Source organism: Salminus brasiliensis, chromosome 7, assembly GCF_030463535.1.
Source record: "Salminus brasiliensis chromosome 7, fSalBra1.hap2, whole genome shotgun sequence".
NCBI classification, from domain to species: domain Eukaryota; kingdom Metazoa; phylum Chordata; class Actinopteri; order Characiformes; family Bryconidae; genus Salminus; species Salminus brasiliensis.
In genome coordinates this window covers 20,600,125-20,672,213 of record NC_132884.1, presented here as the reverse complement: position 1 = coordinate 20,672,213, position 72,089 = coordinate 20,600,125, and positions in this window count along the sequence as shown.

The following is a 72,089-nucleotide window of genomic DNA, read 5'->3' as shown; positions in this document are numbered from 1 at the left end:
CCGCAGGTTGTCTGAGATGGAAGAATGCAGTGGTAGCTCGGAGTAAGAAACAGCAATTGCCACTTAATTAACCTCTCTCACCACCTCCTGCTCACAACAATTTTCCCTGTGACTCATCTTAATAGTTTTATGACCTTGCCGTCAATAAGACTGAGACGGACTGAATTGAAGTATGATTTAATTAAAGGAGTGCATATGTTTAAGAAATGTAACCACACTGCTATAAAAACAGAGGGGTGTGCAGAGCACAGCGTGACCCCACCATTAAATATTGAACATGAAAGTGTGAAGGCAAGCATAAGTAACTCCTACTGCAGGGCTACTGCACTGGGTTGCATTCAAGCGCTTTTATGGCTCCGTCTGATTGCTGCAATTTCTCTGTTGCAAAAGTAGTGCTTGTTTCATCCACCATATGGTGCTAGTGTCCCTTCACCGTCTTTATTTTTTACCAGGCTTCACTTTGACACACTGCAGCTGCGTGGCACTTCCAACCAGTGTGTGTGTAGAAGCAGGTTTAATGACTGGGTGAATTTAAGCTTACATACATCAACTAAAGAAGTTGGAATGATGCTAGTCAACACCCTTGCCTTGTGAAAAGCTGTGGTGGTTGCTCTTTAATGACGAAATAAAGTATAGCTCTTGATGATATGACTGTACTTTCTTCCTGTAGAAAAATGAACATGTAAAACACTGAACCAGTTTTGATCAATTTGGTGAAATTTCAAGCTTAAGTACGGCTTTGATTACACTGTAATTTGAATTGCATTTGACTCATTAGCTCATGATGAACTGATGCTATTAATATTTGTATAACCTCAATGATGTCAGAAATCACACCTCAACAATATAGCCATATAGCCATATATTCATATAGTCAGCGCCTCAATGGCAGACAAAGCTGTTCTCTGCCTCTTTCATGCGCTCTTTCATCGCTCTGAATGTTTGAGACATCATTTTATTCTCGGATCGGATATGGAAGATCAACAGTGAGAGAGCATATGCATCTTAAGTACGTCAGACTCCTCACGTAGAGACTTAGACGCTCAAACAATGGAGCAGAGAATATGCAGTCACCTGCGATGGCCTTGGCCACTGCCGAGCACTCCTACCATTTTCAAACCACTATCCTGATGAGAATGAAATGACTTCATAATAGTAGGGGTGTTCCTGGGTTTGTACACTGATATGATAATCCGTTTTTCATACAATGGTGATAATGATCATTATTATTGCTGCCGGTTGGGGGGGCGAGGAAGTAGTTTGGAATAGAGTCTTTACTCTATAATCCGCCTGCCTTGAAAGGTTAAAGACGGATTTGAATATTATGATCTACCCTTCTCGGTTGCAGGGAAATAATAGTGCAGAAGCTAAATGTGTATTTGGCCTTGCTGTAAAATTGTTGTAAAATTGAGTCAAAATATCAATCTCACTGTTCCTATTACAGGGAGCGTCTTCTGCGACGTTTGCTTGCGGCACTTGGGGAAAAAAGTAGCGGCCATAGTTGTGGTAACCTAATTTCTGATGTGCTTTCTGTGAACTCGCTTGTATTGCTCAAGTGCACTCGCCCATAGATGTGATTTCAGATGGGCCTATTGATTAAGTGATCTCTGGATTAGCCAGAGTAGCAGGACTTAATAACATAATGGACGCTTCATGAAAACAAACACCTGCAAAACCATATGTCTGGCCGGTGGGGCACATGTACCTGTAAGGATAGCAGCGCTGAGCTGACATTTCATCCCTTTATTGAGACTATATGACCCAGATGACCCTGATCTTGAGTACAGACACTGTGTGGCACACAGAAAAATAGCCAAGCCGAGAATTCACCCTGTGGCCGTCGCATAGCAATGCGGTTGGGCTGTAACTCAACCCCGAATCTGCTGTTGTTCTAAACTTGTGAGGATGATACTAGTGGTATCACAGGGGTGAGCAGATTTTCCTTCCTGGAATAGCTGGCATGGTGTCCGGGTTATACTAGCAGACAGAGGTTTCTTAATGGCTTCATATGGCTGTTTAATACTCTAAATCCTGCCGAATGGAGTTTGGATGGATTTGTAGAAGGTGTCAGGCCAATCCGCAGGTTCATAAACACTGTTGCGATCGCTGTGCCGTGGGTGTAGTGGAGAGAAGGAGAGATGGCACAATGAAATAGGCCTACCTGTGACAGTTCAAGTGAGCCATTCTGCAGCCGAGAGGGGTTTAAGTGGACTTAAGTGAGATTAAATCCTTGTATGATTCACACTTTGTGAACACTGCGGCAAATTGGAAGCAGAGCTCAGTGACCCAGTTCCACTCACCTGTCCTACATGAAACACTCTCTCTTCAGATAACGGCATGGAAAAGACTAACAAGGATGATTTTTTCAGTACATGCGGGCACTGGCTTGTCGCTGGCCTGATGTTAAATGCTTGCAATTTGTGCGCTATAAACTGACACACACACAAAAAAAGACCTGTTATAATTATTATAACATTATAATTAGACAACATTATCTAATATATAAAGTACTGTTGAGCACAATACAAAGAAGCACTCACACTTCCCACCTGTCATGTATTTGAAGAATTGAGCTTAGGTTAGCTTTAGGTGTAGATTAAGGTGTTGGTTACGGTTAGGTTTAGATTAAGGGTAAGGGTTAAGGTCAGGTTTAGGTGTAAATCAAGGTTAGGTTTAGAATATGGGTATGGGCTAAGGTTAGGTTTAGAAGAAGGGTACGGGCTAAGGTTAGGTTTAGGTGTAGATCAAGGTTAGGTTTAAAATAAGGGTAAAGGTACTACTAGACTAATGTGTAGATTAAGGTGCAGGTTAAGGTTAGGTTTAGAATAAAGTAAGGATTTAGGTTAGATTTAGGTTTAGATTAAGGTGTTAGGGTTAGAATGAGGTAAGGGTTTAGGTTAGATTTAGGTTTAGATTAAGGTGTTAGGGTTAGAATGAGGTAAGGGTTTAGGTTAGATTTAGGTTTAGATTAAGATGTAAGTTAAGGTAAGGTTTAGAATAAGGGTAAGGGTTAAGATTATGTTTAGGTGTCGATTGTGGTGTATTTTAAGATAAGGTTTAAAATAAAAATAAGGGTTAAGGTTAGCTTTAGGTGTAGATTAAGGTGTAGGTTAAGGCTAGATTTAGAATAAGGGTGAGGGTTAAGTTTAGGTTTAGGTGTAGATTAAGGTGTAGGTTAAGGCTAGATTTAAAATAAGGGTAAGGGTTAAGGTTAGGCTTAGGTGTAGATTAAGGTGTAGGTTAAGGCTAGATTTAAAATAAGGGTGAGGGTTAAGGTTAGGTTTAGGTGTAGATTAAGGTGTAGGTTAAGGTAAGGTTTAGATTAAGGGTAGGGGTTAAGGTTAGGTTTAGGTGTAGATTAATGTGTAGATTAAGGTGCAGGTTAAGGTTAGGTTTAGAATAAAGTAAGGATTTAGGTTAGATTTAGGTTTAGATTAAGGTGTTAGGGTTAGAATGAGGTAAGGGTTTAGGTTAGATTTAGGTTTAGATTAAGGTGTAAGTTAAGGTAAGGTTTAGAATAAGGGTAAGGGTTAAGATTATGTTTAGGTGTCGATTGTGGTGTATTTTAAGATAAGGTTTAAAATAAAAATAAGGGTTAAGGTTAGCTTTAGGTGTAGATTAAGGTGTAGGTTAAGGCTAGATTTAGAATAAGGGTGAGGGTTAAGTTTAGGTTTAGGTGTAGATTAAGGTGTAGGTTAAGGCTAGATTTAAAATAAGGGTAAGGGTTAAGGTTAGGCTTAGGTGTAGATTAAGGTGTAGGTTAAGGCTAGATTTAAAATAAGGGTGAGGGTTAAGGTTAGGTTTAGGTGTAGATTAAGGTGTAGGTTAAGGTAAGGTTTAGATTAAGGGTAGGGGTTAAGGTTAGGTTTAGGTGTAGATTAAGGTGTAGGTTAAGGCTAGATTTAAAATAAGGGTGAGGGTTAAGGTTAGGTTTAGGTGTAGATTAAGGTGTAGGTTAAGGCTAGATTTAAAATAAGGGTAAGGGTTAAGTTTAGGTTTAGGTGTAGATTAAGATGAAGATTAAGGTTAGGTTTACAATATGGGCTAAGGTTAGATTTATGTGTAGGTTAAGCTTTAGGCTTTAAGGTTTAGAATGATGGGATGGGTTAAGATTAGGTTTAGGTGTAGATAAAGGGTAATCAAATTACATTTTTGTAGTTTTAGCTTGGTTACAGATGAATCGACTCTTAGATGTGAGATCTTACATTGTGAGCCGACTCTAAGACGAGTCACCTGTACTCTTTTTGTTCACTCTTTAGGTCGCATTTCCTTGGAATGTAGCAGTGGGTCATTTTCCCTTTGAGCTCACACTTCCGTTCCTCACTCTGATAACTAAATAACTTATCATTACATTAATTTCATTGAAGTTGCCGAAGCATAGAGTAATCAAATAGCTGAATAGTAAGCTCACACTCTTGAGAATAAATGTGCTACATACACAAGTTATTTTAGAGATTCACACTTCAATGTCTTTATTACAAACATGCTTCTTCATCTAACCCAAAGTGATTGTTTTATGGCATAGCTCAAAGAACCCTTTGTAGCACCTTACTTTTGAAGAGTGTATTGTTCGCTAAACTGCAGGAACCTTTATGTGGGCCTAGATTTCGGGTTTCTCACTCTCAACAACATATGTTTCATATTATTTTCATAGTAGTTTCTGAATAATGTATAGTATAAGATTAATAACCGACTAACACGCCTGCAGTTTAAGAGGTTAAACAGCTTGTCCTGGCTACACAGCGAAGGCCAGCAGTGGCCGTGCCCTGTCCGGCATGTCTTTCAGAAGCATCACCTTCAGAGGGCCAAGAGCTCCAGGGAATCTGGCAGGGATGGAGATGAAGGAAGCAGAGGCAGTTTTTTTTTTTTTTTCACAGCTCCCCTCTCGTCACCTTGAGATTACTTTTTCGTTACACATGAGGCCCGTAGTGAAACAGCCTCCTGAAGCATTAAATAAAGTTGAGCTGTGTAGCGGCGCTCACCACACCTCACCAGTCAGCCAGCTAATGACTCCTGAGGAGAGACGGCTGAGTGTACTTGCATTCAGTCCTCGTCAGGTCACTGGGAGAGCAGGCTTACACACACCTTAATGGAGTCGCACAATTACACTCACACACGCATCTACAGAAACACAGATATGCATACCAACATGTTTGTTTTAATACAATGTCACCGTGTGAGGTCAAACGTGTCCTGTATTGTTAGTGTCAGGCCTTTGTTAGTGTCAGGCCCTTGCATCTCTAATTTTTACTTTTTGACATCATTTGATTCTGGCTGTTCTTTAGATTCTGTTCAAATTTCATGACGAATGAACCAATAGAAATGCTCCAAAATGACTACCAGTGACTACCATTTAAAGTTACGGGGTTTTTTCCTTCACCTGTAAAGTTGTTATTTTGGCTAAATGAGATTTTTACATGACAGCATTGGTGTATAGTATTATTTTTTCACTAATAGCCACTAATAGCCACTAATTTATTCTCCGGTACTTACTTTCAGTGAGCTCCAGTCACTGTATGGATTCGTTCATGGACCAGCAGCTCACCTGATTTACTTTAATAAAGGGCTGATTAGACAAAACTTGCTTTTCTATGGTAACTGTATCACTTAAATATTGGACAGAGATAATGTTTGCAACATTTTAATACCCTTGTAATGCCACTTAGCTTTAACAAGGCAGTTTATGGTAATTAACAGGCTGCTTCGTACTTCATTATGAAGTAGTTAATAGGGTAAATTAAGCATTTTACAGGGCATGTATGATAGTCTTACTAAGCTTTCTCAAGACAGTTGTTATTAGTTCAGTAACTGCTCATTACTACAGTACTAAACAGTCACTAGAGTGAATTTAATTTGTCTGTGTGGAATGATGCTTCTCTAGCTGTAGGTCTTCACCATGAGTTAGTTGGTCTTATCTCAGTACTGACACAACACCGTATAGTGACACTATACGGTGACATAGTGATAAATCACATGACACAGCTGTGGAAAAACAAGCAGAAACAAAACATACTCGACTGGACTCGAGTCCCTGTAAGGCTCTGTAACTGGCAAATGGCTAAAACACTAATTACTTAAGAAGTCAGTTAATTTGTACATATTGATTTGGTAAGTTAGTTACCTGCTGTTGGCTGGATAAGGCAAGAAAAAAACACAAAAACTTAATGATGAAAATCTAGGCATTATGTAAAATATATAACTATATGTAGCTTATATCACTCTTGTTTAATACCACATCCAGTTAATTATTAACTACTGGGTTCTTATGGCTGAATAACAACATTACAAATGCTGTAGCAAATGCTTAATTTACTATAGTTCGACTTAATTACATAATAGGATTGCATACATGTTGCATAGATAAATAGCCTTATTTACAGGGCTTTCTGGACCATAATGCAAGGTTAGGTGTATAGATTTACAGGGCTTTACAGGGCATGTTTACAGGGCTTTTTGCACCATAATGCAGGGTTAGGTGTATAGATTTACAGGGCTTTACAGGGCATGTTTACAGGGCTTTTTGCACCATAATGCAGGGTTAGGTGTATAGATTTACAGGGCTTTACAGGGCATGTTTACAGGGCTTTTTGCACCATAATGCAGGGTTAGGTGTATAGATTTACAGGGCTTTACAGGGCATGTTTACAGGGCTTTTCTGCACCATAATGCAGGGTTAGGTATATAGATTAACAGGGCTTTACAGGGCATGTTTACAGGGCTTTTTGCACCATCATGCAGGGTTAGGTGTATAGATTTACAGGGCTTTACAGAGCATGTTTACAGGGCTTTTCTGCACCATAATGCAGGGTTTGGTGTATAGATAAACAGAAATATTTACAGGGCTTTCTGCACCATAATGGTTGCTGTTGTTTTACTTTTTGACATAATTTGAATCTGGCAGTACTGACAATGAATGGTCAAATAGAAATGCTCCTACATGACTTGAAATACAATTATTTTACATTGACTTTCACAAGAAGTTAATAATATGTTAGACTTCCCCGGTAAAGTTGCCATTTTGAAGATATGTTTTTTTAAAATCTCTAACATTATGGTGTCAACCATTTTTGTTTGTTCTGGTTCACACAAACACCAACCACATGCACACCTTTACCTAAGGGAGAGACACACAATTAAACTCACACAAAACACAAATACACACACACACATATACACACATATGTATTACACTTAATATCTGGAGGAACTGATGTGTGGCAATTAAGAACAAGATTATCAAAGATTATATGGGCTGTAAGCAGCGCAATCAGTTGAACTGGTTTCATAATGGTGGGCTGCTATGCTAAAACATGTAATATTGAACCCCCTGACAAGCCCATGGTCCAGTGATTGATATGAAATGCATCATTTCAAATGTGATTAAGAGGGGTGGCCATTTTCTTGTCTAAAAACTCATGTCGGATTTCCTAAATCTTCCCCCTCATATTCGGCAGCTCATTCAAGCAGAGATTATAACACTTATACATATTAATAGCAGATTTACTCACAGATTTTTGACACCGTATGCGGACGTGCTGCGGCTGAATGGGGTTATGACTGCTGCAAGGTTGTCAATTATTTTCCCTTTTTCCCTTCAGGTAGAGATTTTCAGCATTGCATTACCGCACACTTGACTGCGTGTTATGGGAGGGTGAGAGACTTTAAGGTTTTTTCTTTTTTGTACGTCTCGAGATGCACTGAACAGCATCCTAATAGAGTATAAGGATGAGGACATATCTTAGCTGGAGATATGCTAATACCAAAGCCTTGAGTCTTGATACACCTATTAACAATATAGTTGTTGTAATACAGTAGAGTTTTTATTAAGTGCAGTTCAATAGCAGCAGAAAAGGGGGTTCTAAAATGGGCAGAACCTTTTAGAAGTCTGAATAACCTTCAATTAATGCAAAGGTTCTTTACCAGCATAAAGGTTCTTCCCACTCACACACCACTACAAACATAGTTCGTGAGGTGACTTTGCAAATGATGGTGAATTCAACCACTTTAAGGTGCACCCATTGCTAACACAGGCGTCAGTTGTGCACACACACACACACACACACACACACACACACACACATACACACACACACAGGTTCTATAAATCTATACAAACCACCTGCATAATGCCAATGGTCAGCTAGAGGGGTGTAAACCCCCTGGCACTGGGTTGTGGAGCAGTGGAACTGTGTTCTCTGGAATGATAGAGCTCCACCTTAGACCTTGGGGATGGTTTGGAGTGGCATTTGGGGTTTAAAACTAGTCATCCAATATCAGTACCTGACCTCACTAATGTTTTTGTAGCTAGATGCAATCAAATTTCCATTTATAGTGTTTAGCTGACACCCTATCCACAGCAACCTACAAGGTTATTTGTATTACAGAGGTGGGCCAGTGTTAGAAGTGTAGTGTAGTGTTAGAAGTCTTGCTCATGGACATGGACTTGCTCTGCAAGCACACGGCCCTGCTATCACGTCCATTGTGCGTTCTTACATTGCTGTTGCAGCTAAAACACTCAGTACTCGTCAGAATCGAGGGGTGAGGGTTGGGGTGTCGATAGAGAGAGAGAGACTAGTCAAACTAGTCCACCATGATAGTTGCCTGAAAAAAAGCACACCAGCAGTACAAGACAACCTGGCTGTCGCTCTTGCGCACCTTGCAACAATGCTCAGAATGCAGACTGCGTTATGAAATGCGTAGTGTCCCTGTCTGCGTAGCTCAAAGCTGCGTAAAGTATGTTTCAAAGTTCACAGGACGGCTGTTTAATTTCTAGACAGCTCAACTGCAGTATTCAGATTTGACACACGAGTCTGTAATGGAGCCTCCGGATGTGTTCAGCCGTGCACTCCTTGCGCAGTCCAGTATATCCACCTCCATTTGTGCGCTCCTCTTTTTCATTATGAAGGAGAGTGGGAGGGGAGGGGAGGAGAAGAAAAGAAACAAACTCATTTATCCCAGAGAATTTGTGTCGAGGCCCACAACAACTCCAGAAATCGCAAGTTAAGTGGCATAATGAGATTTAGATTTTCCTTTTCTGTGGCGAAGAATTACCGGGCCTGAAGCAGTCTCTTTCCCCAAATCTACCCAAGTACGCTGGGCATTGATGGGAGTGAGTTTGTGTCAGTGCTTTAGTGTATAGAGAGAGTGAGAGACAGCGAGAGAGAGCGAGAGAGAGAGAGAGAGGGAGAGAGGGAGAGAGATTGGGGGAGAAATGAAAGACTGGGAGGGGGGCAGTTAATGCTAGCTTTTGCCAGCTTTTTTTTAAAACATGATTTACATTCTCAATGTAATGTATTAAAACGTTGACAGGGCAAAAGGGATTCACAAGATGCTGCATTAGAAACTCAATTTCTATGATGAATTGCCTGAGGCCACTGAATCACAAACTGTTCTTTCCCCCACCTTCACGACTCCCTCCCAGAGCTTGCAAGTTTTTTTTTTTTTTTTTTTTTTTTTTTTGGTCCAAATCTTCTTAAACCTCTTTCTTAATCTGATCGGCTGAATATGAGAGGGTGAAAGGATTTCTGGACTAAAAAAGCATTCATTTTTTTTTTGCCTTGTTGTGCTTCGTATTTCCAAATGCTGGGTCAGTAATATTCAAAAAATGCTTAGCGCCCGTGCAGGCTCGCCTCCCCATCGCTGCTGTGGAGGGCTCACTGATGGTCCTTTCTTTACAGCTCCCGCTATAAGCCATTGGCTTTGAGCTACTTTTAAATGCACTAAACCCCAAGAATAGGCGTGTTCTTTAGTAAGCACTGTTTGGACAGTGTGTGTGTGTGTAGTTACTGATGTCTTAATTTCACCTATTTTAATTATGTAGAAATTCTCTGTAATGTGAATAATAATTAAATGGTCAATGTATTTTTTTATTTGTCCTTTATGTCTTTCTTTTCTTTTCTTTTCTTTTCTCTTTTTTTAGCCGAATGAGAATTCAGGCATGTGAATAGCAAATCACCAAATTGCTGACAGAAGAGTGGTAGAGTGGTTTAGCCAAAATTCCAGTGTGAGTATGGAGGTCTGTGTGTGTGTGTGTGTGTGTGTGTATGTGTGTGTATGTGTGTGTGTGTGTTTGTGTGTGTAAGGGATGGCTAATTCCCTTCCCCATCCCATTGCCAGCAGTGGTAATGAGAGAGTTCTGGCAGAATGGATTTCTTCAGCCAGAAGAGCTTACTTGGCCCGCTCTGACCTGTCCAGCTTAGTTGTGTATGATTAGGAATTGAACAATTGCATAGCAAAGCTTGCAAAGATGGATTTTTTGCAGGTTGAAGCAGATGAATGTTGAGTAGATCCAGGTTCAGGGGAGTTGATGGAAACGAATAGCTCGTACTTGTAAATGTATGTTTTTTTAAATAAAATGTGTCCTTATCTTAGAAAGGAACACATTTACTGTGAACATAATGGGCTGGTGGATGGAAGTTGCAAAGGATTTATAGGTATGATAGAATGTATAGGTAGTAGTGTTGTTAGTCCCAAATGTTATAAATCTAAGACACCCTGTGAAAACCTGGGTGCTTTTGAAACATGTTTAAACACAATTACATTTAATCTTCATTATTCCTTAAAATGCCTAAAATCAGAATCAGGTGCAGCACATCAGCTGTGGATGATAAGAACATGGTTAGAGACGATTTGGGAGGAGGCTGTCTTAGTTAAACCTCAGACATTTAGTTTGGCTTCTCTTGATTGTTGAAATGAGTGATATCACCATGGTGAGACAACAGGATCTCATAAACTTTGTACATATACAACTAAAGTACACCTCAAGAAGTTCATAACATTTGCATGGCATAAGATATTTCATACATATGTTATGATTCACAAAAAGCTCCCATCCACAGGTGGTGCTGTTTAGCCAAATACACACAACCTGCCTGGTCATAAACTCGAAGAAGAATTGAGAAAACAGCATTGCCATGGCATTCTGCTTCTCTCCGTTATGGAGCTTCTACAAAAGGGATAAACGGAAACTTCTGCAGACACTGAGACAGAATTTTATATTATGTTTAGGGTTAGGATTAGAGTATGGGTAAGGTTAGGGTTAGGGTTAAGGTTAAGTTAGGTTAGGTTTAGGTGTAGTTTGAGGTGTTGGTAATAAAATTACACTGGTTGCTTTGTAACATTCTCTGTTCAAATCATTTGATTTCTGCTTGTCTGGGTTGCACCAGTCTTTTTTTGCATATGCACAACGGAGGAATAATATGTAGTACATATTATACAAATCTGTCTATTAATCACATATGTACAAGTTCCTTTTGAGACCAGGCCTCAAAAAGAAGATTGTAGATGCATATTGCTGCTGTCATGGAGAAACCTTGTCTCTCCATTTTTGACACAGTGTGAATCATTTAACATTGACTTCCATTGAAAGTTGCCATTTTCGAGACATAAGGGTTTTGTGTGACAGTGAAGATATGAGTCTGGAAAAGGATTTCAAAGAAAAGAAATTTCTGGAAAAGAAATTTCACTGTTCAAAAAAGAATTTACAAGTGAAACAGCTGCCAGCATGGCCAGGATCCTAGCAAATTCAGCCCAACAGCACTCCTACAATCCTAAAAATGCCATCAGGTAGTTCTTGTTGTAGTTGATTTCAAAGTATATGCACCTACCTTCAGAAAGAAAGAGACAAGTGTGATTTTCATTGGAGGTGTGCAAAGAGAAACCCTTGCTGTAAAAAAACAAAAAAAAAACATCAAGGCTGTATCATTTCAATGCGCCAAACTAATTTGGGATAAAACCTTTTTTACTTCAACATTCATTGAAAGGTAAAAAGTTTTTTTCCTTCTTTTGTAAAGTGACCACTTTGGAGATATGTGGTGTTTGCATGACAGCAATGATATATTGTGCAGCCTTTTAGGGAACACAGTTCTTGGGGGTTACTGTCTCCTTTTCTTTACCTTTACATAGTCAGCTGTATGTGTTATGTATTCCCTCACCTGACAGGTAAATAGTTTCTGCTGTTGTCCACAGTGATGTGTAAAATCCGCTGCTGATCAGTAGTTTATAGAATAGTCAGTCATGAAGATTATTACTCTATGGGAAGGACACAAAGTCGTTATTAATAATTCTGTAGTCATAACTGTACAAGCATGCTCAAGCAGCTGAATATGTGGTGGTCAAGGACAGTGGACAGTAAAGCCCAAGGACTGTGTTCCATGTAAGACTGCATAGTAAATAGAAAATGTAATTACATAAGCAGATTTGTTAAAAGATAATTAAAGAGGACTACTGCATAAGTAAGCTCTCATATTGATTCTTTCTATAAAAAAAAACTTAGTGTACTAGTTTTTAGTTTATTGGTAAAGAAACTTTATTGTAATTACACTAAACAATCAATTACCAGTGTAGTATAGTACTAGTTAATAAATGGTTTGTTACGTAGTTATAACTAATACTTAATGAACAGTCATGATGAGAAATTAGGCTTTTTAAGAGATGGGTGGAGAGATGAGTGGCCTTTTAACCATATAATTAATTTGCAACCCCTAATGTAAAATGAAGCTTTCAATTCTGTCATACTTTTCTACTGAAGTGATGACATTAAATAACCATTTGTTTGGTTTGGTTATACTGTGCTGGCTTTTAAAGCATGCTCAACCTATTTGGAAGAATTTGAGTCAGTCCTCCATAACAAAATTTGATCAAATACATATACAAATAACAGTGTACCCTAAGAAATTTGTTACATTTATAGCCAAAGATACATATACATACGTGCATATGTTACAACTCACTACCACTCCCGTCCACTGGTGGAGCACACCTACGTTCATTTTTTATGAAGCCTCTGAAGAAATGGATGGAAACCCCTGCAGAAACTGTAAGAATTTCACATTCTACTGTGATAAAGTTTACAGTTAGGTTAAGTTTAGGTTAGGTCAAGGTTAGAATTAGGTTTAGGTGTAGTAGGTTAAGTTTAATTTAGGTTAGGTTAGAATTAGGTTTAGGTTAAGTTTAGGTTTAGGTTAAGGTTAGAATTAAGTGTAGGTGTAGTAGGTTAAGTTTAGGTTTGGTTAAGGTTAGAATTAGGTCGAGGTGTAGTAAGTTACGTTTAGGTTAGGTTAAGGTTAGAATTAGGTTTAGGTGTAGTAGGTTAAGTTTAGGTTTAGGTTAAGGTTAGAATTAGGTTAAGGTGTAGGTTAAGTTCAGGGTTAGGTTGAGGTTCGAATTAGGTTTAAGTGTAGTAGGTTAAGTTTAGGTTTAGGTTAAGGTTAGAATTAGGTTTAGGTGTAGTAGGTTAAGTTTAAGTTTAGGTTGAGGTGTAGGTTCAGGTAATAAAATTACACAGGTTAGGGTTAGGTTAAGTTTAGGTTAGGTTAAAGTAGGTTAGGTTTAGGTTTAGATTGAGAGGTAGATTCAGGTAAAAGAATTACACATTTTAGGGTAAGGGTTAAATGTAGGTTAGGTTAAGGTTAGAATTAGGTTTAGGTGTTGTAGGTTAAGGTTAGTTTAGCTTAACGTTAAAATTAGGTTTAGGTGTAGTAGGTTAGGTTTAGGTTGAGGTGTAGGTTCAGGCAAAGTTCGGGTTCGGGTTAGGTTCAGTTTAGGTTAAGTTTAGGTTTAGATTGAGAGGTAGATTCAGGTAACAATATTACATGGCTTAAGGTAAGGGTTAAGTTTAGGTTAGGTTATGGTTAAGGTTAGAATTCGGTTAAGGCGTAGGTAAAGTTTAGGTTTAGGCTCAGGTAATATAATTACACTGCTTGCTGGTTCAAATCGTTTGAGGTCTTCTTGACTGGTCTTTTAGTCACATATGTACTAATTCCTCTTGAGACCAGGCTGGTCCCCCATTGCTCTTTTTGGTGTTGTTTTTGTTAGAATTTGTTAAGCACTTCTAAACCTGCAGTCCTGGGGATGCCAGTGATATAAGTGTGGTTAAATGTTGGTGCCATATAGGCTGCTTCTAGAACTGCTGATCACCTCTTCAGATTCCTCAGAATTGTGCAATAAAAATAAACATCCAGAGAGCAGCAGTTCTAGTCTCTTGGCTCACCTTGGGCTTGTTAATACAAATCAATGACTGTCTGGATGCCACAGCCTATATTATTGCTAACTATGTGCATCCCTTCATGGTCACAATTGACCCATCTTCTAAAGACCATGCACCCTGTCACAAAGCAAAACTCCTTTCCAGCTGTTTTTATGAACATGGCATTGAGTTCAGTGTACTTCTGTATCCTTTCCAGTCACCAGATCTGAAAAGTGCACCTGAAGTATCTGCAGAAGTTGCAGGACGCAATCATGGACATTAAGATGGACCAGAATCCTAACAAAATGAGGCCCTATCGGTTAATTTTAAATCACTAAATCACTGCAAGCAAATGAAAAATTAACGTGAAAGCACATTTTCTTTAAACAGATGTCAGTAAAAATGTGCTGGTTGTTTGACTTAATTCTTGGTTCTATTTGAATTAACTGTAAAACATTTTCAAACTATGGAGCTTCGTTCACAGAAAATCACAGCATTGGAATTAAGAGGAGGAGAGTACAGGCAGAAAGCAGGAAGACTGAATCAGTCTCTGATGATGAATACAATAAATATCAGCAGAGCAAGTGCATTCTCTCCCCCACAGAGACTTTGTTCATTGTTCCATTGGCCTGGTCTATGTTTGTTGTGGATGATGCCGCCATCCGGCACGATTGCACCTCTTAGTTCATTGTTCATGCCGTACAGTGCCATGATTTTACTCCTGGTTTACATTGACTAAATGTGGTGTGAACATGTCACGAATGCTCTTAAGCAAGCTCAGCTGGGCCCTTTGTTTGAGGGCTTGATGATGAGTATGGAAGGCTTGGAGCTGTCAGCCCAATAAAGAAGCCATTTCTGTGGAGCCTCGTCACTGGGCTGGATTCAAAGGAGAGGGGGAGAAGAACCAGATTTAGTTCACTACTGTTCCCTTTCTGCAAAAAAAAAAAAGCCCCCGCATTAAAGGGAATCCAAATATTCTAGCATTACCAGAGGATGATAATGTAAAATCAACTTAATATTGCCACAATGCGATGTGTGACAGTTTTGCCATAATGCGCGTCTGCGGGATTAGGCATTCATTAAACAGGTTTGCCATGCAAAGCCACTGTCAGATATTTGTCTGAAAAAAAGAGAGAGGATAAAAAAGAAACAACCCAAAGAGGCCCTTTACAATTAGCACCCCATGCCTCATTATAGTGACCAACTTAATCTTTAAGCATGTGAGTTCCTGGCTTTGGATTTTCAGGCAGAGATTTTGAGCTCCCTTTTTGTCTAAAACCAACAAAAAGATTGGCAAAGACAAAAGCTCAAATGAACAAACACTCAAATGTGTCTAAAAAGGAATCGGTTCAAATCATACAGGATATTGTCATGCGTCCAATCTGTGCTTGAGACAATAACATGATGAATATTTATTCTTGGTGCAGATGATGCAGTGATGCAGATGAGATGCATCCTCTCATCGGTGTTTTGAGAATTTGGATCTATCCATTCACCTTAGGTAAAGTCTTCTCATATTAGTTTATTTTTTAATTTATATATATATATATATAAATATATATATATATATTTTTTTTTTTTCTGCAGGAGCTCACATATTTGTCACTCGAAGAATTGACATGTTGGGTTTTTTTTTATTACCTAACCGTTTCATTGTTATTTAACCCTGTGGAATGTATCAGTGTTTTAGTCACAGTGAAAGAACTTCATACAACACTAAGGAATGTAATTATATAAGGAATGTTATACTACCAAAAGCCTGAATGTGATGCATTTAAAAGGTGTTTGATGATGTGGGGTCATAGTATTGAGAGGCATTAAATGCAGGTTTATAATTCATTCCAATCTAACGCCTTGGTGAGTGCTCTTATATGAATGTAGTGGTCTTTTTTTGAAAAAGAACCAGGGAAATGTGTAGAACCTTTCTGCAGCATTGTGTTTAAGGTATCCCAAAAAGTAAGACGCGCTCAATACAAGTGTTGAAAGGTGGATAAAGTACCTCGGTTGAGTTTTTCGCTGAAGTACATTTAAATTTGAGGCCTTTTTTAAAAATAAATAAATCCTCAGGCCTTGAACCGTATTTTTCCAGTTCACAAAGTTAGTGATAGACTGTGGTATTTCAGCTCTTAAAAAAGAGAAAGAGAGAAAAAAAGCAGTGCTCAGAGGCCAGGTCTGCACTCTGGATTTTCAGAGCTCACTCTGAAAATGCCTAGAATAGTATAGAATAATATAGTATTGTAGTGTATAACTACATGCACTAGGCATTGAACTCTGTGTATGGAGCATGCAGCAGTTTTGTTACCATTGGTACGTTGTATTTTTCAGCTTTTCTATCAGTACACAACTGTTGTGGGTATGTTTTTTTTCTTATTTGAAGAATAAATCAAATAAATAATCAGAAGACTTTTCCCATAGACTCAACATTTTCCTACTGACAGAATTCTATATTTGCAGCTTTCTTTTCTGCCTATATCAAACATTGACTTTTTATTCACATCCAATATAAGGGCATTGTGCCAATATGACGCATTACTGTTTTTAATAGATCCGCCATCATGCTGCTTGTGACATGAAGGCAGCATTGCCATTTTGATTTTTTAATACTGAAATTTTATTTGACAGAAGAGTCTTGTGCTTAAATCCCCAACTGTCAAACCCCACGTATTTATTTTGGTGGTGTATCCCAACAAGGCCAGGTAAAACTCATCTATCCCAGTTGTCAATGAAAACCCTGCCACATATGGCTGTGACCTGGGTGGTATCAGTGGAAAAACGCCTTTGTCCAGGACACCTCAGCCCAATAAATGTGTTTGGTCGCAGAATTCCTTGCCTTTGGAAGTGTTTTATTTGTCATTCTTTCGGGAAAAGATAAAAAGATTGGTCTCGGGGGAATGTTTTGTTGCTGTCATAAAGGGAAGGCCATGCTGCCATTATTTATTTTTTTTTCTAGTGGCAATCTGTGCGTTTTGAGCCCACTTTAATCTGTTAGGCAGCTGGTCATGTGGGACTTGGCCTTGCCCTTTCCTCACCTTGTCGAGAGTCCCAGTGGTAAATATGAGACAACGTCACCGCTTCTCCGGCTAGGGATGTCCAGCACCATTCCAGCATACAAATGGCCTTTTGATATTTTGATTTAAGCTTTAAGAGTGGTGGACTAAACCACTGACTCTTTAGACAAGGTCTATTTGCTTAAAGGATTGCTTCCCAGGACTGAAGTATGAATGCAATGTATGTATGAGTGTGTGTGTGTGTGTGTGTGTGTGTGTGTGTATGTGAGTCAGCCATAAGTGTTTCAAAAGTGGTATTAATTTTTTTGGGGTTTTACTCCATAGTTTTAAACACCTTTTGTTCGTTTTGCAAGCGAGTTGAACACCACTTGTTTCTCCTCACTCAGAGCCAGTGATTTAATAATCAGTGTAGTCAGCTGTCAGCCCCAGTGGCCTCAGTATGAAGAGCTCCTCAGGGACCTCCAGGGTCATTAACTCTAATGCCATTTTCTGCCGTGAAAGCCGTCCTCCACCCCCTCCATCCATGCATGCGATTGCAAAATAATAAAAAAAAGACACATAAGGTTTTAACAAAACCTAAAGCCTTTTCAGTCTCTGTGTCTCTTCCAGATGCTAATAGATTACAGAAGGGTTAGTGAACTGCCGCTTACTTTCTGCATCTCCTGATGCCCTTGTTAGCCTGTTGACCTGAGGTCAGAAACCTGTCAGTGGAAGCGCAATGCTAATGACCTGACGAGTGTAAAAAGGGTAGCACGTGTGTGAAGGCGTCAGCAGGGGTGAAAAGCAGCAGCCAGCCTAAGCTATGAGGCTAGTGATGAAGACAAGGGGTGGACAGGTCATATGGCCATGTTCATCGTAAATGGTGCTATTATTGATTTTTAAGCTTCCTCAAGGGGAACGAACAAATGGTGGATGCTTGGCAAAAGTTGTTTCTGTCAGATGACTGTGTGTATGTATGTGTGTGTGTGTGTGTGTGTGTGTGTGTGTGTGTGTGTGTGTGTGTGTGTGTGTGTTTTGGAGACCTATTCCCTTGAACGCTATGAAAAAAGAGCTTGACAAAATCGTTTGCGGCCTTAATTACATTTGAGAGAAAATGACCGTCTTGTGGATGTGTTAATGAGCCCGTGGGGACAAAGCCCACTCTACCAGGTCTTTGCTAAGCTCTACAAGTACCTCTCATGCTGTAGTTGTCCTTTTTTTTTTTTTAAAGGGACTTGGACATATATGTGGTAGTTTGCAGAAATCTGTCGGATGTTGCTGTTTTCTATTTTGAAGAAACATAGAAAACAGAAATTGGTCAAAAACTGGGCTTTACAATGTTTTCATTGTGTATTTTCTGTAGTTTCCTAAACATAATACATTTTTGTATTTATTTTATATATTTTTTTAAATAAATTATAAAACGCAGGCTAACCTCTTAGCATCTGTTCTTTAGTTTCAACCAATAATAAAAAAATATTGTCAGGCAAATCTGTGTGCAAGTCTATTTTTAACATTAAACCACAATATTACTTATATTTAATCTTTGTATATGAAAAGATGCACATACTTGTAATTATTAATTTATATTTAAGTGCATCTAATATGTTTATATTATTTCAAAAATAAAATAATGTATAATTATTTACAACTTTGACAATTGCACATATCCAGAGTTTCTTAATGTTACAAATGATGTGTGAAAATACATAGTACATTTTTAAGACAAATATGTACATATATTTTATTCTGTGTAGGGTGGTACGTTTAAGTTTCTTCATAATAAAAGTGAAGAAAAATATATCTACATGTTTTGTCACATATTCTAAATCATTTGTTACATGATAGGAACTGTATCTAATATGTCTTAAAGAAGAAAAAAGGCTCACCCAAACATGCTAACATGGCCACAAACAAACAGATACCAGTAGCCAAGAAAACTCCATATCCATACAAAGGGTCTCTGAAGGCCACCATGTACAAGGTAGTTTTTATTTCTGTGAGATGTCAAGACAGTGTTGGAGTGTTGCTGCTGAAGTAGACCATTTTGCTATAGCACATGCTCTTTGTAGTCTGTATTGTTGTACTCTGTATTGTTATGACCAGCTGTGATTGAAGTATTGGTCTCAGTAGTCCTCAACCCCAGAGTACCTCTCAACTGAACAGAAGCTTAATAGATGCCGCAGAGCTGTAGTTGGTGGAATATAGCAGCACTCGCCATTGTCAAATCTGTCTCTTCACACTTGCACACACTGTGACCATTTCACATTGACTCAAAGGTTATCTTACAGTAGGCTTAAAGTGCAGCCTTAACTCACTGGCTGTGTGACTGGCTACTGGGTCCACCACTCCGAGCTAGGATCTCTGTTACATACAGATTTGATTTTATCAGGCCAATCTGAAAAGCTGCACCCACAATAAGTGGCTTTTCTTTACCTCTGTGGTTCTCACTCTTTAATGGTTGCAACCTCTGTTATTGTTCACAAGGTAGAGTAACCACTGACTCGGCAGTTCATGGTTTGGTCTGAAGAACCATAATCGTATTTTCTTCAAGGCACATTTTCTTGATTCTATGCACGTATCAGGTATGCAGTGCCGTTTAAAATAAAAATGGATGGTGCTTGTGTTCCGGTAATTGTGGCTGTTCTTAGATGTTTAATAACGTAAAGAGTTAAAGAAGTAATCTGTGTTTCATTTTTAGATAAGAATTCAGGAACCATGCTATTGTGGGCAGAGCTGTTATGCTCTTGGGCTTCTAGTAGGTTAGTAGTATTCAATGTTTTTTTTTTCCTTTCTTTTTTCATTTCACCGTCCCTCCACTTGACCATTGTGTGATGAGATTTCAATTTAGTACATTGACTCACAAAAATGCCCACATGCATGCAGATAAAAAAAGGACTTGGGGAACAAAAGCTCCCTTAAGAAAACGCAATTGTGTGTGGAAGTATAGGACTATGTCTATAAAACATTTAAAGGAAAAAAATATTACCATTTGAAATGGTCTCAGCTGTTGACTGCTAATTAGACGTCCTTGGGAGAACGAGGGTATGTTTTTTTTTATTACTGACAATAGGCTCTTTCAGTGTATTTCTGTGGCCTTGCTATTTAGGCCTTCTCCCCCAGACTATTCAAGGTAACCAATGGTCTCTTAGACTATAGGTTATCTGGCATTTTCAGTTTGTACCTTCTTAGTCATTGCGATGTTAACCCTGTGTTGGGTGTGCCATAAGTGGAGCTCTTTTGCATGGTTTCTTTGACTTGACTAATCTCCTAAGTTGTGTATCAATTAGATTTTTTGTTGCCACTTATAAAGAACTCAGTTCTTCTGAGTTTCTGTATAATTACATTGTTAAGATGTACACGAAGAACAGATTGGGCTTAAAATGCTCCGTTCTGGAGAAATTTGCCGTGACAGAATTATTCACAGCATTGGTGAAGGAATAGGAATCAGACATCATCAGTGTTTAATCCACAAGCTGTATCACAGACAGTTATTGACACAATCATTAGTGAATAAATGAATAATTAATAATAAGTAGTTAAGTAATAAGTAATAAGTAGATAATTAATAATAAATAGTTATAAAGAAATAAAGTAGTTTAAGAATAAATATGCTGAAAAGTGTCTGAAACATTGTTTTGAGCTATAGATAAAATGGCCTAAAACCTATTTTTAAAATATAAATTCATACAAATTAATACATACAGGCAAAAGAATACATAAAAGATATCCCTTTTTAGATTTATAATTAGTTTATCAACTTTACATAAAAAATTCATATACTTGTGGTCAGAAGTCTTTTTGAACTGTTGTTTTTTTCTGAATGAGTTAGAATGAGTGTACAACACACATCCTTAATAGAATAAATGAGGAATTTGGCACACCGGGTTTTTTTTTTTGGAGGAGGTGGGTTTGAAAACAACACAGACAGAATAAATTTACATACAACAACTTAGATGTTTTAATCAGGGGTCTTTTAACTTGCCAAGGCTTTTTAACTTCCTGATAGTGCAAGAAAACGGTCTAGAACAAAAGGTGTACATGGTCACGTAAAGGTTGTTTGACCACAATGACCAGAGGTATCTTTGGAGGAGTAAACGTGAGGTATTCAACCCCAAGATGATTGTAGTAACTGATAAGCATGATGGAGGCAGCATCAAGCTCTTGCATTGCAAACAGTGGATACAATAATGAATCAGAAGAACCTCAGCATAATACAATTGAATTTTGGACACAATCATGTGTTCCATCAGAACAATGACCCAAAACACACATCAGAGGTGGTTGTGGAATGGAAAAAGCATGCTAACATGAAGCTATTGGCATAGTCTTGACCTAAACCCTATGGAACATATGTATATGTTTGACAGGGCTGCACAATATTGGAAAAAAACTGTCCATGCAATTTTTTGTTGTTTTGCAATATATATATATATATATATATATATATATATATATATATATATATATATCGCCAAATACAGGAATTGTCACCAGATTTCTCCTAAAGTCAATGACCCAGCATGGCATGATGCTATTTATGAACTATGAACAATCGAAGATTGGAGTTAAATTACCATATTGAGCAGATATAACCTGCCTCTGGTAGAGACGTCATGGTAAATGAGGACAGTGTGAATTTTCCCTTTGTATCAAGCAAGTTGTAGCATGATGTGTATTATATGTTGATTTCAGAGAAAAACATCAAAATCATCCAACCACAACGGTACATGTGAGTTCACCGGTAGTAAATAAAAAGACTGTTATGAACTATGGTTCCTGTCAGCATCACTGTAAAATAAATCTGAGTCAGTATCTACAATGCGGCCTTTCAAACTGAACCTGTACGAATGTTTTTTGATGATTCGTAACTATTGAATTATGCACAATTTAAAAAAAAAAATGAGAAATTTCCCTTTGAACCTACGACTAGCCTGTGAAGGCCATCACACTGGCTCTTGTATGAATGTTAATAGTTGTGTAAAGAACTTTCAGGTTGCTTCCTTAATATCAACTTAGCTAAAAAAGTCATAAACTTGCCATTTATATTTTTTAACCACTGTTTGCAGATAACGGTAATTCATTCTTTGCTTAAATCCTCCAAAGTATTACATGTGGCCTCTTTGGAGATACATGAGTTGCATTAATTCTTAACATTTAATGGCAAGAAATTCATTTCTTTAGAAATTCTCCTTGAAGCTGCTTTATAGCATTGTGAGCATTCACCAAAAACTGGATGCAATTTATGTCACTGGATTCTGGAAAGAAAAGGATGTTTTATTTGCGTGGGGGTAAAAAAGGTTAATGAAGCTCCTATTCCAGGTGGATTTAAGTAATTTCTGCGCTATTGATATTTCGACTACTGTGAGCAGCTGCCGTAGTCTACACATCATGATCAATAGGGAGGCATAATCCTGACATAGCGACGACCCAAGTGTTAATTAAGGAATGAGGTTTGTGAAAGAAAACATCTCATGACACCCGAGTGTCGTTAACAGCGCGTCATCTTTCAGGTGTTTACAGCTATTGAAGCCTTAGTCCTATACAGAATGGAATGTGCACAGAGCAGGCCAAGATGGTCATTGCCAATGTCCTGGCTCTTTGCAAATCAGCAATAGCTCAGATATCAGTTTACTTTGGAGAACTGTTAATATGTCTGGACCTTTAGATGGTGATTATGGGGTTTGTGGTGTTGAGGGCACGGTGCTGATCTCCTCCAAAGCTTATTTACTCCTTTTATTATCTTCTGCATGGTCATTACATAGACAGGCAGGCCCAATTACATAGACAGGCCCAATTTACCCTTGACCTGAAACAGAAAAACAGGGTAGGCTTTGTTACCTGTAATCTGCGTTTCTGGAGAAAAAAAAAGATGCACAGTATCTTTAGTTTGTTGTGTTTATAGCCAAAGCAATACTGACAGATGGCGCATCATTGCATCCCTCACCTCCTGATCCTATTAAAACATGTTATAACAATAAAAAAAAAATAAAAAAAATGTAATAGTACTGGTTAACCTTTTATACTCTTTGACATGTATTACACCTGAAGGACTTTTTATTCAGTAATGACATGGAAGACAATCCAAACTGCTTGACTCATTTCTAAGTTGTAGGAAGGAGGAATGCAAGTCTAGGACCATCACTGGTTCCTGTAAGGAGTTTAAGAGGCTAAGAAACACAGCAGTGGGTTTTTACATAGGGTTATTAATCAGAAACCAAATATCTGAAAACAAACCAAGAGTATGTCGCCAAAATACCCCCGTCGCCGAGGTTCTTCCATGGGGATTCAGCATTAAGAGATTTCATTTACTACATTAGCATTCTATAAAACAATAGCTGGTGATACTAGTGACTCACAGAGCCACTAAAACAGGCAACATAAAACTATGTAGGTCCAAACTGTGAGGGAAATCCAATAGTGTCTTTGACCATGAAAGCTCTGTATGATCCTGAAATCACACTCATTAGACCACGCTTAATAAAGGACTATCATCGGTTTCATCCTCCTTCCTGTTGCCTGGCTTCTGTGCTTTGTCTGCTGCCCTCAGCTTCAAGATTGCCATACAACCTTCACCTACCAGAGCCTGTTTCATTATCCCCCACTGTCTTAATAAGATAATCACATTAAGGATTGAACACATGCAAATTAGGGAGGGCAGCATAAACACACAGAATGGTCCTCAGTGCTTTTTTTTTCTAAGTACACTGCTACTGTCTCTCTGGCTTTTGTTAACGTTCTGCAACATTACTGCTTATTTCAGGAGACATATTGCTTGTGTACTGAAGCATGCTATGAAATGAACTAGTCAGTAAGATTTCTTTATAATATCTGTATTTCTGGTTTGATAAGAATGTATTTTCACACAATTTTGCCCTTAAGATGCGACATATTTAAGGCCCGGTGCAAACTTTTCATATTCCTGCATATAGGTTAATTTTGTCCAAAAGATGCTGAGAGGCAGATAGATGAAGAAAGTGGCTGATCAGCAAGTTGTGTTTGATAGAAGAGGTTAGAGGGGGCTGACTCCCACCTCTCCATTCTAACCTAAACTGTCCGTCTGCCCTATCTCCATACCTTGTATACACATATTTATGCCGGGAAACAGCAGTCTAAGCACAAATTGGAATTTAAAAAGGCTTTAAGGCCTCCGAATCTTCCATTCCTCACATTCCCTTGAATTTCCATGCTATGGAAAAAAGGCACGGAGTGAAAAAAAAAGTCAAATGTTTATCTTGCTTGCGCAAATACTGGCTTTATTTCTCCGTTTATTTGAAATCTTATCATACTTTCGGACACTCCTAGGCCATTTTTAAAATAACCTCTTATTTGGTTCACATCACATGGTAAGTGAATTTCTCCAGTGCTCACCTACCAGTTAGTTCATCTGAGCTAAATATCTTTCATTTCTTAATCTACTCTCACACCTGCTTGGACGGGGAGAAAACATTATTTCGTTTTTATAATGCTACATGCATGAATCGCTTCTTCGCAGTCATTCTGCACAGCACCCACTTAGAATAGTGCAACGGTGCGTTGGCCTGCGCCACTTCCATTACCCAGAAATGACTGTTGTTTGCAAACCTAGCTCCAATGTGTAAATTACATTGGAGATGTGTGCTTTCATCTAAAGCTCACATCAAAACCTGCACTGTTTAAAATTTAGTCAAAGCTTAAATTGGTGGGGATTGGGTGTGGACATTGTTTAGAGGCTTTAGCCGGGCTACTCTGAAGACTACATGCTGAACAGTTAGTTGCATTGTTGTTAGGACAGAATCCTTGAAGCAGTCAGTTCTGGTCAATTTCTGCTTATGTCCAAGTCTTTTTGTTCTGTTTATGTATTTTTTGTGTAGCCAAAGCACTGTGTTCTGAATTAACACCCGGGGCTCAGCTACTACCTACCCAGCACCAGACATCATATGGACGTTGTGTTTTGGGCTAAATCAGGACTTTCATCGTGGACTTTATGTAGCCCGAAAAGAGATGCTGAAACTTGCTCTGTGTTTAGCCTTTTTGGACCACCATAATATAGCCATGAAAATAATTAGATGAAAATGTTGTGGCCAAACCCAAACGTGTCTTTCTGAATGTAATTGCTGCTTTTTAAAAAACTGTATGTATTTTTTGTTTAGGAAAAGAAAGAGACGTGTGAATCGATTTTGACGAAAGGTCTTGCAGCAGTGAAGAAACAGCGCCCAGTGCAGCACGAACACAGGCCGGAGGTAATGGGGTGGAGTGGGGAGGGATGTCGTAGTAAGTTTAAGGTTGGTTGAAGTCGTGGAAGCAACCAGAAAACGACGTCTTTTCAACTTTCACTTTGCAACCAAATTTAGAATGACCTGAAAAAGACCTCACCCCACCTTCTCACTTTTCCAAACACCAACGTTGTTAAGACGTTATGCAAAGTCATCTTCTCGACATCTTTTTAGTGAATATTTGCTAGGTGGGTATAGCCTGAAAAAATTAATAATAATAATAATAATAAAAAAAAAAAAAAAAAAAAAAAAAAAAAATATATATATATATATATATATATATATATATATATATATATATATATATATATATATATTACAAAATGTACATTTGATAGTTTCTATGACATCACAAAAATAAATTCTAAATGGGCTGTTTGAGCTTTTATGTATGAGTACTGTTGTAAGTACTGTTTATGTTTTAAAACTTTTTTGAAACCCTTTTATTAGAAAAATTTTTTTTTTTTTTATAATTTGGGACCTTTAATCTAAGTCAGTAAACAAAAACAAACACCCACAGAAACAAAACCCCACAGGAGCACATGGGGATCTTTACCATTTTTAATAACATTTGTATACTCAGCAGAAGAAAGGAATAATTCACCACAGTTTCTGGATATGTGTCGGCAGTAGGTGGTGGATTTGTGGGTTTTGGACAAAAGCGCAATCATTGTTACCCGATTGTTCAAAGCCCGACTACAGATGATATTGCAAATGATAGTGAATAGCAAAGTCTGAAGTTGATTTATAGGCTATGGTCCCCCCCACCTTGTGTTTGCAATTATATCTTAATTAAATCCCGTGCTGGGTGCAGAAAGATAACTTTATTTGTTTCTCCATTGCTCTGGCGTAAAAGAATGGGAAGGAGGGGGCTTGACACAGCAGTTTCTCCTGAGCCCATGTGGAGCTGGGCCCTTTTCCGAGCCCGTTAGAGCACACTGAGTGGGTTAACGCTCTGGCGAGGCCCCTGGGAGATGAAAAAGCATAAATTAAAGTGCTCCCTCAAGGAGGAGAGCGGCTGCTGGCTAACGGAGGCATTATCGGTGACGGGCGAGAGGCGAGAGAGAGCTCAGTTTCATCCCACTTTTCCTTTGTTAACACAAAGCGGGTCACCTCCATAGGAAGGTGAACATAATAAAGGAAGGGTGAGGGGGGGCCTCAGAACCGCAGACAATGGCGGGCTGGCGATAAACTCTCGCCTCTGTTCCGCCCCTCTATTCATTATTTTAAACTTGTTTTCTGTTCACACAAGGGCTGGAACAACAGCGGCAGCCTCGGTGGCTGTTTCAGGAGAAACGGATCCGTGTATATGTTTGTGGATAAAGGAAAAAAAAAAGGTGGTGGGGAGGGGGCGGGCACACACACAAGAGCATGCACAAACAACACACGCATGCACATGCTCACTTGAGAAATGTTTTAATTATGTACAAAAGAAAGTGCTTAATAAAAGAGGGAATTAAGGCAAACGCTCTGAGCAATCGCGGGAATTCGGCCAAAAGGAAATGAGTTGATCGCCGCACGCACTCACGCTCACGCTCGCTAGCTTGTGCACGCTCTCTCTCTCTCTCTCTTTCTCTCCCTGCCGTCTCTCTTTCACTCCCTCCTTCTCTTTTCCCCCTCTCTCTCACTCTCTCCCTTTTCCTTCTTCTCTCTGCCTTTCTTCCTTCCTCCCCCCCATTAAAAAAAAGCCTGCAACTTCAAGCAGTTTTTTAATCAGCTAAAAAACATATGTGGCTTTGCAGCTAAGACAGCTTGGCCAGCCACTGATAAATGCCTATCACTAATTTGCATACGGTAAAAGCTACCCTTTAATCAGAACCTCTAATCCCTGACGGTATTAATGATTTTTTTTTTCTTTTCCTCGTATAGTATCATGTTTGCTAATTCCAAAGTGATCAGCTTCTTGTATGCGTCTCCCTTTTTGTGCTGGCATAATGGTCGAGTTGAGAACTTCTGTTATCCTACTTTGGCACATAATTAGTACTACAAAGGGGGACAAATCGCTGTGAATGGGTCTCACAAAGAGGAGCTCCCGTTTTTTCTTCTTCTCCTTCCCTTTTTTTTGTGCCCAGTCCTCGTTAACAGTTGTGTCACTTTTGTGAGGAAGAGAGAGAGAGAGAGAGAGAGAGAGAGAGAGAAAGAGAGAGAAAAAAACAGGGGACTGGTGAAAACAGTGGCGAGTTGGAGGCCTACTGCAGTGGCAGTGTGCTTCAGAGAGAGGCATAAAAAAAGAGTGAGAGAAAAAGAGAGAGAGCGAGAGAGAGAGAGAGAGAGAGAGAGAGAAATATCAAAATTTACCATGTAATTAAAACGTCTATCACGGAGCTCCTGGTTTAGGGGCCGCGTATGTCTTTTCGAAAATGGCACTCTAGGCTATAAAACACTCCATTTAATTTGACTGCTAAGCACCTTGCAAAGTGCTTCAATTCCAGCCTCCTTTCTGTTTATGTAATATAAATACCCTTCTGCCTTCCTGTTAGCAAAAAAAAAAAGAAAAAAAATCTGGAAGGAGGAGGGGGTAGCGTGTGCATACTTATTTATGTGTTGGAGGGGTTGGTGGGGTTGGTTGGGGGGGGGGGGGTTGTGTGGCAGGGGGGAGTTAGGCTGGAAATCAAGCATTTAAGAAACTGTTGTCACTTCTTTGCTGATTACATAGTGTCACAAGTTGTGCTATTTTCAATCCCCAGTTTAAAAAGAGCAGAGAGGCAAGCAGGAGAAAGAAGGAGCTGCGGGAAAGGGGGATGAGAAAGGGTTTGAGGGGGGGTTAGTGGTATGTGTAAGCACAAGAGAGAATAAATGGCCATTAAAAAAAAAAAAAAAAAAAAAACGCCGGGAAAAAAACGGCGTGTCAGCTAGGTATACACACTGGCTGATTTATACAATTCATTTGGGCCATTACTTTTCATTAAAGATCAAATGAAATGGGTACTTACTTCCTAAGAGGCCTTTGGGGGGCTGAATTGCTGAGAAGAAAGAAGATTAAACTTTACATTCAGCCCCAAATTTAATTCAGAAGTAATCAATCGCATAATGGGCCAGCAACTGTAGCCTGGGTGATTGAAATGAAATTACCATATTTTTAATCTTAATTTTCCACACTGTTTATCTGACACTGTCAATATAAAATACAAACAGATAATGAAATAGCATTATATTGACACTACAATCATCTCTCGAGCAGCCCTCTGTGATTAAACCGCTGGAATGTTTGATTACATTTTGTTGGCTGACATTACAAATGACACGGATGCTTCGCCGAGACTTGCTGCTGGCTGGAAAATGAGTCTATCCATCAAGGGCTCCTGGCAGCTTCTGCCTTCCAGTCGATCGCTACTGCCAACGGTCTGGGCACCCTTCTGTCAAGCCGTTTAGCACGCTAGAGGAGGGGTGGGGGGCGTTGGTGGTGGTGGGGGGAAGTAGGGAAGGAGGGAGGGATGGAGAGAATGGGGGTGTTAGAGAAAGGAGTGATTCACGACTCCCTTGCTCTGCTAATGATACAAAGCGAAACAGTCAGAGAGAGAGAGAGAAGGGGGGGGGGGGTAGAGAGGTAGAGAGGGATGTGCTAATATACCAGAATGCGTTCCACAGTTTCCATATACAGGTGGCCACCAACAATGTGAAGGCCCAAAGGCCCTGAAGAGCAGAAGCTGACCTACTCTTTTCATTTCCCCTATCTGTGCAAGTTTCCATAACACACATTAAGAAATCCACAACAGAGAAGGAACTGCTGGGTACCAACAGCAGAGCTAACGTCGCTCTTAATGTCACAAAGCGCAAGGTCAGTACTGATGGTCCTTTGAATGGAGCTGCATGCTTATTCAGAGACAAGGACGGAAGCTGTCTGTAACTGTATCTTCAGAGATGATTCATTTAGCCTCGTTTGGCCCTGTGCTGTTTACCCTGCACATTCACTTGTTTACTGCTTTGCATCTCGCCGTGTGAGGCAAGGTTCGACTTGGGCTGTTTTTCAGAGATAAAAAAAAAAACCTCAAAGAGTCTTAATGACATTGTCGATATGGGTTTAGATGTCAAATTAGAGTCAGTGGCAACGCTTCGGCTTGACGAGCCGAGCCACATACCCTGCTTTGTTTTACAGTCATATGGTGCTTCAGATATAATTACAATAATAGAAGATATAAGTGTATGTATGAGAATTCACTCCACACTCCACATTTTAACTGATTATTTAAAAATGTGAAGTTGATTCTTGTAACAGACAACCACATTTAAAAGGTGTAAATGTCATATCTCCTTTTTCATGTTTTATTTATTTGCTTATTTTTTGTTGCTTCATTTGACTGTGTTATATACTCTGTATAACGTTGTCAGTGTCACCTGTTGAAACGACCCAAAATGAAAATAATAAATACATTCCCATTATATTAATCACATTGAAGTTAAGCAACTTTATTCTTCTACTATAATATAACGAGTTTGGAGACTCAAAATACACAACAAACACCGATATCTTAAATGGAATGTAAGCATTATTGTTGTCCCATCCCAAAACCCTATCATCTCACATTATTTGTCCGCAATGTATCATAGTAAAAGTTTGCTGTTGAGGAACTTAGATGTCCCCTACATGTTGCCTGGCTGTTCAAATCACTCCAACCTTAGTGTTGTATTTATATAGTACATTTGGGACTTTGGGGCTGGGTAGTATAGTATGACCTATGTTAATGGCTTATTCTATTTCCAAGAGTATATATATATATGTATATATACACTATAGGGCAAGAACCAGAGTACTTGACCCACACACAAAATGACACAATGTATAAAGGAAGCTGCAGTTACAACCAATGGACATTTATAAAATGTTAATGTTAATGTAAGTGTGAGTGTGTGTGTGTGTGTGTGGAGTTGTTAGATAAAGCTCAGTTTGTGTAATGCGTGGTTGTGGCTTAAGTGTCTCACAGACTCCGCTGGTGGGCGACCTTACCCAAAGTACTAATAGACCTTATAACGTCTCTGCCTTTCCTCCATAATTGTAAGTTCATCAGCAGAAGCAAGTGGGTTTACTTTAAATCAGGCAGCTGCAAAAACTGCCTGGGGGTCCTTGGGCATATTTGTGTTCTAGCCTACTGTCGCTAGCAACACAGTGCTAAGTGTTTGTGCTGTTTTGTTGTGTCTAAATTCTGGGCTTTTTTTGTTGCGTAGCATTATTATGGTATGTAAGAAATGCAGACCGTAGGATGAAGTCGCAGCGCATACACAGTGGTTATGATGTGGCCAACTATGTAACTACGTGAGAGCTCAATCCTCAAAATCTCTCAAAAGCTCAACTGTTTTCCAACAGGTAGTCAGAAAGGTGTTTGATTTATCTGAAATTCCCAGTGTAACATGCAAGATGTGTAAAATGCCCCTGTCACAGTTAAGTGAGTCAGTGTTACGTACCCTCAAATAAACTGGAGATGTGTTATGGATATTCCTTTTTTAACTATATTCACATGCTGTGCACTCACATCCTTTGTACAACTCCACACCAAATAAAGCCTTTAAGGTGAATGAGATTTCTTGAATTTGTGCAGGTACAAAAGATTGACCAAACAAGGGCAAGAGTATTGTTGTCCAGAGGATACAAAAGTGCAGGACTGGCCTTAAGTGGGTCTGCGTTAAAAGAGCTCAGCTTAGGCTGAGGGCCAAACTCCACAGTGTGTATGGAATCAGAGGCATCAGCAGGCCTGAAGGTCACTCTGATAAGACCAGGGCTTTCCAACCCAAGAGGTGCTTTGTGTTATGACCTTGCTGCCCATGAAGGTCAGAGCTGAGATGGGCCAGCTGGTCCTCTGGAGTAGGAGGACGATCAGAAAAGAGTGCACTTTGTTCACGGTTATATATAGACAGTGGTAGATTATAGACTTTCAACTGATGAATAACATGCTTGTTGTGAACTGCACAAAGAAAATTGCTACGGTCATATGAATAGGGCGGGCTCATCCCGACTCAGCTTGGCCTGTTTAAAGTAATATGCATGTTGCTCATAACAAATATACCCTTTTTCGATTGTGTACCCTTAGACAGGCTCTGTTGGTGGAGACTATGGATGTGCACATGCTTAACTGCCAGTATTCAAATACTGATTTGAGACTGTTTGGGTATTCATTAGGTTTTGATGGTAGTGTAAAATGTCATAGTTATGTTATATAATTAATAATGATATTATATAATATCATTATTAATTCACTGAATTAATTGATTTTTCCACTTCAAAACGAAAAACGTGCCTAAATGTGTAACAAAAGGGGTGTTACTGAGGGCGTTTTCACACCTGAAAGTTCGAACCAAGGCCCAAATCAAGGTTAGTTTTGTTACACTGTATACATTTGGTCCTTACCAGAGTCTGACTTAGAGCGCACAAATTTAATTTCTGTTTATAAATAAGGGTTAACTTACAGTTACAGTAGAGCAGGGATCAGTACTGCCCATACTGCCGTTTGACGCACATGCACGTAAAGGGGAGTTGGATTTCGGCACAACACCAGTTTATTTTCTTCTTTTATTGTTTAATGGGTGATGATGGCCTGCCTCAGCTTCCTGCAAATTGTTCTTCAAGTCTGAACCATGTTGATCTGGACCGAGACCACCTCTTCTGCTCGGACCAAATTTTGATCCTTTGGTCCGGGCTGTGTTTTCACAGCACCTTTGATTGGCAGCGGACCAAACTGATAAATCGCAATGTACAGTCCAAACATGGTAGGTAGCTCCCGTTTACACCTGCTCACTTCATGTGATTAGTATCTGGATTGTATCCGGACAAGATCTTAGCCACAGGCATCTACACTTGGTAGTCACATGCGTCTCCAGGTTAGTCAGACTGAAATCTGATTGCTGTGTGGGATGGAATATGCAAACTCGCACATTTGGCGGCTATTATTACTGGTGTTCCGGATGTACTGGGAGGGATTGTTTACACTGCTATAACATGTGGTTCAAATGCCTCTCAGACCACCTTCTGAAGTGGTTTGAGTGACCGGATTTTTTGAGTCTTGTGTGTGTTTACCCTTTTCTGTGGCTTGGCTTTATCCAGATATAATCCTGATACTCAAGGAGGATTGGTCATGAAGTGACCAGGCGTAAATAGGGTCATAGATCATAGGTCATAGTGGCTGTAAGTACTTCTTGATGTTGGTCAGATGTTAAGTACGCTACCTGATCTTAGATGGATTCAGAAATGCTCAAAATGTATTTCTTTGACAGCACAACATGTTGCTGCATTATTCACTGAAGAGAAAACACCAACACCAATTTTCCGGCGACCCACCAACCACGCACCGTACAGCTTGCTTTCGTAACAGCAGGTGCAACCACGCCCATCGGCGGAAATATATTCGCAAGTACCGTTGCTATTTAAACAACGCAGGCGGAAGGTGTGAAAATATTTTCCTTTTATGGTGGGCTCATGAATTATTTGATGAGCTCTGCTCTGATTAGCATAGAATAGGATAGCATAGCATAATATAGCATATTTTTGTTTTTTAGCACTGTAACTTTAAACATTGTAACTATTTAAAAAATTATTCCGAATTCCTACCATATATCCTGCCATGCGATGCACATTTTGCTAGCTGAATAGATTGAAAAGGCAGTCATCTAGGATTAGCTTGTAGCCTAGCACAGATACCACCCTGCTTCCATGACTTTCGCTTCCTTGCACCCTGCTTTTGACTTTTTTTGACGAGGCTAGGCTTGTGTAGCAACCTGAGGTCCCTTATTTTTCAATATCAAGCACAATTTGACCACATAGGTGAGCTCTTTTTCGATTGCGTACAAATAAAGAGACAGCTGTGTTTGGTGTGCATGGTATGTCACTGTCACTGGTATGTATCAAACTCCCATTGTTTAACCATGCCAAAATAATTGAACACCAGCACTACCATCTAAGAGTAACCCTGCTGCCCACATTCATTTTGACAAGAGAAACTGAGCAGCCTCCCTGTAAAAAGAACACAGCTGTGCTATTTGTTGCATTATGGTCCAGTTTGCTGAATTCTCTGAACCTCTGCATCTGACCTGCCAGTTTGTCAGACACAAGGTTGATTTTGGGATGGCCGTCCTGTAGGCCTTTCACTCGTCCGCTCTCCATTCAGCATGTGCTCTTTGCTTCTCCCATGTCAGCTGTGAGGTTTAGTGTGAGCGGTGCAAGACCCGGCCTGACTCTCCCGCTTCTGATCTGCCGGACACAGAGCAGACAAAGTGACAAACACCTCCCTCCAGCCCGCAGGGGGGGTGGATATTAGGAAACCATGAGAGGTCCGGGGTCTTAAAGGGTAAAATAAATGAAAAATAAGTCGCAAAGTCAGAGCGGCTGGGAGCCTTTTCTTCCGGAGCTTGGCTGCACAATAGGAGAGCCTGATGGGGCGATAAGAGATGCAGCAGCCCAGTAAAAATCCAATTCCTGAAGAGCAGGGAGCCTGGTGGAGACAGAGAAGCATCTTCCCTCCCGGTTTGTGCAGGGGGAAGATCCTATCATAATCACAGTCACATTGTGTCAGGCCCTGAAAACAGATCACAAACCAAAACATATTGACCCAGAGGAAAAGAAAGGGGGGGAGGGGGGGGTTGGGAACAGTGCAAAAACAGTGACCGAATGAATCTAGCCTTATGACATGAGCCTTTCTAAGTGTGTGTGTTTTTAGGAGCATTCACATGTGTTCAGTTCAGCGACTTGCGTCAGTAATTTCTTCTTTGTCGAAAACTTAACTTGGGTTTGGCTCAATTAAAGGTTTTTGATCAAAACAACATTTTTAGACCCACCATACACTGTGTCAAGATGCGCCCTGTTTCCAGTCATCATATCTTCTATGCAGGCTTATTTTTCCATGGCCTTGCCAATTTCCTAGAACATCTTGCATCTCTGACCGTAATTGGTAGGCTGTGGCAAATTGAAAAGGCTCTGCCTGAAGTTTTATTCCAATATTTCTGAAATGATCCATTTAAAAGCTACAAAGAAATGCACAGACTTGTGTAATACACAATACTGTTTACATGTCACAAGTTAGTGAACAACGCCGAACTATCTATTCCCGTTGACATTGCACAAAGCACAGAGCAGTGCGCTCTACCTCGGATGATGAGGCAGAATCTTGCTCATTCATGAGCAGGAAAGATCTTTGCCATTGCTGGCTTCCTCTTGATGTGTGAGAGAGAGGAAACGAGAGCGAGAGAGATGTAGATAGAGAAAGAGAGAGGGAGAGAGGTTGCCACACCTCTCCTCCTTCCTCATTGTATCAGGGCGTAACCCTATTTCGCTTCAAAAAATACAGCCACTCATTCCAATTGAGTTGTTGTTGTTGCGGAGGGCTGCCATCGCTATTGGCTTTCAGCGCGGCCGTGCGAGGTTATCAAAGAGTGAAGGAGAAATTGCCTGGGCTCTGCCACGGCCCTGATTGCACTATCGGAGCCGTCAGGGAGGCCCTCCATAAAGGCGGAGGGCACTGGGGAGTGTGCGGTGGCGTCTGGCGCGGCCCTCCTGATAAATCAGAATGGCGTGCGTTTGGCGTGTTTGGCAACAGCTCGGGCAGTGCCAGGCTGTCGCAGTTCAGGGCCCTGGCTCCTGGCACACAGCTCAGAGTCACAAACACACACACACACACATGCGCAGCGCGACCTCCCAGACCCCTGGCCCCACCCTCGTTGCCCTCCTGAAGGTTTGTTTTGTTTATTTCATCGTTTCTCTCTCTCTCATATTCTCTCGCTCTCTCCATCTCTTTTTTTCTCTCCCCTTCCATTGCTTGCTCTCCAGCTTCCCTGCCATGCCGAGTTTTTGTTTTCACACCCGTCCAAATTATTCTGCCTCTCCAAATTTTATTCTGCATATTTTTCAGAGCTTAATCTATTACATTAGACAGGCAGTCTGCTGCATGAATTTGTGCTTTTGGCTGTTTTGTGAAGCTTTCTTTTGTGATTTTGATCATAATATTTGCCTATTCTTCTCTTGCACTGACTGCTAGCATACTCCAGCATTGACAGAGATTTTGAAACTATGTTAACTTATAACTACAGTAATTAAAAAAAGTAGGGATTTTACAAAACTTGACGTAAACCTTCACTATTGATGGGATATCCAAGGTAAACTGCATCGAACATTTTGTATTGTTTTGCCTAGACCGCCACCTCCTCTACGCGCTGAACAGGTGCGGTAATGTAATTCAAGTTGAAGTATTTATTGACGGTCAGTGTGTTTATTCTACCATTATGAAATATTTAATTAAAAGCATATATTCTAATTAAATACAACTTTAAAACGCAAACATTTAACCAGCCGGGGGAGGAAATTATGCCACCATTAAAATAGCCCATAAATTTGAAAACACTTTGACTCGAATTGGATGCCCGAGTTTATTAGTTCCAGTAAAATGTTGATTTGTAGGCCTCTCAAGTACTGGCTTGATAAAGCTGGAACAGGATCAACACCAGTGAGTGACAAACCTCTGCCTCCCCGCTGCCCTCCCTCCCCTCCTCCTGTTGCCTCCCCAGCTCCCCACACACTCTCCGCCTAATATACACATGTACATGTATATGTGAATAATTCCTAATTTAAATGAAATTAAAAGACCACACCATTCAGGAAGGCGCTGAGAGAGACGCGGTTTTAATGATTCTGGCTGTAATCCACCTCAGGTGCTGTGAGCAGACACAGATGCTCTTTAACGCAGACAGGAGATTTCCATAAGTGTTCAATTACACATGGTGAAAGCCATCGAGGCCTGGGCTGTTGCCTCCCTCCCTAGTTAAGTTCAAGTGCTGATTAATTTCTGATTAACGCACAAATTTGCTTCAACCATCTAATTCCTCTTGCCATTTCCAGTTTTAAATGGGATGTGGTTAGTCTTATGTCAGGACCTCCTCAACTGCTTTAATTAGGCCGACATTAAATATACTGGTACATATCATCATCAACGGCCTATTGACATACATGTTGCATTGGGACTGGGATCATTTTCAGAAATCTTCTTCAGAGGTCTTCAGCTCGTCAGTGTCCTGAACCTCCAGATATCTGTTTTTTTCTCTTTTATTTCTCTTATCTCGCTCGTTTTTTCCAGAAAGGAATATGTGCAATAGCCATCAACATTTTGCTAACATAAATTGCTATTATTTTAATATCTTTATTGTGTTTTTTCATTATTCGCAGCACTTGACAACATGTCATTGCTAACAGTCATTGCTAAGACAGTCATTGGTGGAAACCAGTGTTTTACACCATGTCCAGCTAGGCTAATTCCTTGCTCTGACCTTAACCAAGACAGTCTGTCTCTCATTTGAGAGATTCTGTGAACATTCCTATGGGAAATTCCTCAAGTGCTCCTTCCTCAATACCCCCTATGATATCCGTGTCATACACAGTTATTTTTCCCTTCCAGCGCCTGGGATTTGCACAGTAGGCCATAGAGGGCCTGTGCTACAGCATGGCACCGCGCAGCTTTGCTGGTTCAGTAGGTTTCTGAGCAAATGTCACCTACCGCGACTCCTGGAAAAAAAGCTGACGGGCTGTTTATAGTTACAGTATGTATTGGTGGTTTACCCATACAAAGAGGCAGTGCTGTGATTCATTGTGAGAGGAGACTTACAGTTAGCCGTGGAACAAATTGCAGCGCTATACTGTAAGTCGGCTCTCCCTCGTTGCGGCACAGTTTTCATTCCTACCGTCCCGGAGTGGCAAAACGTGAAATGGAGGACGTTGGCATCCTCCCAAACAAAGTGAAGATTAAAGAGATTGTACCATGCCGTGTGAATGGAATTGCGCTCTTTGTCAGGTTTTTTAGTGCAAAAAGGGTTCTCTCTAATGATGCCTGATGTAATTCAGCTGGGAGATTGCTACCAGGCTTCACTTAGGCATCAACTTCAGACCCCCACATTCATCAAAGAGGCTACATTTCTGTTTTATGTTTGAACTGCAAAGAAGGTTTTGTTATAATGGTGTATGACTAACACGTCATGAAGCCGTGGTTGTCATAGCTGTTCCTCTTAAATGGGATAATCTAAGTGTGTGATAATCGTAGTTGACAGCTGCTAACAGAAACGCGCGGCATACCGGGGTCTGTTTGTCTGGGTTATCTCATTTAAGGCCCATATTGAAATGTTACACTGATATATGTCACACACACATACACATACACACACTCTAAACACATTTTTTTGTGCAGAGTGTGTCTGCTGCTGAACGGTTGTACTGAAAATAAGCCGTTTGGTAAACCTGCCTGGTTTCAAAGGGAAGAAATGTAAACCGCGATTATATTACATACGTCCTTAATTACATGTTTAATCTCGCTCTCATTTCTCTTTGGCTCTAGGTGTGAGCCGCATAGAGGTGACCCCTCTAGACATGATTCGCAAATCCAGCTCCCAGTACTTAATTACTTTTTTCAGCCCAACTGTAATTGATCAAAGCAGCAGTCGATCGGACATATTGATGCTGATATGAAATGCCGGCTGCGTAGGCCTCTAGAGATGCTTATCTCTGCGGAAGGTCTCCTCCCAGTCGGAGCGCAGCCTGTTTGTCCCCACCATCCCTTACACCGCCGCCTCACACAACCTGTTTGCCCCTTTGTCCAAATAGTGCCGCAACAAGTTCTGCCTGGTGACCCCCCCCCCGCCATACCCCGCCTTGGCCTCCCCACTCTCCTCTTCCATGCTTCCACCCCACCCACATTAGAAACATTTCACTGACCACGACCCCCTTCAGCGGCCCGTACGCTCAAGGGCCAAAGGGGATAGGCGCATGCAGCACGTGTGCTGTGTGGTGGATGTGTGTGTTTGTGTGCGCACGCTCTTTTGTCTGAGTGGCGATGCGGGGGCCACAGATGCCGTCCCCCAGAGACCCGGCTGAGGTTAATGATCTGAGCAGTCGAGCACGAATAAATAAATCACTTCCAGTCAGGAATGGGTATAAATCTTTCCTCGCTCGCTCGCTCGCGCACCCATTTATGGCAGCAAGCACCACCAGTTGCTAATGATTGCATTTTCCCCTCTTTTCTTTTTCAGGAGCGCATGGTGGCGGTGGTGGTGATGATGGGGGGCTAACACAGATGAGTGCTCCCCCTCCCCAAACTCCCCCTAACCCCCTCCTACTTCCCTCTCAGCCTGTGTTGTGTTTTGCCAAGGGACATTAGTGTGATATAATGTGTGTATGTGTGTATGTGTGTGTGTGTGTGTGTGTGTATCAGGGGGTGTGCGCACGAGTGTGTAGAAGCGTATTGTAAGTGACAGTGGTGTCTCATTTGGCTTGGCTTGATGGCTGCAGACCTCCACTGAGAATCAAACATGAAAGGGATTGAAAGGACAGAGTGCAAGCTGCTAAACGCTTAAGCACGACCCCGCGTGCCTCCTATACTTCACCTCCGTTTAAATCTGAACGCATGTAAAACATATAGACGTCTGCAGCATTTTTTTGCATTTAAGGGCTTCGACCAGAAAAGCTTTAAGGCAAATATTTGGGTTGTGTACATCATACCTATAATCATTACATACATACAAACAGCTATTGCGTTAATCAGCTTAGCACTTATAGCTGTTTTGTATAGGAAGCATAAAGCGACTTTACCTTCTGACATTGTCGTCGTGAGAAGAAATGAAGGAAGTGATCTGATGTAGGTCTATTGAAAAAAGACGAACGCTGCAAAATGCCCAGCGATTAGCCGCCAATTACTCCCAGCCATTGCCCTAATTGTAATTAGTGTCTCCAATTGATTGGTAGCAATAATCAATAGGCTCACTCACAAGCAATTAGCAGAGGATCTGAAGGCAGAAGAAAAGGCCTTTTAGCAACGAGAACAAGTCATGTGAAAAGAGAGGAGCGCAACAAAAAAAAAGAAGAACAACAGCAACGAGAACAAGCTCATCCTTATTTTGCTGTTGCATCATTCATGCATAATCAGCGGGAACAAACAAACACACTTCTTTGTAGAGATTTATTGGCAGGTGCTCTTGAATCGCTATTAAATCAGCCATAACAGATGCGTCGTGCCAGGTGTTACCTTGAGAGTGAAAAGTTAAGATGACTCTTTTGTCTGGAAATGACAGCATTTCCAACATTTCCAAAACACTGTGTTTCAGTTCCTCTTTGATGCAGCACATCCTTTCATTGACGAGTTTGCATGTTATTTACATGCCGATTTAATGCACATCAATGTAAGAGGCATCTCAAACAGAACAAAGTACTGTGGGGTTAAATAGCATCAAGCAGAGTTGTGCTTTTAGTCATTTTCTTATATTGTCATTGCGATGTCATCATTTAAAATAAGTATTTGGACAGACATCTCTCAAGATTGCTAAGTATTAATATTTTATGCCACAGAATGTACTGCGTTAATTATTGTAATCAGGTTTTTGCTGGCTGTATCATTTCATTCATCATACATCATTTTGGCACATCTCACAGTGGGAGACAGCCAGGCTAAAGTACGGCCTCCAGACGATGGGGTTAGTTGTAACACAGTGTAACACAGGCTGTAGATTAAATAATTTATTAATCCAGTTCGGGAAACTCATTTGGCTCAAACAGAATAGAACTATGTTTAATGATTTTTGCTTGTATCAACTTACCAGTCTTTAGGTGAGTTGTGGGTAAGCTATAACATTAGCATACAATTAGCATACTGCTGATTCAGTTTATCATCGGTAGCAGGTGTATAATAGCTAGTATAAAAAAAACAAACAAAAAACAAAAAAACAAACAAAAAAAATTAATCTTGCTTAAATATTAATGAAATCATTTAGGAAATTCAAGAATTGCTAATTGTTGCCCTGCTACCAACATTGAAATTTTGAAATGTGACGTGTGAACGGTACACTTGTGAACTTCCAAATCTAAACAGTGTCCAGCAACGCATTAACAGTCCAGCTCGGCCACACTTTTACAACTGTCCCCACTCAAATTCAGCCCAGCGAATACGTGTTTATGCTTCTAATAGCTCGTCCCATTTCAGCTGTGTGAGAGCAAGTCTGTGGTCAAATGATTCACTGCTTCTGCCCACTCTTCACACCAGGGGTTCGCTCACAAATCCAACACACACAAAAAAGAAAAGATGGATTGAAGGGGAGGGGGGGCAGAGGGGGGGGGGTGGGTTTGGAGAAAAGGACAAAGTCTCCATGGGTCTCACATTTCAAGGCGAGAGAAAAGTCCGAATACAATAACGCCTCAGATCCAATCGGAACTATATTAAGCTCGGAAGGTGAGGAAAACAATGTGAATAAATAAAGTCATTACCAAGGCTTAGAACAGAGGAGCCTGTTTTTCCCTCTTTTATCCCGCAGTGACAAAAAAAGAAAGAAGGGGGAGAGCGAGAGGGAGAAAAGGGAGGAATAACAAAAAAAGAGAAAGAAATGCACACAGGCTTTTCTTCTCTTTAAAATGCTGCATTAGGTCTTTTCCGCCAGTCAGTTTTGATAGTTCAAAGCTGGCAGTTCAATAAATAGCTGGAACCGGCACATCTCTGTTCTTGCAAAAAGAAATCAATGTTAATCCTATTACCGGCAGTTATCACCTAGCCCAGAAACGGTGGCAAGTAAGGGAAAAAAAGAAAAAAAAACTGAGATGTCAAAGCGGGAAGGGGAGAGGGAGAGAGAAGGAGGGAGGGAGGGAGAGGGAGGGAGAGAGAGAGAGAGAGAGAGAGAGTCACCCTTCATTCACTTTCAAACACAGTTTTGATAATTTACTTCTGTAGAGGAAGAGGGAGGCGGGCGCAGAATGAAGGAGAGGTAGGGGTGGGGGCACAAGTACTGAGGTGTGCGTATGTGTATGCGTGAGTGTGTGTGAGTGTGTATGTGTGTGTGGTGGTGGGGGGGTTGTCCAGGCCAACCAATGTATTCGCACATAATGCCAGGATCAGACCTTGCTGCTGTAAGCAAGATGTTTAAGGCACAAAAACGGTGCTTCTTTTTTTTCCCTCCCAGCATTCACTGGGCTGAGCAGCATCGTTCCCTCAGTGGCCCTGATGTCTGACCCGCAGCTGGGTTTAGGGGCAGATGTGGTCTGACTGCGGTCACAGGCTGGCCAAACGGACAGCAAAACCACTTCTCAAACTACCGTGCTTTTTAGGGCTGATGTGTAACTCAGGCCTTTAGATTGCATTTTACAGCTTAGTTTACAGACCTGGTGATAAGACGATGACTGCTTGAGTCTGTGGGTTGTGGTTGCTGTGCTGTTCAGCTGGAGAGGTTAAAACAAATAATAGATAAGTGCTGTGTTGATGAGTAATTTTAGGAGACCTGAAAGTGTATGTATGGGGTCCATATTTCAAGTTGTGGTTTCATAGACGATTCTGCCTATAACTCATAGTTGATAATGAATTATTTATCACAGTTACTGAATAACTTGTAGTAGTTACTGAATAACTCACAGCAAATACTGAATAATTCATAGCTACTGAATAATTAATAGCTACTGAATAATTCATAGTAGTTCCTAAATCATTAATATTACTTATTGAATAATATTTACAGTTACAGAACAATTGATATTACTTTCTGAGTGATTATTTACAGTAAATCCATTGTATTTACTGGATAATCCATAGTAATTAATGAAAGATTTATAGTTGTTACTGAAAAATAGAGTACTATGGTTGCCTTATTGTCTTGTGTTTAGTAATGTCTAAGCTTAGAGGTATCTTTTGAATTATTAGTCTATTCTAACTAGCTGAGGTTTTTTTCTTGGGTAAATAGCAAAGCACTTTGTAAGTCGCTCTGGATAAGAGCGTCTGCTAAATGCCATAAATGTAAATGTAAATGAAAAAATACATACGCTACAGAGTAATTCATATAACGTTCTGAATAATTTATCATAGTTACTGGATGATTCATTGTAGTTGCTTGATAATAGTAATAGTAATTTCCAAGTGATTAATTGTAGTTATGAAGTAATTCAGAGTAGATAATAAATAATACATAGCAGCTACTAAATTTTATTAACTGAATAATTCATAAATAACTAAATAACTAAATATCAGTTACAAAATAATTTATTGCAGTTACTGAATACTTAATAGCAGTACCTGAATAATTCATAGCAGTTTAGCAGTAGTTTGTGAATAATTTCTAACCATTACTGAATAAACAATTTATAGTAGATACTGGATACTTCATAGCAGTTAATGAATAATTAATAGTAGTAATTGACCAATGCATAGTAGTTATTGGATAATATTTAGTGGTAGTTGAATAATTCATAGTATTTATTAAGTAATTCATAGTAAGTACCAAATAATTGATGTGATTGAGTGATTCATAGTAGTTGCTGAATAATTCATAGTAGTTACAATGTACAATGTATAGTAATTACTAAATAGTTAAAATGTTAAGAATAATGACAGAACTCTGCATACTTTAAAGTGCATCTTAGTGTTACATACTCAGACAACCGCAAATGTGCATGTCTTATTGGTAGTAAAGACAACCGTTATCAAATTGGTCTGGAATGGCTCTTTTCGTTTCCATCACTAGAAGGTTACTGTAAAGGGGCCTCCTTTAATGAGACTTTGCTTTTGCTAACTCAACTTGTGCCTGTAATCAGAATACTGTACAGCCGCCTCTTGAAGGTGATAAATAGGGAACGGATTAGAATGCGTGGCGCATATTGATGAACAAGCCATCTATTAATGCGATGCATCTCGAATTGTGCTGACCAGTCACGGCGGAGCGGCTCCAGACGCTGGCCTCTATTGATTCACCCTCAACACAGGCGCGTAAAGAAAGAGGGAGAGCGAGACAGAAAGGCAGAAGAAGGGGAAGAAACAAAACACAGACACAGTGGTGTTTAGAAGTGCATTTCTCCGGCGAACAGCGTAGCGGCGTAGATTAGAGCTAATCATTGTCAGCAGGAAGCAGAAGTGGGCCTTCTCGCTGACGGATTAGCCCTGCTGCTGTTGTTGTTCCTATTGTTACTGTCGGGAAAATATAATTACTGCCGAATCTCATCAAAGCCTGCTCAGCCTTCTCAAAGTTGCTGCCCTTTTTTTTCACATCCAAAAAGAAGGGGGTGGGGTGGGGGGGAGCAGAGAGAACCATATAACCTGAAATTGACTTCATGAAAACAAAGTGGAAATAGCTGAAATCAAAGAGTAAAATGCAAACTGCTTCATGCTTTCCCTGCATGATCTTTTCTTGTACTATTGTTTTCTTCTTGTTTTTTTTATTTATTAGATGGTTAAAAAAACAACGGCAACAAAAAGCCATCTTGCTGACACAAGTTTTCACCTTGACTTGACGGACTGTATATATATTTATTTTCCTGTGCCACACGGACGCAGGTGACCCCATTCCATTTTGTCCCATTTGATATTCCTGCAATAAATTAGATGGCAATGGAGGTGCTTTAACATGTAAAATAGCAGTGACATGCTAAATAATGAGCTGTGTTGGAATTACGCAGTGCCGGCTGCGGGACTCTGGGGTATTTCCCAGGCCTAGAAGCGGCCGGCGCGACTCCGAAGGGGGCACGGGGGCCCGGAGTACGGGGGGGAGGGGGGTAGGGCGCTGAATATGGAAATAGCATTAATATACCCACGCCCAAAGCTAGATTACAGTGTGTCAACCCCGATGGCCCGGGCGCGCCGTGTTTGGGTCTGCCAACAAAGTAAAGAGGGGGAATTATTTATTGTCGAAATTGCTCTCCTTTTTATTGCTCCCCGGTGGACGTCCAGGCCCATTTTGTTAGTATTATTCTTCCGCTTTGCTTCCATTTATTCTCTTCCAGATAAAGTGCCCATCAAGATGAGAGGGAGGGGGGAAAAAACGCATGCTTTATATTGAAGGACTGGCCACGGACAGCAGTGTTGATGCTGCCGTTAGGATCCGTCATCCATCAGTGGTCATGATGTGCGTATATGTGTGTGTGTGTGTGTGTGTGTGTGTGTGCGTATTTTTACCACTATTGTTGATGTGTTTACAGCGTCTGGTTTTAGATGGACACAAACATGATCGTAACCTGGGTTTATGATCCCGCAGCTCTTTGACCCACAGGATCAGTTGGGTGATTATGAGCAGCAGTTGTCCTTCAGGTGACATGCTCCGTTCTGATTTAATCAGCTGTCCCGTGAACAGCCTTAAATGAGAATCCAGTTCGGAAAGTTGCTCCAGGTGAGGGTCTTTATAGGGCCTAATAACCATGGCATTTTAGGGTGGGGAACATCACTGGAACATCTTTGGCTTGTGGTTTTTAAGCAGAGTAAAACATTCCACTGCCACATTCTGCAATTCCAATGTCTGTAGTGATAATCTGGAGTTGATGATGAAGAAAGTTGGATTTGGGAGAATTCAGGAGACGGTGAAGTCCTAAAACGCCTCTTTTTACTGTACAAACCTCGTTCCTGCACCTAGGCTGGCCGTAACATGGAAAACCATCCGGGATGGACAGAGATTGATGGACGAGACACGGCTGGAGGATTTGTTTTCTCTACCTCTGCTGTTAAAACAGGGGGGAAAAATCATTTTGTTCTCCCGTCTCCCCTCCTTCTCCATTTCTCCCCAGACTTCCACGTCGGCCGTGGACAGCTGTAGTATAATGGTTGATATGTTTTATGTACGCGCAGCAGGATTACATTTTTAATGGCTCCATTGGTACTTGTCCCAGGTCATAAAAAAGTGCCGCAATAATGCAAGAAAAGGTTATTGCGCATGCATCAGTGTTCTCGCTCTTGGGGGAGAATCGTCAAACATTTGGATGTCCAGAAGTCCCCCCCCCCCCAAAGCCCTGCCGCCTCCTCCCGCCCCCTCCTGCCCAAAACCCTGCCCATCCTGTTCTTCCAATGACGGTGTGATTATGTGAATTCTCATCTTCCTGAGATGCAAACAAGCAAACAAACAACGTATCCAATAAATATTATAGCTTCAGGTGAAAGCTCAAAAAATAGAAAAATGGGAATAGAAGCAGAGAGAGAGAGAGAGAGAGAGAGAGAGAGAGAGAGAGAGAAAGTCAAACAGGGAGGGTGAGAGTGAGAAAGCAATCAGTGGTTCTCAGGGCGGCCCGTTGGCCTGTGTGAAGAGCAGGGTCTGTTCAAGACCAGTGTGACTTACGACTGCTGATTGTTAGGCAACATTATGCACACTGTTTGAGCCTAAATAACCCTGTGAGCGCATCATAAACTGTCCCCCCGGCGCATCAGCGGGGCGAGAGGGAGGCACCCCCCTCATAAACAACTCTGTCATTTTAAGTAAGAGCGGGCCTGCTTACCCGGCACCTTTCGCTCGGCAAGCCGCACCTAATTTAGCAGCTTTTAAATCTTGCGCCGCCGTTGTCGTGAGAAACGCACGGTTGCAAATGTCTTTTATTGAATGCTGACTCTGTAGTATTACAGGCTTGCAGATATGCCTGGTGTAATATGTCCTCAGCTTTATCTTGTAATGGTAAAAGTGTATTAATTTTAGTGGACTTATGGAGAAAGAGAGAGAGAGAGAGAGCGAGCGAGTGTGTGTATATGGGAGTGTGAAGGGAGGGGGGTAGGATTGACACTATTTGGGATTGGAGGTGCTTTCCACAGTGCTCAGACGCATTTTTCACGCAAAAGGACTTGGGGAGCGGTTGGAAAGCCGAACAGGGGAAGGCACTTTCGGAATTTTTAAGCACTGACTTATCAGGACTGATCTGGAGAAAATGTGAATCTCAGTAATAGCCGCTCTCCTACAAAAAAAGTGCACCAAAAGTGAAGCTTTAAAAAAAAAAAAAGCTCTGTGAGAGGCCATATTACCTTTAGAGAAGTGGCTCCCGTGTCAAAAGTGCTTGTATCAAACATTTCTAATAAGAAGAAAAACGAATTTATTATAACCCCTCTCCACTTCTTACACAATGAGTGAACTTGACTTCAGCTTCAAGGGCCTTCAGGTTTAGCACACAATCGGGGAGCCAAATTCGACTTATATTACGCCGGCAAGGGTTAAAACGCTCCTCTTTTAATATGATTTATTTGCTGTAGGCCACAGTGGAAGGGAAGGAGTACATGAATGGCTCCCACGGCAGGCTCTCTTTACACTCCCCTGTCTTGTTAGCCCCAGCACAAGTGCCCTAGTCCTCTCCCTCTACTTAAGAGTGTTTAATAAGGTGTGTATGTGTGTGTAGAAGTGTGTGTGTGTGTGTAAGTGTATGTGTGTGTGTGTGTGTGTGTGTGTGCGTATGCGCAGGAATGGCAGGCTCTGAGATAAATGTGGAGGAGTCCTGCAGCAGACGGCTTTTTCCCCCGGTGGCTGCCGGAGCAGCAGTGTCCGCATTTTTTCGTGTGGCGTGTGTATTGCACACTGTATCTGTGTGTATGTATGTCTGTGTGAGTGTGTGTGTGTGTATAGCGTCTTGAGAGTGCATAGCCGCGGGCGGTTTTATCACGCCAAGGGCCCGGACCACCGGAGGCTTCTCTGATGGAGGAAAATCACCGGGCACAAACAGCCACAATGCCTCTCCTTCTCTCATCTCTCTCTTCCCTCTGTCACCACCACCTCTTTTTCCTCCCTCTCTCTCTGTCTCTCTCTCTTTCTCTCTCTCACTCTCTCTCTCTCGCACACCCACTTCCCCACTCTCCTGTCCCCTATGTTTATCAGGTTTTTGGGGGCACTGTATTTTGATGTCAATAAGCAATTTTTCTTGCCTGGTCTCCAGCCTGACCCCTTTAATCCATCAATATATTATTAGAGATAAAGTTTTGTGGACGCCTGCTGCAGTCACAAGATAAATGACATCTCTGAAGTCACGCATTAAAGACTAGATTAAGGCCCTGTGACTGTGTCTTCAGTACTCATCTGCGCGCCTCTGTCCAACCTATCACACTAAGTGACAAGAAAGAAAAATAATGAACTGAGGCAGAAAAAGCAAAGAGATATTCCTTACACACACACGCACGCAGGCACACGCACACACACACGCACACACCCACGCACACACACACAGTGCATGTCTGTCTTCAGCCGGGATTAGGGTGCATTAGAGGAGAGCTGAAGAAGAGGAGAGAGATGGAGCGAGAGAAAGAGAGAAGGAGAGAGACAGAGAAAGAGAGGGAGAGGGGGCGCAACCTCTGTTTGGGCCGTTTGTATGTATGTGTGTGTATGTGTGTATGTGTGTGTCACGGACAAAAAAAAGGAAAAGGGGTGAAAAAAAGGCAGAGAGCATGGGGGGTATTTTATTCAACCTTCTGTCAATCACAGATTTAAATAAATTGCCGATTTTCCCGGAAAAGAAAAGGAGAGATCAAATGAGATTCTTTAAGGCTCGTAGATGCATCTTCTCATCACATCATCAGATGGAATTTATTTATGTATGGAGACATCCAAGAGAGGGAGAGGGTGGCTGTTTTGGCAGAAATCAAAGCCGTCGCTTTGAACCGTACACTGGTTTTATAAGACAGAGGCTTTTGATCGTGCTCAATAATCTCCATAGATAATGACTTGAACTGAAAAATGAACTGTTTTGTATTGTTAATGCGCAATTTATGCACCACTGTCCTGCTCTGTATACCTTTCGACTCAGCAATGCCGGCACGTATATCACGCGTAATCCGCTAACAATGTCCAAATTTTATGGCTCTGTGACGGGGAAAATGCTCGGGTGTATGAAGCGAAGAATTTGCGTCCGCTGCATGTCATGAATCCTTGAATTACGAAGGCCAACGAGGCGATAGCATACGACGACACCTCGCATTATGATCTCCCGGCTAATGCTGTACATAGGGCCAAAGATTCCTGACGACACTACTTTTACACTGGTAACCTTGCAACCGGCCCCGTTAAACCTTATAGTAATAGCAGGGATTACTAAAATGAAATGACAGCATTATGGGGCGGACTCCTGACTAGCAGGGAGGATATTAGGAGGCCTATCTGGTCGCACTCGGTGTTAAGTGGGAATGAGTGCTCATTAAGTTTGCTGGGGCTGTAAGTCCGTGTCTGCTTGGCCCGGGACTGATACGCCTTGCTCTTCAGGCCACAACGAATCCACAGGAGTGGGGGATTTTTTTTTTTTTTTGACTGTTGCTTTCGTCCAGGGCTCAAACCCTGTGTTATCTGGTCCTGTCTGTAATTCTGGTGCTGAGGTGACAGTATGTTAAGGCCGCGTACGCAAAAAGATGGTCGCTATTTGAATTTCCCATTAAGTTCCTGCTCGCCGCATGTGTTCCCATGTGGAACGGAGGCAGCCGAGCCGCCACTCAGACACTGGAGAAGGATGTACAGCCGGAGTGTCATGGCCGCTTTGTACTCACGTCACTTGTGCATCAACTTCGGTTACGCAGGCTGCTTTCACGAGAAGCACCTTCTAACCCGGGTGGCACCTGAGTCCTTTCATATGCTTTTCATGCTGTTTGAAGGGTTCCCAGAGGGGAGTTCTTCCAGTGTTTCAGCATGTCTGCATAACTAAATGCTTGGGGTGTAAACGAAGTCGTTCGGAATTGTTTGAGTTGAAATTCTATTCTGTTCTATAGAAACTTACAGAATTTGGCCAAAAACTATACATATTCCCGATTCAGTGGATTTGGTCAGATTTATCACTGTTTACCATCTTCAGCAGTACATTTAAAAACTCATGTATACACTTATGTGTAGGTTCACCGGTGGATTTGGATAGTAAATAAAAGGGCCAGAATTTCATTGTAGCTATCATGACCCCTAGTTACCACCACTTTTAGGCAGTACTAGTTGGTATGTTTCTCTACAGTACACCGTTTCACATTATGTTTTTATTTATATTTCAAAAATAAAACAATGCATAACAACTATGTTTAAAACCTCTTCAGCTGAACATACTCTACTCTTAAATCCTTCAGTTCCACACTTAAATCTCTTACTCTTATAGCTATAGAAATATATCAGTTTACAGAAGGCCTTAGTTACTAAATGATAGGCCATAAGAATAGTAACTAAAGAAAAAAATGGAATTTAAAGAGAGAACACCATTCTTTATGAACTTGTAGGGCTCTGAAAATATGCAGACATGTATAGAAAAAAAGATTTTAATGGGCTTTGTAATTGTAGAAACTATCACAATAAGAATACCTGAGTTTGGAATACAGTGTGACCAGAATAACCCCAAAAATTGTTCCTCTTGGATATTTTTTAAAAGAATGTTTATAACAAACCCAAAAAGAAATCGAGAGTGAGCGCATTCTGTGCATGGCTGTGGAAAGGGGTCTTTTTTGCAGATCCCCAGAAGTCAATTAAAGTCCATTCAGCCCTGGCCGGGGGGGATGGAGCTGCAGTGGAGGAACAGGAGGAGGAACTTACTCTGTCGAAGCCAAGCCAAAAAGAAGTGTTCATTTATTGAGCGAGACAAAGAGTTCAAGGTGAACTTATCACAGTTATCATGTTGATTTGCAGCTCTGTAGATTTTCATCATGTTGTATTTGAAGAATCCGGTCTGGGGAAATGGAGGTATCTGCACATTTCTTTCAGGAGTCCTTTAGAACCATGGTTTGAGATCCACTTGCGTTTAATAATGGACAATTATAAGATTCTTGGTTAATTCTTTGCAGACATCGTCAACCAATTAATTTAAGTGAGACTCTAGTTATTACATTTTGAAGGTTCATCTTTTCTCTTCTGAATTGATTGAGATTTCTCTTCATTGAGTACCAGAGAAATTCATTTATTTTATTATGAACCTGAAATTGAATTTGGTGTTGAATCATTTCTCAGTTTTGGTTGTGTGTATGTTATGTAGCTTCATGATTAAGATCTGATGTTTTCATTTTGAAAATACAAAATAGAGAGCATGCAAACAAATTGGATCCATATACACTATATGTCCAAATGTTGCTAAATGCAATAAAATTGCACAGCAATGCTTTAGAACCTAGACAAAATCCTTACCTGGACAGTAGAGACAGCTGAGAAACAGTATGGACAGTTAGAGACAGTCTGGAAGAAACAGTAAATGAGCAGGTGTTCCAATAATCTGTAAATGTAACACCTGTAATAATTGCTGTGTAATGAGCAAATTTGCATATTTTGTCCCAAACACCAATCGAATTTCAGTCTGACTAAACACAGACGCATTTGCCTAGCAAGTGTAAATGCATGTGGCCAAAATCTTATCAGGTTACAGTCCAGACACATAAAGTGACCAGGTGTAAATACGGTCAAGCCTGTATCATATTGTGTTGTTTATTGTTCATTTATAATTATTATATTGCTTGTCTTATTTTTAAACTAAGGTAAAGGTGCATGTATTTATCACAGCACTATGTTTAGTGAAATTTTACCCATCTGTGGTAGTGAACACACACTCACACTGGTGAACTAGGGTCACTCAGAGTGGTGGGCAGCTAACTCCAGTGCCCAGGGAGCAGAAAGGGCCTTGCTCAAGGGCCCAACAGTGGCAGCTTGCCAAGCCCAGGTATTGAACCCACAACCCTGTCATCAATAGCCCGCAGCTTTAACCGCTGAGCCACCCCTGCCCCATTAACACTGATCCATTAACACTTACTGACAAGACAATGCTTTACATGTCATTTTCTCAGATGGTTTACACATTACAGGCGAATGAAACCAATGCAAAAATCGCTGCTGTCCAATGAAAAATCTCCATTATTGTCTGTTTTCTCTCTGGATGAATGGACCAATAGAAATGCTCTAAATTACTCAGATTATTTTACATTCCATTCAAAGTTAAGATCAATTTTGCCTTCTCCTGTCAAGTCACTCCTGTAAAGTTTTCCTGTATTTTGGAGGTTAATATTAATATGTTAATGTGCAATCTTATAACATGGGTTATGGAGATCTTTTTTTTTTTCCCTCAAAATAACTCTAAGGGCCTATAAAAACCCTCATTCCATCTCTTTTGTCTAGTTTGTTGTTCTCCAAATGTGTGTCTGGAGTTGTGCTAAAAGCAGTATGTGTAAAAGGACAAATTCTAAGTTGCTCAAATGTCCACATGCTGCAATGGTGACGACTCCAGAACAGAGGACTGGGTTATTCTTATTCCTAAATAAAACCCAGCTACACTCATCTGTACCCCCAAAGGGGGTAAATGCAATTTTCAACATCTTACATTTAGCAGGTATTTGAAGGAAAATGTGCAGACCTGATAGCTTAAATCAAATGTATAGTTAAATTCATTGTTTGATAATAATAACTGTCTTTGTGCATGAAAGTGTCATAGGCTGAGTGTGAAGGTAGGCGATCCTTCATCCTGGCCAGAGTAAATGGTACGGCACTGTTTCCCCTTAAGCTTTTTACCTGGGCTCAACTCTCTGCTGAAAATCCCCTCTTTAATGACGAGCCCCAATATTGATAAGACATATGACTCCTCTCCAGATCTGCAGACTCGGGCAGAACGAGGTGCAAATTGTTCTCACAACATGAAAAGCTCTTCCGCACAGTGATAATCGGGACTGAAAGCCACAGGCCTGCATAACGATATACCTGAAGAAAAGGTCAGCTGAAAGAAGAAGAATGGAGCACTGTAGAGTATTAAGGCCAGCTACAGCAATATATTCTCTCTTTTTTTTCAATTTCTACAACTATCTGTTAATAAAGCCGGATTATGGCCTTGTATTTTCAAAATCAATTTCAAAATTGTATTGCGAATTCCTGTGTGCTTTTTTTAAACGCATGACCTGTACTGTATCATCAAAAGTAGCTTCTGCATGTCTTTCAGAAGAATCTGTAGGCATTGGCACGAACAGCTATCCATATTTGCACAATGAACTTTCCATTGGCTCTCTGTAGACTTGTTAGTGTGCGCCGAGGCCCTCCATAGCCAACTGCTCTTAATGAAATGAGCGTTTTGTGCATTTTCAGCTCTTTTTGCTTTTTTTATACATGAAAGTGATGGCATTTTAATAGGTGGGTGTTCGCAGACATGAGGAGACAATTGTGTCTCATTGAGTATGGGGGGACGGACTGCAGACACACTGAGTTATTAGTAACTCCAGAGACCCCTCTAGCCCCCCTCCGCCACCATTCCCCACCCCTAGCTGCAATAGGCAATAGGTAGGCCTGTGTTTCCTCTCTCTCTTGCCCCTCACACGCTTTTATGCTGCCAGATGATGGATACGCAATGATCACTTAAAAGCACAGCGATGATAAACTAATGAATCAAGATCAGCATTAATCAAAGAGCATGCCCTTACAGAAAGATGAATGGAGATGCAAAAAGTTCCTTCGCTAATGATGAAGTGCTAACAATCTGCTGGCGGACAAGGCAAGTGAGGGAAATTACACACCAGGGTTTCATGCATCATCTGGGAAGGCATTAATAATCACCCCCTCTCTCTCGTTTCTGACCCGACGCACCCACCTCCCCCCTACACGCGCACACACACGCTGCCTCCGTTTAGAGACATAATCAAAATTCATTACCAGCCCAGCCGCCCTGATTAAACACAACAGGGTCTCAGTTCTCAGGCACGCGTACTGCGGGACACGTCAGCTGCCAATCATCCTGCCCCGCCCCTTCACCCTACCGAACCCTCACAACCTAGGGTTCAGAATACTTGATTCAGCAACAGGATCCTGCCATCACAGCGAGATTCATAATATGTAAATTCTGTATTCTGTGTGGCTGGAAATGTATCGTGCAGAGAGCAGAGTACAAAACGATGGACTGCCGCTCAGTGCTAACTTTGAAAATAAGCTTGACCTAGCATTCGAATACTCCAATACACCAATGCAATAACCACCATGAATGCTTATTCATGCTTATGAATGCAAGAACATAGCTCCTAAACGAATCACAGTTATGACCACAGCTTGCTCTCTTTCTGCTCTTCCTCTGATTATCTTGTTATGAGGGCACTTGTCCATTGACTGGGGCATATTAGGCAGCAAGTGAGCAGTCAACTATTAGCGTTAAATGACTGTGGCTTGACCAGAGCATCTCCAGAACAGGAGGGATTGTGGGGTTATTGGTATGCAGTGGTCAATACCTACCAAAAGTGGACAAATGGAGAATCCAGTTGACTTGAACAGGGTCATGGTCACCCAAGGTCATGGCGTAAAGGATCTGCTGCTAATGTGCTAAAGTGCTAAATACCACAGAAGACCTTAAGAGAACTTGTGGTGTCTAAGCCCAGTAATTTCTTAATGTCATGCTAAATAACTCCAAAATGCATTTCACTTAGAAGGTATTCTTTACATTAATTCACATAATAATTCAATAATGACTCACTGTGCTCACTCTACCAAACCTCTTAAGATGCCTTGTAGTATCTGGCACCAAGACATCAGACAGCAGACAGCAGATCCTTTAAGTCTTGTGAGTTGTGGATCAGACTTGTTGTTCCGGCACAGCCCACAGATAAACGACACACACATACCCGGCAGCCACGTGATGTAAAAGAAAACGGGACTCAGTGGATTAGTAGACCCTCCAAAGACCAGCTCCAACACTTGTGTGTGAATTGTAGGTGCTTTCAACGGTGGACAAGGATTAGCATGCACCCTGACCTGTCTGTGGCTATACAGGCAGCATGTGATGAAATTGTGCGCTGTGACATTCCTGCCATAACCAACATTAAACATTTCTGTCACCTGTTCTACAGTAGTGCTGCTGTCATTAATGCTCAGGCGGCACAGCCTGTGTTGCCCTTGGTTGCCCAGCTATTGATGGACCTTAGACTTCCAGTATCCTGTCCCTGATGGGTGGTTCATTCCACCTTAGACCACTTTTGAGAGGTGCTCACCACTGCTGACTGAACAGACTGTTCACTAACCGTGTAACATACATCCCAGACCTTGTCAATGGCATTCATTATTTCTGTGAGTGGTCATAATGTCATGATGTTTTTCTGCATATTAGTACAATTACTTGACAAAAGGCCATAAATGCCACCTGCCAGTCGAATTTAACACTATCATTGTTACGGAAGCAACAACTGCTGTAGTAATGCTGCTGTAAATGTAAATCTTGCTTAATCATGAGCCCTCATGATCATGATTTCCCTCATGAAAGAATTAGGTAGACTGACAATACTGAGTTATATTTACAGGATTTTACACAAATGTGACTCAGGTTATGCAGCCTTACTCTGTTCTCGTGAGTTTTCGTGCAGCTCCACCTAAGTTACAAAGTGCAGTACCCGGCTTTCCAGACCTGGAGTGGCACAAACAGAGACACCATTCTCCCTATTACAATACTATTGGAGCATCAAAACAACAGAGAAGCTGATATTTTCTGGTAAAATTGCTACTTTTTGTTTGCTTACATGGAGCTTTTATGTATATATGCTCATTTACAACATATGCACCGTACATAGATACACACAATGTCCTGGTTTAAGTTGTACAATGGTAATGCACTGTTTATTTTAGCAGTTAAATGGATTACATGCTCACCAGATGTTTTTTTTTAAGTCATGTCCTGTGGCTAATGAACCTCCTGGCAGGCTGGGCGTGGGTACTGGGACAGGGTGTAGAGCTTCACCCGTCCCAGGCAGGGCAGGGCGGGATCTAAAAAGAGTAGCTCTCCTCCTTCTCCTCCTCCGGCCTCTCAGGACACCCCTCAACCATTCTCCTCTCATCAGATAACAGCTTCACAACCCTTTTGCATCCTCCGTGCCAGCTCCGTCCTTTCTCTCCTGTCCTATCTATCTCTCTCTTCATCTCTGTTTCCTTTCCTGTCCCACTCCTTCTCTCCTTTCTCCTCCCTTTTCAGTCTGTTTCTGTCCCTTCTTTTCCCCCTCTTTCTCTCTCTCCCTCCTGTGTGCACATACGTGTAGTTTCCTGTGAGAGCATATGAGGAGGACTGAAAGGATATTATATTTTTTTGTATCTGTCATTTTCCTTCTATCTCCCACATGACTTCTTAATCCATCTGAATGCATAGAAGATAATGTTTTGGGCGAAATAACATAAGAGGAAAGATAGACTCCCAAGGACCAATATCTTTATTGCTTGGAGGATAAACGGATTATGTCAGCCGTTTTCTGCCGCTGACAGCTTTTCTTATTAACCGATTTTATTTTTAATCTGCCGAGGAAGAAATGCGGTTTTATGTCACAATAAAACGCTGGTCACATCTAATGCTGCCCTCAAACAAACAGATTCCTCAAAGCCTTGCTGAGAAATTTGAAATAACTTTAAAGAGGGTTTTTGGGGGAGAAGGGGGGAGAAAGTCTTTATCCACAAGCTTGTTCAACTGAGGAGTAAAAGATTTTTAAAGGCCCTCACAGTATGTTGCTTTTTTTTTTGGTTGTTGTTGTTGTTGGTTATTCAGTATTTCTATTTGTTCATTTTGCTGGTCGGTGTGGAGAAAGAAAGCCTCCATCATGGCAGGAGCTTTTATGTGGTTCAATCCTGTGTGTGTGTGTGTGTGTGTGTGTGTGTTTAGATTTATTTATTTGGAACCAGACATGAAAAAGCATTAGCCATAAAATTCCTACTGAGTAGCTAATGCTGATATTTCTTGATAGTGATAATGATATTGGTGATACAATTGGCATTTCATCCACATGAGATCAAGTGGACTGTAACCCTGAAAGTGTAATATTGGTAAGTGTGTGTGTGTGTGTGTGTGTGTGTGCAGTGTCTGGCATGTGCAGGATATATTAGCTACATAGTTGTGTGCTAATGCAGTGGCATATGGGTGTGAATGTGTTTTGAGTCTGTGAGTGTGTGTGTGAGTGTGTGTGTGTGTGTGTGTGCAGTCAGGAGATGCTGGGGATCATCTCAAATGAAAGCATTTGGGCAGATTTATATGAAATGGTGTTGGGTGTATGCGCAGGGAGAGCTATCATTAACCCCAGGGCTTTCCCTGTCTGCTCTGCGCTCTCATTTCATGCTCCTGATCTGAGGGTGTGAATTAGCCATCGCCCCCGGCAACCCAACTTAGTTACCGGCCGGACAACATGAAAGAAATACACAGAGCTGCATAAAGAATCCTCTCAAAGCCTCCTCCCTCCCTCCCTGCTCCTTCTAGCTCCTACTTATTCCACCGCCACCCCCACCCTCAAACCACCCCCCTCACCCACCTCCCTCCCCCCCTCCATCCACACACCCACCAAGGCTGGGGAGACCCGTGTCAGGTCTGTAATGTGAGCGTGTTGGGCTCACCTTGGCCCCAGCAAAGCGGGAGTGGGTGAGAATGGGGTGATTTACATGGCCCTTTTCTCTCAGGCAGGGCTAAAGTGCTAAAGCAGCTATTGTCCTCTGCTGAAGCTAAATGAATTCTCTGACCCCACTTTAACACTATCATGTTTTACGCCCAGCGTATGAACCCAGGCCTTTATAACCAAGACATCCAGTCACAGTCTGACCTCTCCCTGGGTCAGTTTGCTCCTAGTGTGCAAATCTTTTGTCCATTTAGGAAGTGTGTTTCAGCGCACAGGCAATGAAGGAGAGAGCTATTGTGTATGGTGTTATTTTAAGAAATGAGTAGACAGAGTAGATAGGTTAAAGTCATTTATTACCAAAGTAAACTAGTCAAACTCTCCCTGTCTCTCTCTCTCTCCCTGTCTCTCTCTGTTTCTCTACTCAGTGCTAAATGATGAAATAGGAGGCAAGTTGCCTTTTTTCCTTGGTTATGCTGTGACTGAGTGTGATCCCCTGTGCTGGGTGAGTAAGCAAGCCACTGGAGCAGTGATGGAGACAGTCTTTTAGATTCTTATGTTATCACACCTACTCGATTCCACACTAACACCAGTCCTGTACTGGCCAATAGCCATGACATTCCATATTACTCCCAGTTCAGCTCTGCCACCTGCTTCTGTTTACTTTGGAGAACACAACAATTACATTGTCAAATTATAGCAGACTTATAATATATAAAATACATAAAATAGATAATACATAGAACTCTTGGTGTAGTCAAAAAAGGCATGCACAATTTTTCTCTCACCTCATATGTAGGCAGTCAGCCAAGGCCTGGTGTCAGAACGCTGCTGATGAACCTTTGTTGGAAGCTGGTTTTAGATGGTCTAAGCTGGTCATTTATGGGCAAGATGTTTAAAAAGCTAGTCACCCAGATGTAAACATACCCTGTTTAGTCAGCTGTTGACTAGCGTTGTTCATGTTGCATTTGATTTTGTCATGCCTGGCCATACTGGTTGACCAGCTTGGTAATGCTCATTGCGCTGGTCATGCTGTCCGACCTGGATGTTCCTGCTGGTTATGCGGGTTAACCAAAGTGGTAATGCTGGTCATCCAACATGGTCATGCATGGGTTTTAACCTTCTAATGTATATAAAATATGTACATATATATTTTATTTTTCGCTGTATTAAAATATGTATTGAAATGAGACACCACTGTACTGTAAGGAATCACTATACCTATTGCTGATGTGATTAATGACATTGTGTGACATACTGTAAGTTATAAACATGGATAAACATATATTGCATAGCTAAAAGCAGTATAGCGTCTCTTTTTAATAGATAACAGTGTGTGATGCAGTGGTAAAAACCACATTAGCAAGTCTATTTGAGACAGTTAACTCCTCGCAGTTTGAGGCAAGTGTGCAATGATTTAGGCATGCAGTTTACACAGTGCTAACTGCTAAGGTGTAAGCTCATTAGCTGCATTAGCTTCATAGCTCCAGTGCAGAACTAAAGAAGCAAAACCATGAACCATTGCTTCAAGGACAATGTTCTGGCCTTTATAAATTCTGCCTCCATACTTTGTTTTGATACCTAGGATTTATGTTGGATTTTATGTCTAAGGTCTAAGTTGGTGCAGTTGTTTGTAACGTTTTTTTTTTTTTTTTGCCGGCAGAGACAGCAGTTTTCACGTTTGCGTGTATTCCGTTAGAGACTGTGAGTGTAGTATGAGGCCTTTCTTAGGATTAGTGGGAAGCATTCAGCACTCCCTCTATCAGGATCAGCCATCCTTCTCTGTAGCGTCCCCTGACTTTCAGATGTTTGCATCTAATTTGTGTTTTTAATTGCACAAGTTTGATTAAACCCAGCCCCAAGTGTTAAATGGCATTAGGCGCTGCCATATGTTTGGTGGCACTATGCAGATATCCATTTCCATAATCATTTTTGCCTGTTTGAGGCAGTCAGCTCTCCCTTTTTCCTCTGATGCTGCTATGATTGCATCTGCCCTAACTTAACCATTGCCTCGTGAGTTTTTACCAGCGCTCTCTTTCTGTGACCTTTAATCTAACACTTACAGAATGCTCCCGACTATCATGGTTGTCAGTTTGGAAATTGTAATCTCCTCTGAAAAGTCTTTGCAAGTGGAGCTGGATTACTCCGAGATAATTAATCATATTCAGTCGCATGAAAACAAATTTTGTTTACATGTTTGGGATTACTCGCAATGAAGAAAAATGAGTGAAATTCTGCACGGAGCTCTGTAAGCAAGGTAAGGCGTTTAGCTGCATGCGATGATTGCAGAGGGGGAAAATGTTGGAGGAAAATAAAGTTCCAGACGCTCGTTGAGGACACCTCAGGGCCTCGAAACAGACTCTGTGTAGAAAACAATGGGAGTGGCCAGGTGAGCTTTCTTTGACTGAACTGACAAAGAGAATCTATTTAGGCTTTTGCATTCACCGTCTCTGGACTTCTTTAAAGAAACTTTCTTTTCCGCCCTTCTTTGGCTAAATTGAGCTCTGGTTATGTTTTTTCTCTCTTTGAAAAGGACACATTCTTCTGAAAGAGAAGAGGGAGAAAAAAAACATTTTCCTTTTCAATTACCCCCACTTCTCTATCCTCCCCACATCTGCTTTCCTCATAGAACGAGAGAGAGAAGAGAGGAGGTGAGGGGGTGGTGGGCAGGGGGGGTGGGTTGGATGCCTTTCACTGGCATGGCGGGCCCCCCTCCTCTGTCTAATTCTCCTCCTATCGTTCTGGCCGCCACTTTTATGCATGAAACACAGAAGTAGATTGAAAGCATTCAGTGGCCATTCAGGCGCTGAAGAAAAGAGATCCTCAGAGCTTTATTAGATATGAAGATCTACAATAAAAATCAATTTCTGGCCTCTTTATGCAGTTTAAATGACAAAGCTTCCACCCATTCAGCCGGCATTGTGTGGCGGAAAGTAATTTTGCAGCAGTGGGCGAGACAAGAGCCCGGTATACTTTCTGACCTGCGATTGCAGATTCTAATATGATACAGACCTACTGAGATAATGGCAGGCACTTAATATCATCTGTGGAGAGGAAGAAAAAGTTATCTGATATCTTTTGGGGGGTTAAACACTTCCATGGGCAGAATACTAAACAGAGACGGAGACGGACACGGTTTCCTCTGAGCGTGGCCCTCCTCTCCCCAGAAAACAGTGGGAAATGAAACACTGCCGCAAAGTCAAGAGTCACGACCGAGAGAGCAATGTTGGCCCAGAGTCTACAGCAAATCAAATGAAACGAGATAAAATAGGGTGCTAGAAAGCATACTGACTGGCAGAATGATGAGAGCCTTCCTTTTTGCAGCATTGTCCATTAATGAAGGATATCTGATGGAGAAAATGGGAAGATATTGCATCTCTTCATCCAGAAATGGGCATGCTGGATTCCGTTTGGGCTTTTGTGCAACATACATCTTTAATAAAATAAACAACATTCATTATTTTTTTTTCTAAAAAACAAAACAAAAGGAATGAATGAAAAATGTGTACGTCTACAAATATACATACAGCCACTTAGATATTTTGTTCAGTGGTGCTGAAAGTTCCTAAATGTCTTTTAACTTGCCAAGGCCTCCTAACATCCTGTTAGTGATCATGATTGACTACAGCTGGTAGTTTCTTTGTTCCCATATTAAAAGGGTTTCTTTGACAGCAGTCATTGGATTGACTAACACACATTACTATTGGAGTCCAAGGAGCTAAATGCAGATTGGAGGATGATCATAGATTGTCTCTGTGAGCCATTTCTAAACAACTGCAGATTCCAGTCAGTTATTGGGAGGTGTCGCCACTTTGCCAAGGTCTGGAAGAAGACCTAAACTTACCCAAACTCCTTGGGTCAGTTTGGATGTTCAGAAACAACCCAACAACCACCAAGGTACTGGCCTGCCATGAACTGGATGCTGCTGGGACACCAGGATCACGCGTTTCTTAACCTTAATAACTTTTAGTGGAAGTCATGACCTGAAAGTCTACTGTCCGAGAAGGAGCAGCTGCTCTAAAACTGGTCAGATTAGACAAAGATATGTAAAGGTGAGGCATTCCACCCCAAGAACACATGTACCAACTGTTAAGCATGTTGTGTTAAAGAGGGATGACTACCTGAGAATTCTGCAGCATGTCCTCAAACCATCAGTTTGACAGTTGAAACTTGGACACAATTGGGTTTTCCAACAAGACTATATATATATATATATATATATATATAGTCTTGTTGGAAAACCCAATTGTGTCCAACAAAGGTGGTTGTGGATTGGATAAGGCAGGCTAATGTTAAGTTTTTGGAACGGCCCTTAAAAGCCAGGAAGCCAACAAATGTAATTAATTGGTCAAATATCCATCCGGAATTCTGCCAACACAAGGCCAGTTATGCTATCTCAGACTGAGTGCTGATGGCAAGCAGCATGACCCAGGAATTGGCCTAACGACCCTCGGATCACAGTGGTAGCGCCTTAGTCCACTGGACCACTCGGTGCTCCCAACACACTTCTGACCAGAACTGTACGTGTGTCTGTCAAAATTACTAATAGGTTGTAATAATACAAAAGCGTTGATATGCAAATGATCAAAAAAGGTCAACATGAATATTAAGATTTTCTACATATTGACATCCTTCTAAACAACCTACCTTTTTATCCACAAAACACAACTGGCTTGAGCTCCAGTACAAGTCTGAGCACTGCTGGTATAATTACATTAGATTTAGACGGATACAGTTGATCACATTGTGTATAGAAACACACTTCTGCACATTGTAAAGCATAATTACTGTTTCGTAGCTTCATTTAACATTACAAATAAATAAATATGGCATGTGCAACAGTATTGGCACATCAAATATCCATCCATATATCCGTCTTCTTATCCGCTTCTTCCTGGTCAGGGTCATGGTGGGTCTGGGGCCTACACAGAATGACTGGGTGCAAGGCAGGAAAACCCCCTGAAAAGGACGCCCAGAAGTCCATTGCAGTGTAACACACACACACATTTACTCACACACTCACACCTTGGAGGCAATTTAACGTAGCCAGTTCACCTATTATGGGTGTTTGTAGGCGATGGGAAGGAACTGAAGCACCCATTGGAAAGATAAATTTTTTAAACATTTTTAATTTAGCAGACGAACAGAGAAGTAGGAAACGTTCAGAAATATTTTATATTTAAATCTTTTACTTTCAAATTACAACAAAATCTGTAAGCATGTACATGCCATTGTAATTAGAACTGTTGGGTGTAGATAAGTAGCTGCATGTTAATAAAGTTGGGTTGCATTTCATATCTAATAACTAATGTAAATATAATGACAGACCTGATATCATTATTTTTACATATTACAAAGCAAGCATTTGCCTGTTCATTTAGAAAAATAGATATATTAAGAAAAAATTGGAGATGTCGAGGGGTCTCTAAGCTGTTGACACCAGGTAGAAGCGGAGAGCATGTCTGGGTGAAACACATGTGCCGGAGAGGAAATCTCCCGCCAGAAAGAGCTGGCAGTGCTTATCAGGTGTAAGAGCCTGGCTCTGTTAATAGCATAATTCGATAGGGGGAGAGCGGCCCCGCTCCATAGTGCCACAGAGGTAATCTGAGTGAGTTTAACACGAAATTAAAGGCAAGACTGGGCTCATGTTAGTTTTAGGCACATCCAGAATAGGGTTTCAGCTGCCTGCCAGATAAGCACTTAAGACATGCTGTAAAAGTATATGCTGCCTTTTCTCTCCGCGCTTGTGCAAGATATCGGGCTACAATGAAAATCGTATTATCAACTGTTAGTGTGAGAAGTAGTCTCAGCGAATACTAAACATTTTGCCCCACTCTGCTACTACTACTGCTTTTTTTTATCACTTCAGACACTGATAGGCTGCAACAGCCAGACCTGGTGCCATTATTTCATGTTACGATGATGTTGTACTCTTTCACAGAAAGCTTTTATTTCATGTATATGTTTTCATAGGAATCTATGACTAAACTGTAGGACTTTGTCAGCGAATGGACACTCACTAATCATTTCTTGTGTTACTTTTCTGAGTGTGGAGATTAAGCCGTTGAGATGCCCTGGTGAAATAAGACGTTGCTCATGCTTGGTGTCCCTCTCTGAAGGAGATGGAACTGGCGATGAATTGGTGTTGCAAAGCCTCCGTTTCCAAGGGCAGAGGAATAAATATCAGGCTCTGAATCCTCACCGCCACGTCAGCGCACGTCGAGAGTGCTACTGAAAAGCGATTGTTTTATTTTAAAGTCCCTACTCCAAGACAAGCTCTTATTTCAAATTAAACTTTCAAGGTCTCCAAGTCATTTATTCGTGTCAAAGGAGGGACAGGATGAAATTCAGGGTAACTGCGATAAATCCACAGCGGACATAAAAGATGACAATGACTTTTTCACAGCGTCTTCCGTGACGACTTGGTGTTGTTTGTTCGCCGAGCGAGGATGAGAAACATCCAAGATGGCCTGATTCCATTCAAAGGCTTAAGGCGCAGAACAAATGCCACTCCGAAGGGGGATGTTTGAGCATCTTTGTTTTGGCACTTGCCCTTTTCAGGTACAAGTGACTCTTTATGATGCGTCCTTGGAAAAACATAGGCCCTAAAGCCACCACTGACCGCTGGACACACAGTGTCGATTCACAGATAAACAGTTTTCTGGTGTCTTGAAGAAAGTGGAGATCAGTGGAGGACTGACTTTGGCAAAAAAAAAACCAAAAAAAAAAAACAACCAAGTCTCCCAACACCCCAGAGAGCCCAACACAGCGCTGACTGAAAACAAAGATGTTATTAGCTAGCTTAGTCACTATCTTCCTTCTGCACTACACCTCCCATGGCACCGCTCTCTCCAATCAAGGCAGCTTATTTATGCCATTATTTATATATTTGTTTATTTATTATTGCATTTCTTTTCTCTTCTTTTACCGAGAAAAAAAACACATCCTAAAAGGATTACGTTGTTCAGGAGAAGTAAAATAATTATCAATGCTTCTGCCGCTCTAATTTGCCATGCATTCTCTTTTTCTCCAATGCAAACCTTATTATTAACCGGCGTGTTTGAAATTTGAACGGAACACTGGATTTTATTCAGCAGATAATGTTTGTCTAACAGGCTAATGGCTCAAAAAGAAAGGAGAATGTTCTTTTCAGGGTTCACTCTCCACAGAGAATTAGCTACATGCAAAGGATGAGCATAGTAAAGTCATCTATCGTTTTAGACAAATAGAGCATGAAGAAACCTTATGATGAAAGGGTGGAGTGGCGGGTGGGAGTAGTCAAAACAAAGGCTTGTCTCACAAAGGGGCATTATCACGATCAATAAAAGTACAGAAAGTGCCATGTTTGGCTGCAGGAAGCACATGCAATTGCTAAAATAAAGCAAATCCCCCCCTTCCTTAGTGTGTCGGACAAAGCAGATAGGATTGCTTTGAGGTTCTTTCAGTTTCTGAACAACGAAGTGGGTAGCACAGCAAATTCATTTAAAGGACTGCCAAGACATGATCGACAGACTGGAGGCATCATGACACTAATCATTTACATAAACATTGTGCCAAGCACAAAACACACCTCATGTCCTATTTTAAACGTGTCTATTTCTTTACGATTATGCAAACCTATTCTGAGCTATCCTGCGTATGTTTCCGATCTCACATGACGGATGAGATGCAGCAAAGACGGACCGCTGACACATTTTAGGGCCGTGATGAGCAAATTTCCGAGATGCAAGAGTGTGTTTGTTTGATTTGTCTGAGAAGAATTGTGTCACAGTGCGTTGCTAAATGCTGTTGAACTTTTGGCTTTTTGACAATTCACTAATAGTTATCGATGCTGTCGCGCGACAAAACCTCATATATTTGAAATGGCAGCTTTACAGGAAAAGGACAAAACCCTTCTTAACTTTTAATGGAAGTCAATGGAAAAAGCTTTTATTCCAAGTCATTTTGGTGCATTTATATTGGTCCATTTGTGGAATTTTAACACAATATAAAGAACCAAATAATACCAAAAAGTGAAAAACAGTAAAAATGTAGATTTTTTATATATATATATATATATATATATATATATATATATATATATATAGAGAGAGAGAGAGAGAGAGAGAGGTTTTTGCGAGACATCAGTGATATGCAAGTGTACTACTGTTACAAAAGCCAGGCCACAGTTTTCAGAGTTTCCCGCAGAATGGGCTGAGGTGCCACATCATGATCAGATGTGTTGTATGTATGTATTGTAAGTAAAATTGGCCTCAGTGCTGTGCTTCCACTGCCATTCCCTTCTACTGCTAGCATCAAACTGCTTCTCTCTCTCTCTCTCTCTCTCTCTCTCTCTCTCTCTTTCTCTCTCGCTCTCTCGCTCTCTCTCTGTCCTCTCTCTTCTCTTTTTCAAAAATAAATCAAAGAGGGTATTAGGCGGCAGGGTTATCCCCGCCACTTTGCTGGAGGCTGCCGTTAATCTGTGCGTTTTGGAGAAACGAGGTTAGTTAAGCATTTTAATGGCCCTAGTCCTGTGGTAATTAGGCCTGGCCTGGAGGGAGCTCTGCTTGAGCCACTTGGGCCCTGAAATGGAGCCAGGGAACTAATGCCCTCACGCGCACACAATGGTCCTGAACTAATTCCCTGAGTAAACATTCTCTTCCCCTTCTTTCCATAGCACTTCCTTCTTAAAGTCCTCAAAGGGCCCATTCCTTTTTCTCTCCCTTTTCCTCTGCGCTCTCTCGCGCTTCTTCTCCACCATCCCTCCCTCCCTTCTCCGGCTGGTATTTTTAGAGGGCAGATTTTCTCCAGTCCTGTGTTTTTCTCTCTCCCTCCCTCTCTCTCTTTTTTTTCTGCATCACATTTTATCACTTATTATTCCTATTATTCACTTAATCTCTCGTTTTTTTTTTTGTTCCCCTGCCTTTTACCTACACCTTGTTTTTCTCTATTATTATATTCTCCCACTCTAACTCTCTCCTGGAAATATGATCATGCCAGGGTATTAACAGGTACTGTGCTATAGACAAAAGCCAGAATCGCCTGAACTGAGCAAGCTGAACTGGATGCCCTGCGCTCATACACCACTAGAGCACTTGAAGTTGAGCCCATGCTTTTTCTTTGAAGAGGGAAACGTCCCCCCGACCTTCTCTCTCTCTCTCTCCCTCTCTCTCTCTCTCTCTCTCTCTTTCTTTCACACTCTCCCTCTTTCTCTTCTCTTCTTCCCTCTCTCTTTCTATTCTTCGCTCTCCCTCAACATCTAGAGGCCCCAGGGCCCTGTCTGCCATTGTTTCGTGACACAAAAAGGAAGACGTCACTCTCTAAAGTGCTCCGTATCTGCTTGATGTCACATTAGTCATACTCTGGCTGACGGGGAAGAAAATAGTAATGGCTCCAATAATTAAACCACTTGCAAAATAAAAGATAAACAGACCTTGGTGTGAAGCGGTTGGTGGGCCCGTTTTAGTGTACCATTTGACTGGCATTTTCCCGGTTTTGCTAAAGCTGTCTGTGTTATTATCCGATTTGGTGGATGTTGAGGTGCAAAGCAGTCCATGGCATCTTCAGCTCTGTGGTGTTTACTCAATTCTAAGGAATATTGTTTTGGAATTAAACTGGAAAACAATGGCTGACCTATTTTCGAGTGACACAGGCACACGTTTGGAACTGTGGGTGGCTGTGTTACGTTTGAGAAGTTACAGTGTTACACATCTGTAACTATTGGATGTATTGTGTCTGATGGTTGAGTGGATGGATGGATAGATGGATGGATGGATAGCTTTACAGGGAATCAGAAAGTACTTGAATACTACAGAGAAATGCTCATCATTACTAGTGTTATTGACCTCATTTAGATTTAGATTTAGATCAGTCCAGAAGTCCATTTATCAACAGGAGGTTTGAGCTGCCCCAGGCGTAAGGTGACTCATTATAGAGTCTAATGGAAGGGGGTAAAAATGATCTCACATGCAGGTCCCTGGCACTGCGCATGCGTCTTAATCTGTTGCTGAATGAGTTCATCTGTTTTACAATGGTTGCATTAAAACGGGTGTGCCCAATTGCAAACAGTCTGTACAAACCTGACCAGTACTGAAACTAAATAGTTGTACTTTTACTCAGTGTTACACTGCAAAGACACAAATTCTTACAGTTTCATTTCAGACATATTCTGTACAAATTCCAAGTAGATTTTCCTTTTCTTACTCATCAGCTGAGATGTGGGGGCAATACAATTTACTGGATACTTTTCGTTGGATTTTCCCCAAGATTCGCCTCAGTAAAATACCCACCCTTTAGAAGCCAGCCAACTGCATCTTCTCAAACTGCTGTTAATGCAACATTACTGGACAGCTAAACACACTTGGAGGAAAACAGCAACTGCAAGTTCTGTTGAATCTACTAGCAGACACCAAGACTGGCTAGCATCACTCTCAGTGCTGGGGGGGAGAGGGAGGGCTCATTCAGAGAGAGCACAGTCATTTATGCTTTTTAGGATTTAATATAGAACTTTTTGTTCATTTGCTTTACAATCGTTAACTTTTTACTTACTTACCGTACTTTTTCTATATCTTTATATACTTTCTCTCAAGCATATTTGTGGCTTCAGGTTTTGTACTCATGCATTCATTCTCATGCAGTCCAATTGTCACCCCCTGTAAAAGGATATAGAATAGAACAGTACTGATTTCCAGGGTCCGTGTTATATGAGTGCAGAGCTATGACTTCATGTCTTTTGTCGTGCCTTTTGCTGTGTATACAGGGCTCCCAATATAGGTGGCTTCAGTCCCTCTCTGTGGCGCTGGTTTGAGTGACGTGTGGGCCCTGAGGTGTGAGGACACTGAGCCGGCTCAGCTTTCTCGCAGCTTATTTGGACTGGATTCTTTCTCAATGTCATCTTCATCTCTCTTTTCTCTCCGAACCAAACGCTGCCCTGGGCCAAATTGTCAGGTGCTGTGTAATTGTGTGTGTGTGTGCATGTGCGTACGTAGGTGTATATGTCTGTATGTGTGTGCGCACCAGGTTGTACTCACTAATACGCATTTAACTGAATAAATGCAACGCCTAGCTTTTCACTTTTTGGCATTTAGCATGCAAGATCACCTCATGTTAACACAAAGCCTACAAATTGCTGAAGTAAATATTTGTTATCGCCAGTGCACAGTCCAGCAATGAGGAAACCCCTCTGGTTTGTGCTTTAATCGTGTGTAATTTGTCACTGTGAATAATTAAGAAATATTAATGGTGAATGTCAGGCGACGACAGTGTTCTCGCTGGCGGTACTCATTCACTCTGTTTAAACAAGTACTTCTGATTGTCAGTGATACTGTGTGAGGAACATCAAAGTCTATATTTCATTCATGGAGAAGTAGCAGATGAAACATCGCACTGCTAGGACTATTATTTTTACAAGATCCTTCGGTCTGAGTTTACTGGCTATCGGCATGTAAGTTATCTAGTTTCATCCATTTACTCCCTCCCTCCCTCCCACCCTCCCTCTTTCTTTCTCTCTGTCTCTTTCTCTCTGATTGGGGCCTGCATTGAGCAGATCAGGATTAACACCATGACTCGATAAAGGGGTCAGAGGTGCCAGTTATTTTGTGTGTGTTGGAAATAAAGAGACTGTGAGAGGCACAGTGCTTGGCTAACAGCCAGAGGCGTTTTTGTGTCAGTGGGTGATGTGTGGTATCTGGTTGCATGTGTGTATGTGTGTGTGTGTGTGTATGTGTGTGTGTGTGTGTGTGTGTGTATTGTGCGTTTTGTGCAGCAGTGTATGTGTCCATGTTCATAGTATGCTTGTCTGTCTCACTATGGTTAGAGAGGGCCACTAGCACGACTGCTTGGGCAGATATGCTTGTTTGTTTGTGTGTGTGTTTGTATGTGTGTGTGTGTGTGTGTGTGTGTGTGATGTTGGATGAGGCTGGGAGGCGGAGGTGGAATTGATGGATAAGGTTAGCTGAGCTATCAGACAGGAACATCACAATCAAGCCGTCAGCTCAGTGCCCCCCTCTCCCTCGCTCTCTCTCCCTCTCTTTGATAAACAGAGGAATAGGATTACAATTTGGACAGGTCCTGGGGCATCAGGGGAGGACCAGCCGGCCTTTCAGCCGGCCACTGCACCCAGCACGCAGAGCAAAACTCGAAAAAACACACAAACACACACACAGACACACACAAAAAACACCTGCCCAATCTTCTGGCCAGTCACACACACACAGACAGCTTGGGTTTCCTCAAGTACTTGTTGTACTAAATAGAAATAGAGAAAGGGATAGTTAGAGAGTCTAACGTGATGAGTTTTGCATTTACTCCCTGGTTTAGGTCACTGCAGCAGCTCACAGGAGCCATGTGCTATAGCCTAGCTTTGTTTTTAACACTGCAACAAGAGCATCATAATTGTAAGTTTTTAAACAATATTCTTGAGTCTTGCCAGATACTGTTGCTGGAATTGGCCTGTTTAATAGTGCTGTTTTGGATATATCTGATTTTCTTTTCAATGAAGAGACAACAGTGTTTAAGAAGCTTAACTATTAAAGGAATTTACAGTTCTAACTTAGGTAAAGCGAAAGTACCCAAATAAATGTATCTAACTACATGTCATCAACTAAAAGACAAAATAAGATGTTACTCAAGAATTAGAATTTTAGACAGCATGCATAAATATTAAAACTCTCACATAAAGTATAAATAACTTTTAATGTTAAAGTCTCATGTGACTTGAATCTCAAAATAAAGTACACTGGGATACGGGACAAACCAACTGAAAAGGAAGTACAGTATTTGTATTGGCTTGGGAAGGTTCTAGTACAGTTCTGGTACCATGATGTCCCCATGTACCCATGTACCCATGTACCATGAGGTATTGCCTATTTTGTATTGTGTATCTTGGGCTCAGGTAATGTATCAAGTTTCTAAAACCTCATCATCAACTACTGAAACTGTCTGGTCACCCAGTGCTATGAATTGCATTCTTTTCCTCAGAATGGCTTTGGTCTTTTCATGGCTGAAGAAAGATAACAGTGACTGCTGGCCTGGCTTGTGGCTGGCACTGTGCTCTCGTTAGCTTTAGCCTCTTTGCTAGCTTCTTTAGATTGGGGACATTTAGCAGGGTAAAGGTGCTTTTAAAGTGTCTTATTTAACTGTAGCTATGACTATTTTAGTGGTTGTTCCTCCATGGCTTACTATGGCCTTGCAGACATTGTGAGCTGGTTTCTGTCTTCACTCGCTGTGGCTGTGTCTGGCTGTCGCCTGAAATGCATCATTGTAAGGCACATGAGTGTAAATGTCCCGGATACAGACAGTTCGATTGATACATCTCTACATAACAGCTAGATGTCTTTTAACAGGAATGGCTATTTCAGAGAATCCATACCTGCAAGGCCCACTAAATTTGAAACTCAGACCTGACCTAAACCTACTTGGATACACAAACAGACATGGACATTATCATAGACAAGGTTTTGCTTTGCTTCTTTACTAAGCACTCAATTTGATCAACAGAAAAAAACATGCTGCAATAATCTGGCATTTTCCACATGTATAATATAAGAGTAAAGGAAAAGTGTGTTTTGTGGAATTGCTGATCGCGCCTGGCAGAGAACAACATCCACCCTTCTCTGATCAGCTGTTAGCCCTGATTCGTTAAAGCTATTGCCACCAATACATTTCCTGGCAGGGCTGACTAGCATGTGGATCCACATAGCTACCAGATCAGGTAAAATCTAGGAAAGAATCAGTTAAGTAATTTAATACAGTTCATCTGTGGTTTTCTCTAGTAACCTGACCTAAACACTGCTTTACAGAGCTCAAAGATAACACCATATTTCTATACAAACTGATCCCAGTGCACAATATAATTTACACAAATGTGCTGTATTCACATATACAGCTAGGTCCTTATGTATTTAGACAGTGCCAATTGTAAGCTGTAAGTAAATATGTACGTTTTCCTTTATACACTGCCTCAAGGAACACCAATCCATTGCAATAAAACAATCAAAATGGGATGTGAGGTGTAGGATTTTACAAAAATATTGCATTTAGGAATTACACCCACTTTTATATAGCCTCCTCATCTTCACAGGCTCAAAAGCAATTGGACAATTAATTGATAAGCAGTTTCATGGCCAGGTGTAGCCTGCTCCTTCATTAATTCATGGCAAATTAAAGGAGATAAATGGTCTGGAGACGATTTGAAGTGTTGAACATTGGTAGCTCTTAATATGTGGTGCAAAGAGGTGTTGATGCAAGTGAAGGAGGCCATCATTAGGCTGAACAAAAGGAGTGGCCAGATCAACAATTTAGTACATTCTTAAGAAGAAGGAATGCAGTGCTGAACTAATTAACCTCAGCAAAACAACAGCAAGACAATTAAAGTAGGTGATTGCAAATGTCTTTCCTTAAAAGAAACCCCCCTTCACAGTATTTAGTCAAGTCAAGAACACTCTCAATAAGGCAGGCTTTTCATAGTCACAGTGTACAAGAAAGAGATGCCTTCATAAAAGTAAATACAGTAGGTTTACTTCAAGATCCTAACCTTACTGGTAACTACTAAAATTAGACTGGTACGGTCTGCCCAATTCTGGAACAAGATTCTTTGAATAGATGAAACCAAAATTAGCTTGAGCATACAGACAAAAAGGAAGTATTCATCATCTGCCAAACATGATGGAGGCACTTCAAGCTGGTTCTGTCTCATATTCTTGCTATTATTGGTGGGTAATATGACAATATTTTATTAAAATCTTGGCATAGCAAACAGATCATGGATATTATTAGTTCTTAACCACTTTAACCACTTTAAACGTTTATGCCCCGCCAGCAAGCTGAATGTCTTATTGGGGTTAAAGAACACTGACCAACTGCACATTTCAGTACAGAGAGTGTAATCAGTACTGTTTAATAAGATGCAGATTTTAAAGTGCAGCAGATTTAGAATATAAACCCCTGTACTCAGTGTATGATATACCATATTGTCTAGCCCTACTTCCCGCATTGTTTGGATCATCCCTGCCCCAGTGCTACTGAATTGCCAATCAGTGTTTGTTGTGCGACACATAGTTAAGAAATTTGAGGTGCACAGATACACAGGCATGCATCTCTTCCCACTCATGAATCAGCCCTTACATTTTAGCTATATCGGGCTCATAGATGTAGTGGAAAACAAAAGAGTAAATGTAAGATGCCAATCATGTTTTAGCTGGTTGACTACAATTTGGATTCTAGAAAACTTAAGAAAGTCTAGAGTTTTCACTTTAAGACTTAATGATAATGGTAAATGACTTGTACACTAACTCTACAAATGTAGAGCTACAAAATGTTAGAGGGTAAGGGTAAAAGATAAGGAATTTTGATAAGATGGCAGAGCTAAAGCACACAGAGATAGAAGAATTTAAAATATTGAGCACATTTGGGATCTGTTTTTAATTAAGACCCAAGCAATTAACTCTGCAAGAGAGACCTTGAACTTCACGGCAGAGTTGCGTCTCAGATGAGAGATAATTGAATAAATGCTGTTTACCCCTTCCGAGAGTACGTCTTTGCAGAAGTAGTAATGATTAATAATTTGGTGTCGACACAAAAGGGCCTGTGTACACGCAGCACAAAAGCAATGCAGTTCTCCCCCTGGTCCTGTGGCTGGCCCACGCCGGGGGTTTTCGAAAATAATGTTGGGAGAGCAGTGGGGCCGGCAGGCCAATTAAGACACATTAATTATGAAGGGGGTGTCAGAGTGGCCCTGCTTAATGCTCGACTGCTTTTCCGCTCTGTTATCTCATTATCTACCGTAAAGAGAAAACCCTGTCTTTGACCTGGAAAGAGATAGACAGAGAGAGACAGAGAGAGACAGAGAGAGAGCGGGAAAGTGCAGAAGAAAGGGTGACTTATTCATCCTCCTGCTTTCCCCACTCTTTGAGTTGGTATGCAGGTGAACGCTTGGCTGGGC